The sequence below is a fragment of the Solanum lycopersicum genome, chromosome 3 (assembly GCF_036512215.1).
Source record: "Solanum lycopersicum chromosome 3, SLM_r2.1".
NCBI lineage: Eukaryota > Viridiplantae > Streptophyta > Magnoliopsida > Solanales > Solanaceae > Solanum > Solanum lycopersicum.
In genome coordinates this window covers 52,051,494-52,123,582 of record NC_090802.1, presented here as the reverse complement: position 1 = coordinate 52,123,582, position 72,089 = coordinate 52,051,494, and the positions used below count along the sequence as shown (strand labels likewise).

General features: G+C 34.4%; 5 protein-coding genes and 1 pseudogene across 6 annotated transcripts; 4 read left to right on the top strand and 2 right to left on the bottom strand.

Annotated features, from left to right (window-relative positions):
* The window catches only part of LOC138347649 (uncharacterized), a 16,545-nt pseudogene extending 3,555 nt beyond the window's left edge, over positions 1–12,990 (top strand).
* Positions 12,991–19,271: 6,281 nt separating this feature from the next.
* Positions 19,272–22,984, top strand: LOC101244065 (histone-lysine N-methyltransferase, H3 lysine-9 specific SUVH6-like). Its single transcript, XM_019212723.3, has 2 exons — positions 19,272–22,326; positions 22,794–22,984. The coding sequence occupies exon 1, from the start codon at positions 19,765–19,767 to the stop codon at positions 22,312–22,314; it is 2,550 nt and encodes an 849-aa protein (XP_019068268.2). The 5' UTR covers positions 19,272–19,764; the 3' UTR covers positions 22,315–22,326; positions 22,794–22,984.
* Positions 22,985–26,489: 3,505 nt separating this feature from the next.
* Positions 26,490–27,113, top strand: LOC138347648 (uncharacterized). The gene has a single exon (XM_069295953.1). The coding sequence runs from the start codon at positions 26,490–26,492 to the stop codon at positions 27,111–27,113; it is 624 nt and encodes a 207-aa protein (XP_069152054.1).
* Positions 27,114–34,517: 7,404 nt separating this feature from the next.
* Positions 34,518–40,498, top strand: LOC101243775 (histone-lysine N-methyltransferase, H3 lysine-9 specific SUVH6-like). 2 transcript variants are annotated; one of them, XM_069295111.1, is made up of 3 exons: positions 34,518–34,653; positions 36,498–39,059; positions 40,247–40,498. In XM_069295111.1, exons 1-2 carry the CDS (start codon positions 34,624–34,626, stop codon positions 39,045–39,047), a joined length of 2,580 nt encoding a protein of 859 aa, XP_069151212.1. In that variant the 5' UTR covers positions 34,518–34,623; the 3' UTR covers positions 39,048–39,059; positions 40,247–40,498. The 2 variants fall into 2 exon arrangements, with proteins under 2 accessions (XP_069151212.1, XP_010318182.2); XM_010319880.4 differs by lacking the exon at positions 34,518–34,653 and adding an exon at positions 36,034–36,254.
* Positions 40,499–40,816: 318 nt separating this feature from the next.
* Positions 40,817–43,713, bottom strand: MSRA4 (methionine sulfoxide reductase A4). The gene is made up of 2 exons (NM_001321043.1): positions 43,162–43,713; positions 40,817–41,323 (listed from the first exon to the last, which is right to left on the bottom strand). Exons 1-2 carry the CDS (start codon positions 43,681–43,683, stop codon positions 41,072–41,074), a joined length of 774 nt encoding a protein of 257 aa, NP_001307972.1. The 5' UTR covers positions 43,684–43,713; the 3' UTR covers positions 40,817–41,071.
* A 3,077-nt stretch (positions 43,714–46,790) lies between these two features.
* LOC101268456 (protein mago nashi homolog) lies at positions 46,791–50,958 on the bottom strand. Its single transcript, NM_001291909.1, has 3 exons — positions 50,740–50,958; positions 49,316–49,492; positions 46,791–46,850 (listed from the first exon to the last, which is right to left on the bottom strand). Exons 1-3 carry the CDS (start codon positions 50,956–50,958, stop codon positions 46,791–46,793), a joined length of 456 nt encoding a protein of 151 aa, NP_001278838.1.
* Between the last annotated feature and the right edge of the window lie 21,131 nt (positions 50,959–72,089).

The following is a 72,089-nucleotide window of genomic DNA, read 5'->3' as shown; positions in this document are numbered from 1 at the left end:
GGTCATTCGTCGACCATGCCCTCTATCACATCAGGTACCACTTATGACTTTGATCCTTTTTTTGATAATGATACGAATTCTGCCAATACTAATTCTTTAACTCACCCACATAATGCCTCATTAAATCCTAACAACCAATTACCTTCTCCCACTCGTCAAAATAGCATTGATCCCATAGTTATACCAAACTCTTACGTGCAGGCTAGTGGTTAGAAATGTTGAGAGGATGCAATGCATGAAGAATTAGTTGCCCTTGAGAATAATGATACATGGGATATGGTGGATAAACTAACAAATGCAACAATTATTGGAAGTAGATGGGTGTACTCAAACAAGATGAAAGTTGATGGTTCCCTAGATCGATACAAAGCAAGATTAGTAGCTTAAGGATACAAGCAGGAATATGGAATGGACTATGATGAAACATTTTCTCCAGTAACTAAGATTATGATCGTATGTATATTTCTTGGCTTAGCATCAATAAAAGGTTGGAAGTTACATCAATTGGACGTCAAGAATGCTTTCCTACATGGAAACTTGCAAGAAGTTGTCTACATGAATCCACCACCAGGTTATTAATATATAAACTAAATCAGGTGTGTCGTCTTAAGAAATCTCTTTATGGATTAAAGTAAGATCCTCGCTCTTGGTTTGAAAAGTTTCGCATTGCAATCTTAGGTGTAGCTTTTACAAAAAGTAGCTCAGATTATTCAATATTCTTACATCGGACGACCTCAGGTAATACTATTCTCCTTCTTTATGTGAATGACATGATCATCACAGGAAACAACGAAGTTGGAATCTATCATTTGAAAGATCTGTTACAGTCCTAGTTCAAAATGAAGGACTTGGGAAAGCTAACATATTTTTGGGTTTGAAGGTAAGTTATGGAAAGGAAGACATAAGATTGAGTCAAGAAAAGTAAGCAGAAGATCTAGTTCAGTTAGCCAATCTTATTGATCATAAGATGTTCATACTCCAAAGGAAGCGAATACGAAATACAAAAAGGATGAAGGAGAAATTTTTGGAGATCAAACCTTGTATAGGCGTCTAGTTGGATCACTTATATATCTTTGTAACGACCTGTTTAGTCGTTTTGAGAGAAGATTTTATTTCTGGAAAAACAGGCTGAGACGACGGAACCCACGACGAAACGTCATGGGCACGACGGACCATCGAGGGTGTCTCTTCCCAAAACACTTAGAAATTCTGAAATTTGGGTACTGAAATCGACTCTCTGAACTTCGTAACGGAATAGCAGGACGGACCATCACAGGTGTGACGGACCGTCACAGATTCTTCAGAGAAACTGAGTCTCTAAACTCTGTGACGGGCAGCAGGACGGACCGTCGCAGGCGCGACGGATCGTCACAGACTGCGAAATCCCAGTCTGGGTCGGATTTCTTGATACGTTTTAAGGGACGTTTTTGACTATTCTTGCCTTAATTATAAAGTTAGTGGGTTAATGTTAATAAGTCTAATTACTTGGGGGTTAAAAGAGGTAACCTTAAGTTAATTAGTGGGGCGTTATTGCCATCTTTTTTTCTTAATTATATACTAATTAGGGTAAAAGAAAGAGGGTTGGAATAAGAAAAAGAAAAGAACAGAAAGAGAGAGAAGGGAATCGATAGAGAGAGAGACGATCGAGAAGGGGAAACACAAAGCTTTGGAGAAAATTTGCTTGCTTGATCACTAATCTTCGGTGGAGGTAGGTTATGGTTTCTCTTACGATATTCGTAGTAAACTCTTAATAGAGAATGATATGTATTGTTAATATTGTAAACCCTGCTATGTGCTTAATTGTATGCTTGCATGAATGTAATTATATAATTGTGATTATATAAGCATGATGAAGTTATTGAATCCCAAATCTTGCAAAATCCTAATCTCTTTGTTAATAATGAGGCCTTGGTATAAAAGAAGGCGTGATGAACTAAAATAATGGGATTGATGATGCCTTGGTAAGAAAGAAGGCTTGATGAATTGATGGAAGGAGATTAGGGGATCGGGTGTCACGAACCAACACGTAGAATTAGGGGATCGGGTGTCACGAACCGACACGTAGAATTAAGGGATCGGGTGTCACGAACCGACACGTAGTATTAGGGGATTGGGTGTCATGAACCGACACGTAGTATTAGGGGATCGGGTGTCACGAACCGACACGTAGATTTAGGGGATCGGGTGTCACGAACCGACACATAGATTTAGGGGATCGGGTGTCACGAACCTACACATAGATTTAGGGGATCGGAGTGTCACGTACCGACACAAGAGGATTAATGAATATTGAGGGAGCGGAGTGTCACGTACCGACACAAGAGAAATAAAGATAATGAATCTTGAAAGATGTTAATATACTCAATCTAATGAACATGATTCCCAAATGAGTATGGTATTGAGGCTTGAGTCCTCATGTGTGAACTTGACGGTAATTGTTAATAATATAGCATTTGTTGTTGCTACATGTTGAGTATCATAGTTGATTTTATGATATTACTTGGTATATATATTGATTTCTATTTTGAGTTGGCCGATGATATCTACTCAGTACCCGTGTTTTGTACTGACCCCTACTTTTATGTTTTCTTCTTGTTTATTTGTGGAGTGCAGCAAACGTGCCATCTTCTTCAACTCAACAGTAATTCAAGCCAGTCTTACTACATCGGAAATTCAGGGTGAGCTAATGCTTCTAGCTTGGACTGGATCTTCTTCTTCAAGTCTTGATGCCTTGAACTTCCGGCATGGACTAGCTTCTTATGTACTTTTAGCTTTTAGAATACTCTTAGTTTAGTCATTTGATCATAGATGTTCTTGTGATGATGACTTCCAGATTTTTGAGAATAATAGATGTATAATTTTAGAAGTTAATGAATTGGTCTTTATTTAATGAGTTTAAGTCTTCCGCATTACTTTCTGTTGATATTATATTGAAATGTTAAGGTTAGATTGGTTGGTTCGCTCACATAGGAGGGTAAGTGTGGGTGCCAGTCGCAACCCGGTTTGGGTCGTGACAAACTTGGTATCAGAGCATTAGGTTCGTTGCTCTCATCACACAAGAACGAGTCTAGTAGAGTTTTAAGGAACGGTAGGGGGACGCCTTTACTTTTCTTTAAGAGGCTATAAGACTTTAGGAAAATTCCATTCTTTCTTTCTTTCTTTCGTGCTATTACTTGGGTCCAATTGGTATCTAGGTGATACAAATTGGTATCTGACCATCTTCACTCTATTTCGCAGATGGTTAGAACTAGAGCAACGACTACGCCAGCACCAACACCAGCACCAGCGGGACAGGGTGCGTCTGAGCCAGCCACTGGGGCTGTAGCTCGAGGAAGAGCAGCGGCAAGAGGCCGTGGTAGAGGTCGTGGGAGGACGTCCTCTAGGAGAAGAGGACGAGCACCTAGTCTATCTGATACTAGGGCAGTGACTCCTCCACCGACTGAGGAGGTAATAAGAGAAGGGGAGGATGGGGAAAATGAACAAGTGCAGAATGAGGGATTGCCACCCCAGCCTACCCCAGAGATGATAAATCAGGTGCTCGCTTATCTTAGTGGGTTGTCCGATCAGGGTCAGGCACCTCCAGTGTTTTCTGCACCAACACCTTCGGTTTCAGAGGTACAACATGCAGCCACTATGGCTCCTCGTATGGATGCCTCATTGGACATAGGCACGTTTTCACGTCTGACTACTGGGCCTATAATGACAAATGATCAGCATGAACTTTTCAGTAAGTTCTTGAAATTGAAACCTCCAGTCTTCAAGGGTGCGGAATCTGAGGATGCTTACGATTTTCTGGTTGACTGTCATGAGCTACTACACAAGATGGGTATAGTAGAACGGTTTGATGTTGAGTTCGTGAGTTATCAGTTTCAAGGGAACGCCAAAATGTGGTGGAGGTCACATATTGAGTGTCAACCAACAGAGGCACCACCTATGACTTGGGCCTCATTCTCTAGCTTGTTTATGGAGAAGTATATCCCTCGAACATTGAGGGATAGGAAAAGGGATGAGTTCTTGAGCCTAGAGCAAGGCAGGATGTCGGTCAATGCATATGAGGCTAAGTTTCGTGCACTATCCAGATATGCCACCCAACTTTGTTTCAGTCCACAAGAGCGGATTCGTCGTTTTGTGAAGGGGTTGAGGTCAGAGTTGCGGATTTCAACCTTACAGGTAGCGGATACGGCCAAATCCTTCCAAGAAGTGGTAGATTTCGTGGTAGAGGTGGAAGGAGTGAAGCCAGATGAATTCACCATGGCATCGACATCAAAGAGGTTTCGAAAGGGAGGTCAGTTTAATGGTTCTTACTCTAGAGGACAGGGTTCCAGAGGTTACTCAGTTCGACCCATTCAGTCTTCACTACAGACTGTAGTTGGGGGTCCACCTCAGACCGGTCAACACTTCTCTGAGAGACCTATGCTTGACTCTAGAGAGTGTTATGGATGTGGGGAGACTGGACATATTAGGAGAAATTGTCCAAAACAGAGTTATAGACCCCCAATGGCTAGAGGTAGAGGTGGTCATGGTAGAGGCCGTATTCTAGAGGACGTGGTGGTCGAGGTAATGGTGGTAACCAAAATGGCCGAGGTAATGGGCAAACTGGAGCCGCTGCATCACAACATGGTAGGGGTAATGGACAGACAAACGATAGGGCCCATTGTTACGCTTTCCCTGGGCGGTCTGAAGCGGAGGTATCTGATGCTGTCATCACAGGTAATCTTCTGGTTTGTGATTGCATGGCTTCTGTATTGTTTGATCTTGGATCCACATTTTCTTATGTATCTTCCTCATTTGCTAATGGTCTAAATTCACATTGTGAATTACTTGATATGCCTATTCATGTTTCTACTCCGGTGGGTGAGTCTGTGGTAGTTGAAAAGGTATATAGGTCTTGTTTGGTGAACTTTGTGGGGAGCAACAATTATGTAGATTTGGTTATCTTAGAAATGGATGATTTTGATGTAATTTTGGGTATGACTTGGCTTTCTCCGCAATTTGCGATCTTGGATTGTAATGCTAAAACGGTGACGTTAGCCAAGCCTGGGACAGATCCGTTAGTTTGGGAGGGTGACTACACTTCCAATCCGGTGCGTATCATCTCCTTTCTTCGTGCTAAGAAAATGGTTAGTAAAGGGTGTTTAGCTTTCTTGGCACATCTCAAGGATGACACTACCCAAGTACCTTCGATTGAGTCGGTTTCGGTGGTCCGTGAGTTTCTGGATGTGTTCCCTGCAGATCTTCCTGGTATGCCACCAGATAGGGATATTGATTTCTGTATTGACCTTGAACCGGGTACTCGCCCCATTTCTATACCCCCTTATAGAATGGCTCCCGTGGAGTTAAGAGAGTTAAAAGCCCAACTTCAAGAGTTGTTAAAAAAAGGCTTTATTAGACCAAGTGCATCTCCTTGGGGTGCTCCGGTTTTGTTTGTGAAGAAGAAGGATGGGAGTTTTCGAATGTGTATAGACTATAGACAACTAAACAAGGTAACCATAAAGAACAAGTATCCTCTTCCTCGCATTGATGACTTGTTCGATCAGTTACAAGGTGCTTGTGTCTTCTCTAAGATTGACTTGAGATCCGGTTATCATCAATTGAAAATACGGGCAACGGATGTGCCAAAGACTGCTTTTCGAACGAGGTATGGGCATTACGAATTTGTAGTGATGTCTTTTGGTCTTACGAATGCCCCTGCTGCGTTCATGAGCTTGATGAACGGGATTTTTAAGCCATATTTGGACCTCTTCGTGATCGTATTTATTGATGATATACTGATATACTCAAAGAGCAAGAAAGAATATGAGGAGCATTTGAGAACGGTATTGGAAATGTTGAGGGAGAAAAAGCTTTATGCCAAGTTCTCTAAGTGTGAGTTTTGGCTAGATGCAGTGTCCTTCTTGGGGCACGTGGTTTCTAAGGATGGAGTGATGGTGGATCCTTCTAAGATTGAGACAGTAAAGAATTGGGTAAGACCTACCAATGTGTCAGAAATAAGGAGCTTTGTTGGGTTAGCTAGCTACTACCGCCGATTTGTCAAGGGATTCTCTTCTATTGCTTCCCAACTGACGAACTTGACTAAGCAAAATGTTCCATTTGTATGGTCGGATGAGTGTGAAGAAAGCTTTCAGAAGCTCAAGACTTTGTTTACTACCGCACCCATTCTCACCTTGCCAGTGAAAGGTAAGAATTTCATTGTCTATTGTGATGCATCCTATTCGGGTTTGGGTGCAGTGCTAATGCAAGAGAAGAATGTGATTGCTTATGCTTCAAGACAATTAAAAGTGCATGAACGTAACTACCCAACTCATGATTTAGAATTGGCTGCGGTAGTGTTTTCATTAAAGCAATGGAGACACTATTTATATGGGGTTAAGTGTGAGGTCTATACGGATCATCGTAGCCTACAGTATGTCTTTACTCAGAAAGATTTGAACTTGAGACAGAGAAGATGGATGGAACTACTGAAGGACTACGACATCACCATTTTGTATCATCCGGGGAAGGCGAATGTTGTAGCGGATGCTTTAAGTAGAAAGGCGGGAAGCATGGGAAGTCTAGCTCACTTGCAAGCCTCTAGACGCCCATTAGCTAGAGAGGTTCAGACTCTAGCTAACGACTTGATGAGATTAGAAGTAAATGAGAAGGGAGGATTGTTGGCTTGTGTAGAGGCAAGATCTTCCTTTCTTGACAAGATTAAGGGAAAACAGTTTGATGATGAGAAACTAAGAAGAATCCAAGATAAGGTATTGCGAGGAGAGGCTAAGGAAGCACAAATCGATGAGGAAGGTGTTTTGAGAATCAAGGGAAGGGTATGTGTGCCCCGTGTTGATGATTCAATCAACACTATTCTGACAGAGGCTCATAGTTCAAGGTATTCGATACATCCGGGTGAAACCAAGATGTACCGTGACCTAAAGCAACACTTTTGGTGGAGTAGAATGAAGCGTGATATTGTGGATTTTATTGCCAAATGTCCAAACTGTCAACAAGTAAAGTATGAACACCAAAGGCCCGGAGGAACACTTCAGAGAATGCCCATTCCGGAATGGAAATGGGAGAGAATCGCAATGGATTTCGTGGTTGGTCTTCCAAACAATGGGTAGGTATGACTCTATTTGGGTGATTTTTGATAGGTTAACTAAGTCTGCTCATTTTATTCCGGTTAAGGTGACTTACAATGCCGAGAAGTTAGCAAAGATCTATATCTCAAAAATCGTTCGATTGCATGGGGTTCCACTATCCATCATATCAGATAGAGGTACGCAGTTTACTTCTAAGTTTTGGAAAACATTGCATGCGGAATTGGGTACTAGGTTGGACCTTAGTACTGCGTTCCATCCTCAGACCGATGGTCAGTCTGAGCGAACGATTCAAGTGTTGGAGGATATGCTTCGTGCGTGTGTGATAGAATTTGGTGGCCATTGGGATAGCTTCTTACTCTTAGCGGAATTTTCATACAATAATAGCTATCACTCGAGTGTTGATATGGCTCCATTTGAAGCATTGTATGGTAGGAGATGTAGGTCCCTCATTGGTTGGTTTGATGCGTTCGAGGTTAGACCTTGGGGTACGGATCTCTTGAGGGATTCGATGGAGAAGGTGAAATCTATTCAAGAAAAGTTTCTAGCGGCGCAAGGTAGACAAAAAGAATATGCAGATCGAAAGGTTAGAGACTTAGAGTTCATGGAGGGAGAACAAGTCTTGCTGAAGGTTTCGCCCATGAAAGGGGTGATGCGGTTTGGAAAAAGGGGTAAGCTAAGTCCAAGGTATATTGGACCATTTGAAGTACTCAAGCGAGTAGGGGAGGTGGCTTATGAGTTAGCCTTGCCTCCAGGGCTGTCCGGGGTACATCCGGTATTCCATGTGTCGATGTTGAAAAGATACCATGGGGATGGAAACTATATTATCCATTGGGATTCAGTTTTACTTGATGGGAATTTGTCCTATGAGGAGGAGCCTATTGCTATTTTAGATAGAGAAATTCACAAGTTGAGATCAAGGGAGATTGCATCCATCAAAGTTCAATGGAAGAATCGACCCGTTGAAGAAGCCACTTGGGAGAAGGAGGTTGATATGCGAGAAAGATATCCACACCTGTTCACAGATTCAGGTACTCCTTTTCGCCCTTATTCTCCTTCTTGTGATCGTTCAGGGACGAACCATGGGTAAATTGGTATCTAATGTAACGACCTGTTTAGTAGTTTTGAGCAGCAGATTTTATTTCTGGAAAAACAGGCTGAGACGACGGAACCCACGACGGAACGTCATGGGCACGACGGACCGTCGAGGGTGTCTCGTCCCAAAACAATTAGAAATTCTGAAATTTGGGTACTGAAATCGACTCTCTGAACTTCGTAACGAAATGGCAGGACGGACCGTCACAGGTGTGACGGATCGTCACAGATTCTTTAGAGAAATTGAGTCTCTGAACTCTGTGACGGGCAGCAGGACGGACCGTCACAGGCGCGACGGGTCGTCACAGACTGCGAAATCCCAGTCTGGGTCAGATTTCTTGATACGTTTTAAGGGACGTTTTTGACTATTCTTGCCTTAATTATAAAGTTAGTGGGTTAATGTTAATAAGTCTAATTACTTGGGGGTTAAAAGAGGTAACCTTAAGTTAATTAGTGGGGCATTATTGCCATCTTTTATTCTTAATTATATACTAATTAGGGTAAAAGAAAGAGGGTTGGAATAAGAAAAAGAAAAGAACAGAAAGAGAGAGAAGGGAATCGATAGAGAGAGAGACGATCGAGAAGGGGAAACACAAAGCTTTGGAGAAAATTTGCTTGCTTGATCACTAATCTTCGGTGGAGGTAGGTTATGGTTTCTCTTACGATATTCGTAGTAAACTCTTAATAGAGAATGATATGTATTGTTAATATTGTAAACCCTGCTATGTGCTTAATTGTATGCTTGCATGAATGTAATTATATAATTGTAATTATATAAGCATGATGAAGTTATTGAATCCCAAGTCTTGCAAAATCCTAATCTCTTTGTTAATAATGAGGCCTTGGTATAAAAAAAGGCGTGATGAACTAAAATAATGGGATTGATGATGCCTTGGTAAGAAAGAAGGCTTGATGAATTGATGGAAGGAGATTAGGGGATCGGGTGTCACGAACCGACACGTAGAATTAGGGGATCGGGTGTCACGAACCGACATGTAGTATTAGGGGATCGGGTGTCACGAACCGACACGTAGTATTAGGAGATTGGGTGTCACGAACCGACACGTAGTATTAGGGGATCGGGTGTCACGAACCAACACGTAGATTTAAGGGATCGGGTGTCACGAACCGACACATAGATTTAGGGGATCGGGTGTCACGAACCTACACATAGATTTAGGGGATCGGAGTGTCACGTACCGATACAAGAGGATTAATGAATATTGAGGGAGCGGAGTGTCACGTACCGACACAAGAGAAATAAAGATAATGAATATTGAAAGATGTTAATATACTCAATCTAATGAACATGATTCCCAAATGAGTATGGTATCGAGGCTTGAGTCCTCATGTATGAACTTGACGGTAATTGTTAGTGATATAGTATTTGTTGTTCCTACATGTTGAGTATCATAGTTGATTTTATGATATTACTCGGTATATATTGATTTCTATTTTGAGTTGGCCGATGATATCTACTCAGTACCCGTGTTTTGTACTGACCCCTACTTTTATGTTCTCTTCTTGTTTATTTGTGGAGTGCAGCAAACGTGCCATCGTCTTCAACTCAACAGTAATTCAAGCCAGTCTTACTACATCGGAAATTCAGGGTGAGCTAATGCTTCTAGCTTAGACTGGATCTTCTTCTTCAAGTCTTGATGCCTTGAACTTCCGGCATGGACTAGCTTCTTATGTATTTTTAGCTTTTAGAATACTCTTAGTTTAGTCATTTGATCATAGATGTTCTTGTGATGATGACTTCCAGATTTTGGGGAATAATAGATGTTGAATTTTAGAAGTTAATGAATTGGTCTTTATTTAATGAGTTTAAGTCTTCCGCATTACTTTCTGTTGATATTATATTGAAATGTTAAGGTTAGATTGGTTGGTTCGCTCACATAGGAGGGTAAGTGTGGGTGCCAGTCGCAACCCGATTTGGGTTGTGACAATCTTACTATGAGTCATCCTGACATCTCTTATGCAGTAAAGAGGTTAAGCCAGTTTGTTACCAAGCCTTACAATATGCACTACACTGCTTTGCTCAGAGTTATTAGATACATAAAATGTACTGTGAATCGGAGTCTCTTATTCCCATTATCTTCATCCTTGGAAATGGTGGGATATGCTGACGCAGATTGGGCAGCATGCCTTGATTCAAGACGATCCACTATAGGATGGTGCATGATGCTTGGCTCATGTATGATTTCTTGGAAGTGCAAGAAACAATCTCGAACATCGATGTCATCCACAGAGGCAGAATATAGAAGTATGTCTGTTGCATGCTCTGAAATCATTTGGCTATGAAGGTTGCTATCAGAACTTGGCATCGAAATGATAGGATCAACCACATTGTACGGAGACAACACTAGTGCAATAAGAATAGAAAAAAACACAGCCCATTATGAAAATACCAAGCACATAGATGTATACTGTCACTACATTAGAGAACTGGTTGAAGATTAAAGTATTAGCCTAAAGTATATATCCTCTAAAGACAATTGGCTGACTTATTCACAAAGGCCATGTTAAGAAGTAGACATAATTATCTATTGTCCAAACTCATGTTTTGTGATACACAACATTAGTTTGAGGGAGGGTGTTGATTATACCTTATTTATCAACATTAAATCAGGGATCTCCCCCAAATTAGAGATCTCTCATTATGGGTAACGGTCATTATTTTGAAATCAATAGATACTTAGGACTCTATTACTTGTATAAATATCTTGTAAATCCTACAGTTTTATTATTCAATAAACAGATCAAAATTCTTTTATCTCTACTTGTGTTAGATCTCTATATCGTTATTCAACTATTTGTGGTCAAAAAAGAGTGAGTGGTAAAAAGAGTGATATAATATACATTTACAATATGCTCTATACTATGACCAAGTGTTGGGAAGAAATAGCTCCAACTGGAAAATATGTTTTCAAATTGAAACTAAAAAGAAATTTTGGCCAACCAAAACTTAATCGTGAAATAGTCTCGCAGCAAACAAGTTTAGTCAAGGTAGATCACTTTCATGTTAACAAGGAAACAAAATCGATTATGCAGTTAGAGTTTGTTGTGGATTATGATGTTTCGCAAGGAAAGGAAAAGATACTGATTTAGTCCCTCGTGCTCTTAAATGTGTCTTTCTTAGTTACTCTCAAGTTCAAAAAGGGTTCCATTACAGTGACACTACTCCTAACTTATCATCAGCGTCTGCGTCCAGCAATAGTCTCAAATTGTTCATGTCATGTGCTGGACCCTGCTCCCACTACGACCTTGCCTCCTACTAGCCAATCGATCCACTTTAAAAAGATATACGATCTACCAAAAATACTAATCCACATTATAATTTCTTGAGTTATCATCATTTATCTTCATCCAGTTATGTCTTTGAATCATATTTATCCTTTATTTCCATCCCAGATACTAAAGGAGAAACATTTTCTTATTATGGATGAAGGCAAGCATGATTAATGAGATGTATGTTTTATATTCGAGTGGTACTTGGGAGCTTATCTCCCTTCCTTCAGGTAATTATATTGTTGGTTGTCATTGGTTTTATGAGATCAAAGTTGGTCCAGATGGTTAAGTCAATCAGCTTAAGGCTCGCCTTGTTACCAAAGGGTATACTCAGATATTTGGGCTAGATTATAGTGATGTTTTGCTCCAGTGGCCAAAATAGCACAAGACCGTCTTTTTATTTTATCTTTGATTGTCGTTCATCATTTTCCTTTTCATCACTTGGACATTGAAAATGCATTTCTGTATGGTAGTCTTGAGGAAGAAGTCTACATGGAGCAACCACCTGGTTTTGTTGCTCAGGGGGAGTCTAGAAGCTCTTTATGTCGATTCTGTTGGTAACTTTATGGTTTGAAATAGTCTTCTCGATTTTGATTTTGGAAAGTTTAGTACAGTAATTCAGGAGATTGGCATGACTAGCAGTGGAGCTGATCACTCTGTGTTCTATTAGCATTCAACACCAAATCTATGTATTTACTTGGTTGTTTATGTTGATGATATCATTATCACCGGGAATGATCAAGTTGATATCTCTAAGTTGAAGCAGTATCTCTTTCAACATTTACAAATTAAAGACCTTGGCAGACTGAAGTATTTCCTAGGTATCGAGATTGTTCAGTCTAGATCAGGTTTTGTTATTTCTCAACGCAAGTATGCTTTAGACATTCTTAAAGAAACAGGAATGAGGAGATGTAAACCTATTGACACTCCTATGGATCCGAATGTTAAAATCCTCTCAAGACAGGCGGAGCAACTCAGTAATTCTGAGAGGTATAGATGGTTGGTTGGAAATAGAATATCTCACGGTGAATAGACCGAACATATCATTTCTTGTGAGTGTCGTAAGTCAGTTTATGACTTCTCCTTGTGATAGTCACTGGAATACATTTGTTCATATTCTGCGATATATAAAGTCTCTCCAAGTAAAGGACTATTCTTCGAGGATCAAGATCATGAACATATCACCGAAGATACAGACGTTGATTGAGAAGGATCACCCTGTGATAGACATTCCACATTCGGATATTGTATTTTAGTAGGATGTAATCTGGTGTCATGGAAGAGTAAGAAACAAAGTGTGGTTGCTCGATCTAGTGCAGAAGCAGAATATCGAGCAATGGTTGTAGAAACTTGTGAACTAGTTTGGATCAAACAGTTGCTTGGAAAACTGAAGTTTGGAGAAACCGGTTATATAGAACTTGTGTGTGATAATCAAGCAGCACTTCATATCGCATCAAATCCAATGTTTCATGAGAGTACTAAGCACATTGAGATTGATTGTCACTTTGTCATACAAAAGATACTCTAAGGAAATATTGTTACTAAATTTGTGAAGTCAAATGATCAACTTGTTAATATCTTTCCCAAGTCCCTCACCGCTCTTCGTACTAATTACATTCGTAACAAGCTAGGCACATATAATTTGTATGCAGCAGCTTGAGGGGGAGTGTTAGAATAGAATAGGTATAGACAACTCTACACAAAATATCAATAGTTTATAGTCTCCTATTTGGTAAGGAATTGTATTCAAGTGTCTATAAATAGGGTTTTCTATGTAATAATTAAAACAACAATTCAATAATATTTTTCTCCAATAGTTTTCACAACCAACATATAGTATCCAGATTGGTATTACATCTCTAGGCCTCAAGGTTGTAACTGCACTAGTGGATGCTCTGATTCCGGGAAATACTCTTGTGCTTCTAGGAACGGAGGTGAATTCCATTCACCACAAGAGGCTCTATTGTTAGATCACAACCTCTTGTTTATGAGTGTGGCCCATCTTGCAAATGTCCCCCTTCTTGCAAAAATAGAGTTAGTCAATATGGTCCTCGATACCATTTGGGGGTTTTCAAGACCGAATCAAGATGATGGGGTTTGAGGTCACGAGATCATGTCTCATCTGGAAGTTTTATATGTGAATATATTGGGGAGTTTCTTGATGAAAAGGAAGTGTAAAGTAGAATAGATAAAGATGAGTACTTGTTTGATGTTGGCAACTATGATGAAGAAATCCCCAAAAGGTATCCTACGCATAATAATAACCTCAAAGTTGAGTTTGATTCTTTGAGGAGGAAGGATGAAGATGGCTTTACCATTTATGTGGTTAGATATGGGAATGTTGGAAGATTTATCAACTGTAGTTGCTCATCAAACCTTTATGCTCAAAATATCATCTATATATTGCCATGGTGATAAGAGAGTACCTCATATAATGTGTTTCGCTTCTAAGAGTATTGCTCCATTATAGGATTTCACTTATCACTACAACTACCATATTGATCATGTTTGTGATAAAAATAGTAATATGAATAGAAAGAATTGTAGATGCGGCTCCCGGAAGTACTGCGAGGGGAGAATGTACTAAAGAACTACTGTCAGTGTAACATTTTAATATTAACAAAAATACATCATATGTCACTGTGGACTCTCCAACTAAATCCGGAGTTGCTTGAGTTGTCTAACATTGTTGGGTTGTTGGAGGAGACAAGTCAAGACATATTGTTGGATCAGTGTAGATTATACTGCGATTGGCTTGAATATTCTTAAAGAGAGCAAGATATTTGTACCTCAACCTAAAGAGTTGTTTAATCATTTTTCTCATTTTATTTTCAATTGTAATTTAATATGTTTGTGGTATATTACACCAACAACTACTAATGTAACACTATTTCTGTTGACCTGATGTTTAAAGTATAACTTTCATAATCTTTGTGCACTTGCTATTCCATTTACGTTTAATGTGCAAACTTTGGGTGAAAGTATCTATTTCAGTGACATCCTATTGCCTTCATGTTATTCAAACGTTATTGACAGAATGCCTTCAATCTAGTCGTGAAGAAAGGAACGAATCGGCATGCTTAACATAATTTCCTGTTTGTTGACTGTTGTTTGGTTTTGAATGTAGAATAACTTAAATGGTTCCATAACCACATTTGGGAGTTAATACTTATTTGTTTTAGACTTGCTGAAATAAGGCTTACTTACCACCAGGCTGGACCAAAATCCTAACATTTATCTTAAATGCAAATGTCTATTGTTAGGTTATTAGCATTTTAATATTAATATTTAACAATATTAAATTGCTTTATTTTGGAGTTATAAGAATGAGCATTGGTATGGATGACTTCTACATCATCCATTAGCATTGGTTATCCATCAATGTATTTCATTCTTAATTCCGCATTACTCCCTTTGTAACCTATGTAACATATGTAACTCCCTTTGTAACATATGTAACATATGTAACTCCCATTGTAACTTATGTAACCTATGTAACTCCCATTGTAACCTATGTAACTCCTAAGGCCATTACTTCACTATTTACTACCTCCATTATCTTCCTATTCATTGCTAGGAAGACTACTTGTAGTATAAATAGTGGTAGTCTTCATTTGGTTTTAGAGACACACAATTCATAAGAGAAAACAAAGAGTGAAAGAGTTAGTCTAAAAGAGAGTTCTTATTAGTTGAAGGGGGGTGTTTTTTTTGTGGAGCTTTGGACTCAACTCTTGTCCAGAGTTGTTGAGTAATACTTTGTGAAGGTTGTTGTATCCTGGAGGGGACAAGTCAAAGAGGACTACTGCTGAACCGGTGAAAACATTTGCTGCAGTGGGCTTGAATCTCCTTAAAGAGAGCGAGATATCCGCGCCTCAGCCTGAAGAGATTACTTTCTTCATTTTATTTTCAATTGTAATCTTGCAATTTTATTATCTTGTAAGTTTTTTCACTAACATCTATTTCCTATCAAGTAATGAAATTTGTATATGATTGCAATACTTTGGGAAATCTAGTGAGTTATGACATCTACTCAACTTGCCACTGAACCAAAGAGAGCATGGGTTGAGATTCTTCAACTCTTTGGCATACTATAGGATAATGCTATATCTTTGCTACATTCATTTTTTTTGAAGGTGTAATACCGAGTAGTGGTGTGTTTGCAAATTTCACTCTTGTGAACAAAGGTCTACGCAGAATGCACATATGGAGATTCCTGCTTGCCTTATTCTTACTCTTGTAGTTATATCATCCTTTAAAAAAAGAAAAAAAAATTAAAGACTTAGATTCTCCCCAAAAAAATAACATTTTTTTCTTTTATGAGTTTCCATATTATTTTATCTTAATTTGATCTTTTTAAAAAAAACTTCAAAGTATTATAACAAAGAAAATGATAATAGGTAAGATAGGATCAAAAAAAAAAAAAGGTAACAAATATCAAAAAGATTTCTCTTTTTAATATTTTTCAACAACATTTATCAATGTACAATATTGATTAAAAATTTGCATATATACATTTTAAGAATTAAATTAAAAATATAATTAATGTTTCTGTATTAAATGTTTAAAATAGTTTTTGTTTATAAATATAATTTTAATATCAAAAGCACATACATGGTTACTTATTCTTTTTAGCAATTTGATTCTTAAAAGCACTTTTTAAAGAAGATTAACCAAACACAATTGATTATCAAAACACTTTTCAGATTAATTTGTCAAACACAATTTGTTTTTGTTTTTTCTAAAAAAAAAGAACTTTTCTTTTTGAAAAAATTATTTTAAAAAATGCTTCTAAAATTAAGTAGTTTTTAGCAGTAATGTCAAATAGACTTTTAAATTAGAATTAGTAATTAATGTGATTTGTTGGTTTAAAGAGTCCCAATTTGAATAAGAATGAAATGCATACTCCCTCCGTCTCAATTTCTGTTTCACTTTTCAAATTTTAAGATTCAAACAAGTTTATGTTTGATCGTAATTTTTTCCTCTATCTTTTAATTATTTTGAATTGTTGATTATTGTGACTTATAATACTTTTTACGTAATACAAAAATATATAAATTTCATCACAAAATTGAAGATCTCATGCGCAAATTTGTGGTCAAACTGAAGTTGTCTGACTCTCAAAAAATGAAAAGTGTCACATAAATTGAAACGAAAGTATTTTATTATAAGTTCACTTTATTTTTAGAGTTTTAACTAATACCATCATCCGTAGAAACTTTATTTTACACAAGCATATAGGTTTAATAGATAATAGGCTAAGAGCTAATTTCCACAATATTTTCTTAAAATTACATCCTTGATTACTTACTAGTTATTCTACAGACATTGTAGAATCGTACTTAACAAAAAAAAAATGTAGAATCATACTTAACATTAAAAAAAGTATTTTTTTGTCTCAATTTATATATTGATGTTTTGATTTTAATAGCTAAATGAGTAAACGAGTTACCTTTTATTCTAAATGTTTATGTGCATGTTAAATATTTTTAATTATTAATTATTATAAATTATATTATAATACTTTTTTCATAATTTTCAAATACATAATTATATAATCAAATTAAAAAGGAATGAGTTTCACGAAGTGAGAAGTATCAATTAAATTGAAACGTTAAAAATATTGTATAATATAATGGTGATAGTGATTGCTTAGGTTTATTTTGATGGCTGCTTTGAAGGTTGATATTGCTAATCGATTCAAGGGATCCTATAATTAAAAATTCGATGGTAAAGTAGAAATTGCCCTACATAAAAACAATATATTATTGAATCCTTCCTAATTTTGGTAAAAAAGTCACAATGCTAAAAATAAAATGGTAGAGTAAATATAAAGTCCTAGTTACCTTCTAGAACTATTGTTCTTATTTTTAATTTGAATATAAAACTATAAAAATAATTACTTATTTTTAATTTGAATATAAAACTATAGAAATAATTACTTATTTTTAACTTGAATATAAAACTATAAAAAATAATTACTTATTTTTAATTTGAATATAAAACTATAAAAATAATTACTTATTTTTAATTTGAATATAAAACTATAAAAAAATAATTACTTATTTTTAATTTGAATATAAAACTATAAAAAAAATAACTTATTTTTAATTTGAATATAAAACTATAAAAATCATTAAAACTTATCTGTATTAGGTTTAAAAGTAGTTGCTTGTGTAAAAAATAATTTCCACGAGGTTGGTATTAGCATACTCTGTATCGTTCCAATTTTATCGGATGTCGGCGAAGAAACGTTATACCCTTATTCGGATACTAATATGTTGGCTTTGAAAAGTGTTTGATATTATGAAGCCAGCCAACGCTTGAAATCACACCTTCAAGTAAGTTGTTTCTTTTTCTTTGAGTTTTGAAATTCTTAATTTTTTTTTTAAATGTGTTGGTTAATTTTGTAGTCACAAATCACAATTTTATGATATGCTTCGATTAAAATTTATAGTATCTGAATAGATGTATGTGGAGATTTTGATACGTAGATTTAGTGGCACCCAAAATACACAAACAAGTCTCGGGGATATTTTTTTTTAATGCATCTTGCTAATGAGGGTGTCTAACATATTGGACTGATTTGGAACTAGATTGGATCAAATTGATTTTCATCAGTACCAGTCCTGCCCGTATAGAGGGGCAGGGTTGGGCTGGTTCTACAATAGATTAACCTGCACGGATCCATTTGGGGTGACGATGGATTGTGACCGGTAGACCTATATAATCGGCCCGGGCTGGTTTTGTTTGGTCGGGGTGGAATGCTTACTTTAAGTTAGCATTTTTTTACCAGTATTAATTACTTAAATTGGACCAGCCTGGTCTGTTCCTCATAGGCCTAAATGAACCCGAATAAACCCAGCTTGCTTGAACTCGTCTCCCCAACCCATACCCAGGATCTATGGTTATCAAAATGAATTCAAATATAGATATTACGTCCCAAAATTTTATAGGTTAAACTCTTGATAATTTAAATTGAGTCAAATTCAAGTTTTAACTCATTTTAAAAGTGATTTTCAGTTGAGTCTCTTCAATTCAATCCGTCTTTAAAACACTTTATTTGCATTGGTGCGGTAAATTAATTGGTTAATGACCTGCCTAATAGCTAGTAGGGTTGAAATATGGATCAAAACTTGATCTGCTCAATACTTAGCTTTAAATTCTTTATTTGTTCTCTTATTTTTTAGTACCTAATAAAGTTAGGAGAAACAAACATTTCTACCTAATATATTAATTCAGTCTATAGTTTAAAACAACTACATAATATTTCACCAATTTAATTGTGTACTAGATTTTTGAATCAGATACAATACTCCTTCAAAAATTAGTATCAATTGGACTTCTGATAGATTTAACTTTTTTTCTTTTCATTAAAATTTTAGATAAAATTTCAAAGAAATATTTAATTTAAAGTTAATAAGAATATCCTATTTTTTTCTATAAAGCTACTGTTGATTCTATTCAATATTTTTGTCATGTCTGATTGTTACTGTCATCATCACAAGAGGTTGGTAAAGTTTCAAGCGTAAAAGTGATTTCACTCTAAGCTGAATTTTCTCCTTCATTTTTCTTTCTCTATGTGTTCACTCCGATTAAATTAAGCATAAATATGGAAGCTAAATACTATGTAGTTTGATTTTAAAAAAATTAATTAATAATATTACGTAGTTTGATTTACAAAAACATAATGCACTTATTCGTCAATTTTTATTTTACCTATGCGATTTATGGGCACCTTTCATGAAATATCTTGTTCCGCCACTAAAGATTTGTGTATCCTAGATACATAATCACTAATGGATATAGTATATCTGGATAAATTACACCTTAATTTGTATATGGAAAAAAAAAAGTGGTATGGAAGTCAATTTTCTAAATTGGTGTGAACCACGTAATTAGGACCTAAAATAGTGAATTTGTGTTGTTTGTCCATAAACTTATTATTTATCTTATTATGGCTATACACAATACATCAAATAAACATATATATTTAGAAAATATTTCTCAGGGATCAATTTAGGTCATATATCAAGGGAAATTTTGGGATCAAATGGATTGGATTAGGCTAATAAATGAGCGGGTCATTAACTCGAGAATCTCTGTTCTCCTTTAGCCCCAATGTGAGTTTGGTTACTCTCCTTCATTGCTTGTTATGTGGTATCTTTTCTTTTTTTTTTTGATTCGTACATTCATAATGCGTTGTTTTGTTAGATGTTAATAATCATGTAAAGTAGTATTTATAGTATAATTGTTTTTTTTTTCTATTAAGGGTATTAAGTTGTGCATACTATATAAATTGTAGATGTCTGTGTTAGCGGAAACGAGTCCCTCAGAGATGTTAGGCAAGAAGAAACTTCATCAGATGGTTGATACTAAATCTCCCTCCACAGTTAAGCGTCTAAAAGTTGATGCTACCCGCAATTTTCCTGAAAATTGTGGTCCATTTGTAGGTGAAAACGATGGAACCGGAGATAAATACCCAGAGTTTCCATCAGCTACCAAGCCTGTAAAAGTCGAGACCACAAGGAATTATCCCGAGAATTGTGGCCCTTGTGTTCTTCAAAAGAAGAATGGATGCGACACTCAAAGCTCCGCTAATGTTGACATCGGAAGTTGTTCTGAAGTTGAAATGGATGTGGTTGAGTTAGGCGACCCTTTGAGTGTTTTTGTGCCAAAAGATATGCAATTTGATTTGGATGCAACTGGTGTGTGTGAAGAAGAGGGCGGTGATTCAAGTCATTTGAATACCTCATGTCAACCTGTTACTAATGGAAATCAAGTTTTGACGACGAAAGAAGTAAATCTTATGTATGATGACTCAACTCAACTGAATGAAGTCTTGGTTAATCAGATTCTCCAAAAGACGTCAACTGATACAGGTAATACATGTGATTGGTTTATAAATGGCGATCCTATTGAAAATGGACCAGAATTACCTAGTGAAGAAACAAACAAAGGATTTCAGTACAAAGAAGTTGCTGATGATGAATCCACGAGCCGGGTAGACAATTCATCCTGCTCCCAGTCGAACTCACAAAATTCAGGTCTCAAGACTCCTAGTGCCAGTAAGAAAGGGGGAAAGGGTGAGATCGTGCAGGAAGAAGCAGTGAAGTGTCCCGAACCCCTACACAAGTGCAAGGTTATTTTTGAACATGAATCTGTGGTCAGGAAGAAGCAAATAGATATCAGAGTTTCTCCAGAAGATTTAAGGAATTCTGATGTATTCTGTGGTGCTTCGGGTAATGGATTGTTGATGGAACATGAAAATATTCAGAAAGTGAAAGAAGTCAAAGAGACTCTGAAACTTTTTGATGACGAATATACTAAACTTTTGCAAGAAGATAAAGCCAAGAAACATGAAGGACGGTCCAAAAGAAGAATCCATATAGAGGCAGCAATGAATTTGAAAAAACAGAAAAAGTGGGTAAATTGTGAGTGGACTTTTGGACATGTTCCGGGAGTTCAAATTGGGGATCAATTCAGGTTCAGGGCAGAACTTGTTGCGATCGGACTACATCACCAATTTATTAAGGGTATCAATTATGTGACTATTGGCAGAAAAAATGTTGCATCTAGTGTTGTTGATTCTAGTCGGTACGACAACGAGGCCATATCTTCTGAAACATTCATTTATGTAGGTCAAGGCGGAAATCCAATGGTATCTCTTAATGGAAGAGTGGAAGATCAAAAGCTTGAAGGGGGTAATCTTGCCTTGAAGAACTCCATGGACTTGGGATATCCGGTGAGGGTTATTTGTGGTCGACAAAGACTGAATGGTGAAAAGAGTGATACAAGATACATTTACGACGGGCTCTACACCGTGACTAAGTGTTGGGAAGAAAGAGCTTCAACTGAAAAATACATTTTCAAGTTTGAACTGAAAAGAAATCTTGGCCAACCAAAACTTAATCGTGAACTAGTGTCACGGCCAGCAAAGTTAGTCAAGGTAACTCATTCTTGTGTTAATAAGTCAACAAAATCAGTTATGCAGTCGGAGTTTGTTGTGGACTATGATGTCTCGCAAGGAAAAGAGAAGATACCGATCCGTGTTGTCAATGCAATAGATGATGAGAGACTCCCACCATTTACTTACATTACCAATATGCAATATCCAGATTGGTATTATATCTCTAGGCCTCAAGGTTGCAATTGCACAAGTGGATGCTCCGATTCGGAGCAATGCTCTTGTGCTTCTAGGAACGGAGGTGAGATTCCATTCAACACAAGAGGCTCTATAGTTAGAGCACAACCTCTTGTTTATGAGTGTGGTCCATCTTGCAAATGTCCCCCTTCTTGCAAAAATAGAGTTAGCCAACATGGACCTCGATACCATTTGGAAGTTTTCAAGACTGAATCGAGAGGATGGGGTTTGAGGTCACGAGATCATGTCTCATCCGGAAGTTTTATATGTGAATATGTCGGGGAGTTGCTTGATGAAAAGGAAGCTGAAAATAGAATAGATAATGATGAGTACTTGTTTGATATTGGCAACTATGATGAAGAAATCCCCAAAAGGAATGTTGCGCGTAATAATAACCTTAAAGTGGACTCAAATTCTTCGATGAGGAAGGATGAAGATGGCTTTACCCTTGATGCCATAAGATATGGGAATGTTGGAAGATTTATCAACCATAGTTGCTCACCAAACCTTTATGCTCAAAATGTCATGTATTACCATGGTGATAAGAAAGTACCGCACATAATGTTTTTCGCTTCTGAGAGTATTGCTCCATTAAAGGAGCTTACTTATCACTACAACTACCATATTGACCATGTTTATGATAAAAATGGTGATGTGAAGAGAAAGAATTGTAGATGTGGCTCCCGTAAGTGTGAAGGGAGAATGTACTGAAGAACTACTCATGTAAGACCATTGTTCTTGACATGATATTCGAAGCATGATTTTCGTTATCCTTGTGCAATAGTCATTTCAACATTTTAATCCCTTGTTTTTCCATTTATGCTTAATTGTGCAAACTTTGATCTCTTAAAACATTCATTATGCTTAATTTCCTACTTTTTATGACATTTGTTTGGTCTTAAAGATTAAATGGTTGTATAACCACACGAGGGAGTTTATACTTATTCGACCTCTTAGTTTTAGACCAAAATATCCTTACAAGAGACATTTATACCGCAAATATTTATTTTCCAATCAAGTAGTGAACTGTGTACACAATTGCAACATTGCAATTCATACGTTAAATATCTTCATTGAATCATGATATGATTGTTCAGTTAATGTTTTTTTCTGATTCGCTTCAGTTACTGTCATGTATATTTATGATTGTGTGAATCAATCAAGTGATTTGTTTAATCTTGTTTCTACAGTCTGCAAGCTCGAACTACTTATCAGCGGATAATTTTTTGGTGGACTAGTAGCAACAAGAATCAGCTTGTCACATGGTTGTATTAAGGATCTGAATTTTTATAATTCAGCTTAGCTCTTGTTGATTATTGAACTCCAATTTTCGGCTTATTCTATTTTGTAAAGTTTGAACAGCTATTACTTTTCAGTTCCTTATTTCATGCATCAAGCACTTGAAAAAAGAGAAAATGACAGTTCTTTTGCAAGTATTTGCTTTGCAGCTATTGTTTTCTTGCATCTCTGTATAATTTGTGTAGCTTATAATTTATTCGTTAGGTGTTGTTTGGTAGTCTTTAAATTGAATCGTTGGACTAATTTATCCCATCTCTGGGGTTGGAATAAAATAATCCGAAGTTTGAGGGATAAGGTGGGATATCTAGGATTAAGTTTGAGATGAGATTTATATTGTGTTCCGTTGACGGATAAATTTACATAGTATAATCTAATCCTATACTTAATTCTGGGATATCCATCAAGTTTCATAAAGTGGAGTATCTTTCTTAAAGGAACAAATTTATTAGCGAAAGTTTCTCCTAACCTTTCCTCTCTAAGTGATTACACACATCACGCGTCTTGTAAACAGAGTCAAGCACGTAATGCACATTTACCTGTTCCGTTCTGGCATTCTTCACCCTATTCCTTGTTCTCGGGTCCTATGGAGCCTCTATTAAAAGTCATGTTCGCCTTCTTTCTGCTTGCATTTACATAGAAAGATCATGGGGTTCACGGTTCTCCCAATATATATAATGGAGTGCAAGTTGAATTCAATCTCCAAACTCTATAGCATAAGATAGCGAGATAAAGTCGATTTTCCATTGATAGTAATTGTGAATGAGCAAACTTGTATTAACTGCCTAAGCAAACAGGTTTGTGGTAATATTGACTGCTTGTACAAAAAAAAAATTAAATCAGAAAAGTGGCTACATATGTTGACCAATAGTAAAAGATGGTTTCAGTATCTGTAAGTTTTCCAGACAGAACAAATCAACAAAACTACTATTACTATAATGTTTACACTTTAATTTTAAGTTTGCTTTGACATACAAGTTCATTAGCATTCTTTTGGTATAAATCTGATTTAATTGTCACGACTCAAACCGTCATGAATGGCAATCATACTAAACAATCTGGTGGGAGAACCAAGTCTAACCCAGAACCAACCCAATACCATTTAAAAGAAAACAAATCATCATAGATTAGGTAATTAAACCATTTAGATAGCTAGAGAATTGAGTCCCCATAAATTCAATCCAAAAGCCAAAACATCTAAGAGCAGAAAATAAACCCCTAAGATCTGAAAGTCAATCATACCAAAACTCTAAAATATACAAACTGGGGATACAACTCCGAAAGCTAAACATAAACTAAAGGCGGTAGTATGTGTCCGAACAAATGGACAAGAAAGTGCGGAAGTATTCATGAAAGCCTGAAGGACAAAGCTCACCCTTGGACTTGGAATCAAGTGTCTCAGATCAGCCGCTAGAAGATCTGTCGCACTCAACAAGAAAAGAGCAACTACAGTATCGATACACAAACCACTGTATACTGATAGAATCATACGAGCAGTCCAATATATGAATGTAAGCAGTTCACTACCAAATAATGCACGATATAGAAACAATTATCAACCACACATAGACTCCCACATGTCATGAAGCAACAATACATGAACGAACCAATGCATCACATATGTCCCATATGATCTTTCACGACCAAGAGGTACCCCTAGATGTAACATGGCGTATAAACCCCGAAGGACTCCATACAAGCCACTTAGCTCTCATAACATAAGAAATATATATCATATCATCATATATTATTATAAGTGGGAAGCTTTAATGTGAGAAATTGAATTACCATTGTGCCCTTGTATTAAATTAAATTTGATCAATTATTTAAATTTAATTAGTTAATTTAAATATTAAATTGTATCTTTGAGAGTTATACATTAAGCAATATCAAATTTATCAAATTCTTTCATTACAATTTATTTATATTGATAGTGAATTAATATTAAATTGTTATAAACAATTATTATCAAGAAGACACAAAGACTCTTAATTATATTGTTCAATGAATTAAGTAGGAAACTGATAGGTCTGTTTTATTTTTTTCCTTTCATATCCGCTCATCTAAGATTTTCCTATTTAAAGCCACTTAGAAATGAAAATTAACTTACAAAACTCATATATGATCTTCTTACTAAAATATGTTAATGTCAATTATTAATATCCATTTTCTCATTTTTGGTATATCATCTCTTTCTTCCTTTTTTTTAATTTCCTTTCTGGTCATAGTTATAGATTGCAGAAGAAAAGTTGTCATCAATTTTGTAGAATTGTTAAGGGCAATAACATTATTGTTGTATTCGGATCGAAGACATTATGAATGATTGATAGATTAATTGTAAAGAATGTTGGAAAGGAAATAATATTTTTTATTACGTTGTATGAATTTTAACAAAATAATGAGTGATTATAGTGATGACTATTTATAAGTGATTTTTATATTAGTTTTAAATGTTCTTTGATTAATGTATTCTCTTCTTATTCCTTTTAAGTTAATTATGTTCTCTATTTATATAAAGAAGTTTGTGTCTAGATTATAATTAATAGATTTTACTTATTTAGATTTTAGATAATTAATATTGGCGTACAACATGTACAAATTATACTTCTTATTTTCAAATGAAATTAAAAATTGTCTTAATGATATTAGACATCTTATTATATGCCAAATTATTTGTATTTTACATAGATAATTTGAAATATTTGACAAATATCATTAACATTAGCTCCTTTAAATATCATATATTTTTAAAAGTGAAGAAAAAAAGGTGAAATTCCAAATATCAAAATAGCCCTATAAAGTACAATTACTACAATAATACCATTAATATATATTAAATTATATTATATTGCTATTGTTATTTTATTATCATATAGTAAATTTAAGATGCAAGCTAAGTAATTAGTTTCTTGCTTATGACATTTAAATCCCTTTAGTTATTACTAATTATTATTGCAAACAATTTTAATGTTACGTTCTTTATTTATGGGCTTCATAGTGATAATTGTTTGTTCACTTTACCAATTGACTTTCTATCAGGTGTTTACTTAAAATAAATTAGTAGAGATAAAAAAAAATCTTTTGTGGAGCATATCAACTGTTTTGCAAATAATGAATATGATGTGTTGAAAAGCTTATTAAAGAAGAATTTATTGAGACTTAGAATTACAGAATGCATGAAGTGAAGTTAGTTATATTATTAGTTAGTTATTCAATCTGTTAGAGTTAGTTTCAAATTCTGTTAGGATCTAGAAGTGTGTAGTGTGTGTATATATATGGCTTAAGCATTGTATTCACGTGAGATAGTTTTGCTCAACATATGAAATCTGAGATTGCTTTCTCTCTTAGCATCATTTTCATTCTTTCATTGTCCACCATTAATGGTGTTTCTCAAGCTTAAACATTAAGCTTTCACATGGTATCAGAGCCACGACGAATTGTGATCTGTTCTTGCCTTCGTGTTCTTATCTCGATCAAGTTTCAATTTACAGAATTCTTCTTCTTCAAATCGTGATTTGTTTCTATCTTCGTGTTCAATCCATTGGTTGTATTTTGTCTTGATCTAGCTTCTGATCTTCACAACTCTCATAATGGTTGAAGTAGTTGAAACAAATGTTGATTCCTCTGTTCCTCCTCCTCCTTCTTTTGATGTGGGAAGTCAGCTGTATATTCATCCTTCTGATAGTGCAGGTGCAGTGTTGGTACCTGTTCCTTTCGATGGAATAGGTTTTAGCTCATGGAAGCGAGGTGTTCTTCGTTCCTTGTCAGTAAAGAATAAGTTGGGCTTCATCAATGGAGAGTGCTTGAAACCATCATCAACTTCTCCAAATTATCGCCAATGGGAAAGATGTGATGCCATGGTTACTTCATGGATCCTCAACTCTCTAAGCAAGGACATTGCTGATAGTGTTGAATACGTTTTCGATTCACTGGAATTGTGGAGTGAACTAAAGGATCGATATGATCAAACAAATGGTGCAAGATTATATCAGATCCAGAAGGAGATTAACGATCTAAGTCAGGGATCTCTAGATATCACTTCCTACTACACCAAGATGAAGAAACTTTGGGAGGAACTGAACAACTTGTGTGTAAAGAATCAGTGCAGTTGTTTATGCACTTGTGGTGCCAAGGATACTGTATACAAAGCAGAACAGGATAGACGATTAATTCAATTTCTCATGGGGCTTAATGAAGCATATATTCTTCATTAAAGTATGTCTTCTTTCTTTCGGTTACATATTCAACCATTAAGTTGTTCATTTTTCTTTTTTCCTTTAAAAAAATTATAATAAATTGGATCTTATAATAAATTGGGTTTCTTCTACTACCCTTAACATGTCCGTATAAATAAGTTCTTTCTACTATTTTATTTGACAAAAATGGTTACAATTTCATGAGTTCCCGTTTTCATCATTTTCAGTTCAAGTATTTCTTATCCCCTCTCTTTTCTTACTTTTTAAATACTCATTTGTTTGAGTCAAAAAAATATTTTGTAACTTCCAACCACATTCATGTTGCGATTCAATATATGTATCGATTTGAAATATTTACTAACATTAGCTTATGAATTACACGTATGTTTACTTTTTATGCATGTTTAATTTTTTAATTTATGACATATAGAAAATCCAATAATATATGAACCATCTACAATTTATTAGTTGTAGTACAAAATTTATATTAAGTAGTTTAAAATAAATGTGCAACGCACGGTTTTGCAAGACTAGTACAACAATAAGAGTAAGGCTATAGTCCAACTCCAAAACATTTTATAAAATGAAAAGCGAAAGTCTAAACTCATATCTCATCATAGTCATCTAATACAGTAGAATGAAATTGGGTCTAGCCCATACATCATGTCCAAAAAGAGAACACAAGAAAGAAACTAAAATAATAAAATTTGTCCTCGAACCATGAGGACTCATCAAGCTCGGGAATCCTCAAATCCAAGCTCTAGCCACAATATTAAGAACCCTGTCTGTCGGACCCTACATTTGGGGAAAAAGTAGGGAAGAGTATGTGTTAGTACAAAAATGTGTTAAGTATGATAGTTAGTTATGCATAAAACGTTTAAAACATGCTAAAAAGGGACCTTCATTTCATGACATGCAATTGACAAAGTAAAACGTGATATAAGAAAGTTAGAAAACATAAGTCATAACATCATGGTCACTGCAAGCTATATCATCTTTAAATCCTTGAACACATATGACATTGAGAAGGGCTTGTTTATGAATTAGATAGAACTACCTAATTTTTAGGGACGGACTTGCTAGTAACCGCCTATCTACTCGTGTTCGTAGCCGGAGGTCAAGACTGTGGTCCGACAGAAAGAAAGAAATCGTTCGTATCACCTCTGAAGTTTGAGAACCAGCTGGAACTTGGACTGCTAACTAATCTAATGATCGGAATCCGGAGCGATAAGAACGAACGGGTTGGTGTGGCCACAGCTACAACTACTGGCGTTTTGTCTGTAGTTGGATCGGCAAATCGATTGTCCTTGGGTAACCTTAGTTCACTTTTAATCTTGTTGTGGAAAAATTAGTCTTAATCGACGTAGTAACTATGTTAGCTATAACATGATCCCCTGATGTCTGTCACACCGAAAAGGGTTGTTCTACTTGCCTAAGGTAGAACCATGAACTTCTAGCTTAAGTGGATTCACTATCTAATCATCCTGTGGAGGCATATAGTTTATGGGATAAGGAGATTGTTACTAGAAATCCGACTTTTACTAACGTGAGAGCTCCCATTTCCAGATATTACTTCTATAAACTCGGCCTCTATTAACGGGAGAGCTTTCATCTCACATCAACATACATTCAATGCTAAGCATAATTCCCATGGAATGGTCATTTCTTACTTTTTCTTATCACATGTGTCCTTGGACAACCAAGCCAAGCTAGTTTCATTAGGATAGCTCTTACTATTTGATTCAATTAGGTGAGAATAACCTTTCAACCTAAGAATCCATATTATGTGAGAAAATCTTTCACATCATGCTAGTATATGTTTATGAGAATAGTCTTTCACAACACAACATAAAACATCATCATTTGACACTTTACTTGAAATCACCCTTAAACATTTATATAGATTTCATTAAGATTATGCATAAATTCATACTTTGTCCTTTTAAGGTTCAAAGCTTGCTTTCAATCACCAAATTTGAAATCATGGATTAGATAAGGATTATATCATAAATTCATGTGATTCTATTATTTCATGCTTCAGATCATAAAACTCCTCTTTCATAATCAACAATCCACATCTTATGATCACAACTCGGAAAACATGGGGGTTTGCATGGGTTCATAGGGGAAACATCATAAAAGCATTGAAATCATCAAATTATGCATATTAAAACATAATTCAATCATTAAGATCAATAATCAAAAGAACCCATGGTAATTGAAGAAAAATCCTAACTAGTTGGAGAATTCTACCTTTTGAAATAGAGAATTTGGGGACTCTTGAATGAAAAAAAAGATTCATGGATTTGGATGAAAGCTAGCGTACATCAAGTCCAATTGCTTATCTTCAATGGGGGGATTGATATCTTAGCTTGAAACCCTAGGTGAATTCTTCTTTTACTTCAAGCTTTAGAGAGTTATTTTTAGAGGAGATTTGATATTCTTTTGGGAATTTGGAAGAATCAATTAAATGGAGTGAATTTGGGGTATAAAGACTTATCTAGGGGTCCTAAATTTAGGCAAACCAATGTAGTATAAGAATAAAATAATTAGGAAAAAACCCAATTACACCTTAAAATAATTGACAGCAGTCACCGACCTACCAACTAACAGACCCAATCGATAAATCGTGGTGTAACCTACGGTCCATCCTGATGGACCGTGGTTTAGTTGTCTAGGACTTGATTTTTGGACCTCGAACCAAAGACCGTGGACCCATCGACGATCCGTAGGTCCGGTCGTGGTTCCTACCATGGACAATTTTTAAATAGCCAATCCACGGACCCACCTACGGTACGTGATCCAACTCACGGATCGTGGTTGTCCAGCATGGATGGCACCTGAAACTATTGAAATCTGCTATGGTGTCCTCTTCCGAATTTGGGGATGTTACATGATCATAAGGCAAATGTCGGGTCCTCTCATAAAAATTCAAACACATATATGGTCCCCTCACCGATATCAAACCAAATTGTCAGTATAATACCACGTCTGCTATCCGATCTAACCATATATAATCATATCAAGCGTGTTATCCGATCCAACCAACAATATTTTATGTCGGCGTGGTACCCGAGCCCAACAATGAGTACAACAAGCATACACTATCACATAGAATAATCAACAAAACCACTTGAAAACTACAAGTCACAACCACAAGTTCATTTCAAATGATCCTCTCTATGCATTATACAAATAATACTATAAAGCAGTAGACATGCATACACGCATAATCGAAAACATACAATCATCATCTACCTCGAATCATGACTCTTGAAAACTCTAAATAGCTTGAGCTTTTCTAGTACGAAGTGTCTCGGCTTGTCTTGATCTAAAATAAGCAACACAAACAATAATCAATCTATGACCAACTAATTTACCCGAATTAATTACAAATTCTAACTCTGTATACAAACTTTATCAAACAAATCCAAAAAATGGAAAAATTCGAGGTTTATTATTTGGTTCGATTTATAAATTTAAAAAGTCAACACAATGGTTTGATTTGGTAATTGAAAAACCCGAAAAATTTAAATTTTATTAGATTTGGTTTGGTTTAAAAATTTAAATTTTTTATACAAATAATTTGATTTGATATTTTAAAAAATCCGAACCAATCTGGTCATGTACAACCCTAGTAGCCACAAAAATCCTTAGTCAACAAATTTGTGGCGTGTAATATTTTGGAGGCATAGATGGACACTTTATTAGGATCAAAATAATGAAGTTCCACATGAAAGCTAGTAAAGCAAATCTCGCAATTCATGAGTAAGAAGATAAGCGAGAAATATATCAAAAGAAACAATGAGTTATTCACTATATAAAAGAGAGTACAAAATTATTGAGAGGATTAACCTCACATAATTTACTCGAAATACAATGAGGTTCACACAAAGTGATAACGCATCACATGTATCTCGTTGTTTCTCCCCCACACAAAACTCTCAAAGCTCATAGGACTACATTATGAATGTCACACCAAGTTACTTTTTACAGAGTTGTAAACATTATCGTACAAGAAAAAAAAACTAGCCAAATATGGAAACTTTGTTTTTTCCTTTTAGGAAATTAAAAACCCAATTATGGCAAGAAACACATTTTTTATTCACAATTGTACTTACGAGGTGACTTTTACGAGGTTAGTTTTATAAAAATGATTAAACTTGTGATGCATATCAAACCATATTAGTTATGAAGAATTACATCTTCTTCAGTAGTTAAATTTCATCTTTCATAATTTGACTCTTTTCTTGCCCTTTTTTCACTCTAATCATCTTAATGGATTAATAAAGAGAGGGACAAAATAGAAGGGGAATGATAATTAATGATATACAACTCAAGAATTGTAACTTAGCAAATAACTAGTCTAGTATGAATAATTAGTGACCTTATGTTGTATTTGACAAATGAGATTAACAAGATATTGAGGATCTATACAGGAAAGAGTATGCAGCAATTTGTGGAGTCATTGACAAAGATGAAGCTTCCATTGGACATTGAAATGGGACAACCAGTTTGATAATTCAAGGTTAGCTGATCTAGTCCGATAATTGTTAATTTGTTATTGAATCAATCGATATCTTATTGATTTGCTAACGGATTAGTACATTTTTTATTAAAAACTAATATTCTGTTGATCAAACCGTTAAAAGCGAAATTATCCACCGGATAAGCAGCCCTAGAGCTGCCCCTGCCAAAAAGTATCAATTTTGGTGCGAGGATGAAGGCGGCATGTGGTGAATGCGCTCAAAAGTAATTTTCACAGCTCAAATTTCAGTACATGAGAAATTTAGCCACCTACACTACATAAAAAATGATCAATTAATTGCTGCTAAATATGTATTTTTAGCGGCAATTAGCATTTTGTATATGTTCCAAAAATCTTTAGCGACATTGGTTCTAATGACATTTAATTGTTACTGGTATAGACTCTTTGTTAATATCAATATTTATTGTCGCTAAAACTTATTTTTGTTATACTGTTATTAACTAGTTTTTTACAATTTATGTTGGCCCTTGTACAATTAAAAGTCTTGAAAATCATTCAAATGTCTTCAATATTTTATGTAAGTTTGATGTGAGAACTTTCTCTTGGTATGACACAAACAAAGATGAAATAGCCTAAAACTGCAGTAATACACTACAAACTGCATAAGCAAGTCCTTGAATACATTGATTGAAACTAAATATTGTACCAGATATGCTAGTTGCATGTACTGTGTACATATTTTGTCAGACATATTTATTTACTAGTTTTGAAAATGTGCGTTTGTTTTTTATTACTATTATAAAATTTGTATACTGGGTGAAAGATTTATGGTGCTTTCAAAGCAGAAACAACTTAAACACAATAAGTTAACTAAAATATATCCTCAAAAACTAATTCAAAAAAGATAAAAGACACTCAACCAATATATATCAAGGAGAATTATTCTCGCCTTTATATATTATAGATCTTGAAACAAAACATATCTTAAAGAAACTTTCATACACATACGTATATGTCGAGAAGTATGCTTTAGAGGCCAATCCTATAAACTTATATAATCAAATTATATTACTTGTTCTACATAAACTAAAAAAAAAGTAAATTTTAAGAGACTCATGATTTTTTTCAAATTCAGGGTTACTTTTGTTAATACAAAATTGTTTAAATAAACATACTATGAAATATGTTGCCAGTGTAACTGAAAAATATAGGTATTGGTTATTGTAAAAATATCGTTGAACCTTTTTGTTTGTAAATGTATAAAAGGATATGGAAAAATTGAACAAATTCTTATAATGCATTCGCATTATTCATATTAATAACGGTAGTTTCAAGGAATAATGTGTTTTAACTTTTTAATTTTTTTCTCTTTGAATGATATGAATATGAATGGATAAATCATAAGTGCATGCATGTTTTGTCTATATATATATATCAATCTTGTAAAACATTATTAGAAAACATTATTCACTTAAAATTATCATAAGTAGGAACATTTGAAAAATCAACTTTACAAAGAAAACTACTTTAATCATAAACGATTGAGGCAATCGAAATGTTCCGGAAGATTCCATATGATTGATTAGCTTATTCTCAAAATAGTTAATTATAAATATAAATGGAAATTAATTTTATTGTATTTATATCATAAAGATATCAGAAATGAAATAATAACCAATTACAAAGTAATATTTGAAAATTAAAAAAGACTTTGTATTTGATGAACTTTCAACTTGTAAGTTGTAACCATGTCAATTCACATATTTCAAAAAAAAAAAGATAAATATATATGAATAAAATTATAAGAAAACACAAATATATAAATTAGTAAGGATATAATTACAAATTATTGGTAATAATATTTTTACAAATAGTGCATATTAATCTATAGAAAGTAAGATGATCACATCACAAATTTGTATGAAAAAATGGAATACATATTGTTTGTGAGTGTCTTTGATAGACTTTTGTTATTCCCACTTATTAAAAATTAAAATTAAAAGTTATTTTTAACTCTTCATTATCCATATTTAGTACATGAATAACTTCTCAAGCATTTACTACACAAAATTAATAGGCATATTTAGTCTATTTTCTGATACTAACTAACATTGTTGAATTTAAGTTCATATTTTATTGATTAGTGATGTAGTAATTAGAACAGTATATTTTATCTTTTTGATTAAAAAATATAAGAGTAAAAAAATGATGGGATAGAAAATTTAATATTCCAAAAAATTTGAATAATCATTGTGTCTAGAATTTTCCGTATATACATATAAATAACAATAGCAATTAGTAGATTCATATAATTATATTTTCAATCGATCAAATAATTTATATCTGTACTAAATTATTCACAAGTGATTATTCAAGTTCTATTTTGCAACAAAGAGAAGTTAAACTTTTGTAAAAACTAGTGGAAGGTGAAAACACTACCAAGATATTAGATACAATCAATGCATTATTGATTAAGATTTTGTTTGATGTACCAATTTAAATAAATTTATTATTTAATATTAAATTAATTATATATCAATATTTAATTTAAATAGGGATAAAAATAAAGATAAGATAATAATTCAACTTTTGGGTTAGGAATTTCTCACTTATAACATATATATATATATATATCTTGATTTGGAGTTGAGTGCATAAATTATGGAAAACATTAAGTGTGTGGATATTTAGGGGTTCTAATCTCCATATATCTAACTTAAAATATGTACACCATTCTTAATTGATGAAATATACGTAATTATTTGTAAGTATAAATAAACTTAATATATATGGTATGAATGTATATCTAATAAGGTAGTTTTCTATTAGTAATGGTAACTTTGTGTATCACTTGGAAGAAACCCAATTTGAAAAGGAATCAAATGCATACCTTAAATATACGTTCAATTTATTAATTAGTATAAAGAGGAACTTTGGTATATGGGCATACGCTTGACCCTTGTTCCATACTATATTTTTGTGGTCCATGGCAACCTTTTGTGTTGCCGAGTTTTTGGCTTTTGAAAGCGTTTGAATCTTATGAAGTCAACATTTGAAATCACACTTCAAGTAAGTTATTTTTTTTCTATAGTGTTGGTTGATTTTGTATCTAGAATTTCATGATGAGGTTAATTTCTTCATCTAAGGGTGTCTAATGCGTGGGCTGATCCGGGATCGGTTGTTTCCGTTAGGATTAGACTGGTCCATGTAGAGGAGCAGGGTTGGGTTAGGTTATACAATAAATCAGACCCGCACAAATACTTTTGGGGTGTCGGTCGATTGAGATGAGTTAACCTAGTAAAGTCTTATTAGATACAGAATTTGGCTCGGTTCAACAAGTTAATTAGTAACTTTTTATGGGTAACCAATAGAAATTTCACTAGTTTATTACTTTGACACATGCTAGTTTTGAAGTATTATGAAACTAAGCAAGAATCGGTGAGTCTAAATACATATATCATGAGATACATGAAGTTAAAATTAAGTTGTTCTAGATACACTATATCCTAGTGGATTTATATGTATATGCGATACATAGACAAATCTCGTTTGCCTCTCTTGCCTCCCTCTCAACTCGCTCTCTTCTCTCTCTTATATATATGGTTTAATTCGATATTTTAAACCAAAAAATTAGATATATTGAAAAAACTATATCAAAAGTACAATATATTGTAATTTTTTGCACATCAATATGATTAAAAAAATAATTTTAAAATGTTAGTCAAAGTTATTATAGTTTGACTCTAAAAATAAAAACCACGGCAAATAATAGTGGATGGAATATAAATATTGAATTACTTTCAAAAACTATTTTTTCATTAAATTTTTTCAAAAATATTATTTTAACATAAATCTGCCTAGTCTAACCTAACACCTCACAGGCCAAAATAAATCATAATTAACCTAGCTCGACTAGAACCAGTCTCCCAAAATCGTACCACAGACTAGCTAGATTGATTTATTTTTATTTGAACTGATTTGTTAGAACCTGGCCAGTCACAAGTCTAAATAAATCTGAATTAAGCCAATTTGACTCAACCGTACCCTGGACCATCCAAATTGACTTCTTCTTGAACTGAATTGATATGGCCTGGTCTGATAGAACTCGATTTCTCCCAGATCAGTTGGAACCATTCTCCCCAACATGTACTTTGAACCAATCGAATTAAACTTTCACTTAATTGAACTTGTCTAACCCAATCTGATAGAACCCGACCCTCCGCAAGCCTAAATAGTTATTAGGGTTTAATTGTGTATCAAAATTCAACTTGTTCAATTCTTATCACCTTTTTATTATTTTATAATTTTAAACTACTTAATCAAATTATATTTTCTATATCAAATTAAAAAATGATTTTTCAAAATTATTTAAATGAATCAATTTAAATTACATAGGTATAAGTTTTTATGTGTACCCTAGCTCGACCCACACTTCTCAATAGTGCACCCGAGCTCATGTCGGTGACTTAGTATTTTGCCCTCCAACACTATTTTCCGTAGAAAAAGTTAAATTAATCTTTAATGCCTTCTACTTCGCCCTTGTTTAATGCGTTATAACGACCCACTAGTTTAATGCGTTCCTCTTTCTACGGCACTAATCTCCCTCCCTCCCAAATTCAAGTTAAAAAACTGCCATTTTCGTAGGCTTTCAGAGTTCTGTGAATGTGAATGTGAGTTTCGTTACTCTTCTTCATTGCTTGTTAGCCTGTATTCTTTTTGTTTCTTCTTGCTTTGCTGTAATATTTTTCATTTTGGGTTCGATTCGAAAGTTCATAATGCTTTTATCTTGTTAGGTGTTGATAATCATGTAATGTGTTCGTGTCATCGTAAAATTGTTCGATATTATACTGTAACCAGTAAAATTGGGGGTTTTTAGTAAGGGTTTTAAGTTGTGTGTACTTTATAAATTGTAGATGTCTGTGTTAGCGGAAACGAGTCCCTCAGAGATGTTAGGCAAGAAGAAACTTCATCAGATGGTTGATACCAAATCTCCCTCCACATTTAAGCGCGTAAAAGTCGATGCTACCCGCAATTTCCCTGAAAATTGTGGTTCATTTGTTTATCAAAACAATGGAAGCAAAGATATCTACCCGGAATTTCGGTCCAATAGCAAGCGTGTAAAAGTCAATTCTACGAGGAGTTTTCCGAAGAATTGTGGCCCCTGTGTTCCTGAAAAGAAGAAAGGAAGTGATACTCCATGCTCTGTTGATTCTGAGATCAAAAGTTGTTCTGATGTTGATATGAATGTGGTTGAGTCAGCTGAGCCTTTGAGTGTTTTCGAGCCAGAAGATGATTTGGCTGCAACTGTTGTGTGTCCAAAAGAGGCTGGTGATTCAAGTCATCAAAATACCTCATGTCAACCTGCTAATGGAAATCAGCAGCATGAAGTCTTGGTTAATCTGGTTCTCCAGAATCCATCAATTGATTCAGGAAATACATGTGATTGGTTTATAAAAAGCGAGCCTATTGAAAATGAACCAGAATTGCCTGCTATTGTTTCACAAGAAAATCTAATTCAAGGTCGAGATGAACCTAGTAAGGAAACAAGCAAGAGAGTTCATTACGGAGAAGTTCCTTACGATGAATACAGGAGTCGGGTAGACAATGATGAAATTTGCATTTTATCCTGCTCCGAGTCGAACTCATTAAAATCAGGTCTCAAGACCCTAAGTGCCGGTAAGAAAGGGGGCAAGGGTGAGATCGTGCAGGAAGAAGCAGTTAGTAGTCCAGAACCCCTACACAAGTGCAATGTTATTTTTGAAGATGAATCTGTGGTCATGAAGAACCAAATAGTTCTCGGAGTATCTCAAGAAGATTTAAGAAATTCTGTTGTCATGTGTAATGTTTCTGGTAATGGATTGTTGACTGAACATGAACATATTCAGAAAGTGAAAGAAGTTAGAGAGACTCTGAAACTTTTTGATGACGAATATACTAAACTTTTGCTAGAAGATAGAGCAGAAAAACATGAAGGAGGGCCCAAAAGAAGTATCCATATAGAGGCAGCAATGGCTTTGAAAAAACAGAAAAAGTGGGTAAATTGTGAGTGGACTTTTGGACATGTTCCTGGAGTTCAAATTGGGGATCAATTCCGGTTCAGGGCGGAACTTGTTATGATTGGACTACATCACCAATTTATTAAGGGTATCAATTATGTGACTATTGGCAGAAAAGATGTCGCATCTAGCATTGTTGATTCTGGTTGGTATGACAACGAGGCCATATCTTCTGAAACGTTCATTTATGTAGGTCAAGGCGGGAATCCAAAAGTATCTGTTAATGCGAGAATGGAAGATCAAAAGCTTGAAGGGGGTAATCTTGCCTTGAAGAACTCCATGGAGTTGGGATATCCGGTGAGGGTTATTTGTGGTCGACAAAGAGTGAATGGTGAAAAGAGTGATACAAGATACATTTACGATGGGCTCTACACCGTGACTAAGTGTTGGGAAGAAAGAGCTCCAACTGGAAAATACATTTTCAAGTTTGAATTGAAAAGAAATCTTGGCCAACCAAAACTTGCTCGTGAACTAGTGTCACGGCCAGCAAAGTTAGTCAAGGTTAATCAATTTTGTGTCAACAAGGCAAAAAAATCAATTTTGCAGTCGGAGTTTGTTGTGGACTATGATGTCTCCCAAGGAAAAGAGAAGATACCAATCCCTGTTGTCAATGCAATAGATGATGAGAGACCCTCACCATTCACTTACATTACCAGCATGCAATATCCGGATTGGTATTATATTTCTAGGCCTCAAGGTTGCAATTGTACAAGTGGATGCTTGGATTCCGAGCAATGCTCTTGTGCTTCTAGGAATGGAGGTGAAATTCCATTCAACACAAGAGGCTCTATTGTTAGAGCACAACCTCTTGTTTATGAGTGTGGTCCATCTTGCAAATGTCCCCCTTCTTGCAAAAATAGAGTTAGCCAACATGGTCCTCGATACCATTTGGAGGTTTTCAAGACCGAATCGAGAGGATGGGGTTTGAGGTCACGAGATTATGTCACACGTGGTAGGTTTATATGTGAATATGTTGGGGAGTTGCTTGATGAAAAGGAAGCTGAAAATAGAATAGGCCATGATGAGTACTTGTTTGATATTGGCAATTATGATGAAGAAATCCCCAAAAGGAATGTTGCGCGTAATAATAACCTCAAAGTTGAGTCAAATTCTTTGACGAGGAAGGATGAAGATGGCTTTACCCTTGATGCGTTAAGATATGGGAATGTTGGAAGATTTATCAACCATAGTTGCTCACCAAACCTTTATGCTCAAAATGTCATGTATTACCATGGTGATAAGAAAGTACCTCACATAATGTTTTTCGCTTCTGAGAGTATTGCTCCATTAGAGGAGCTTACTTATCACTACAACTACGATGTTGACCAAGTTTCTGATAAAAATGGCGATATGAAGAGAAAGAATTGTAGATGTGGCTCTCGGAAGTGCGAGGGGAGAATGTACTGAAGAACTACTCATGTAAGACTATTCCTCTTGACGTGATATTTGAAGTATATGTTTTATAATCTTTGTTCACTTGTCATTTCAACATTTTGATCTCTTGTTATTCCATTTACTATTAATTGTGCAAACTTTGATCTCTTGTGACATTCATTATGCTTAATTTCCTACTTTTTATGACATTTGTTGGTCTCGGATGTAGAATAAATTAAATGGTCGTATCAGTGTTGTGAATGGCGAGCGCCTCATCGCCAAAGGCGAGAGGCGATGCGAGGCGAGCCCTTCTCGCCATTCCACACTGAGGCGAGGCGACCCAAAAATGGCGAGCTAATGGCGACAAAAATGGCGCCGCCTTTTTGATTTAAATTTTTTTAAAAGATTTGACTTAACAATATTAGTCAACATTAGGGTTTTTTTGTTTATTTTCAAAATTTGCTGCTGACCAACTCCTCTTCCCCTCGCGATCTCTTCGCCCCGACTCCTCTTCCCTTCGCGATCTCTTCTATTGGCAAAATTTGCCGGTCACGTCTCTTCTCCTGTTTTCCATCATCTTCAAGGTGCTGCTGCACTGAGGACCTGAGGTATACCTCTTTTTTTTTCTTCTTTTGATTTTTTTAGTTCTTCTTGAGTTCTTTTCTTCAAGAGTTGGATAGTTTTGAAGAAGAATAGACATTTAAAGTTTTAGTATTGTATTTTTGATTTTTGGTCTTTAAAGTTTTACTACTATTGGTTTTTGAATTGAATATTTGCTAATATATGTTATTACTATTAAGATTTTGGATATTTATGTATGCAATTAAATATTTTTAATTTTTGGTATTAATTGGCGCCTTAATTCAAAAAGGCAAGCGCCTCGCCGCGTGGTAAGGCAGGCCCTTGTCGCCTCTCGCCGTTCAAAACACTGGGTCGTATAACCACACGAGGGAGTTAATACTTATTCGGCCTCTTAGTTTTAGACTTGCTGAAATAAAGCTTTACTTACCACCCAGACTGGACCAAAATCCTTAAAAGAAACATTTATCTAAAACTGCAAATGTGTGTTTTCCTATCAAGTAGTGAACTTTGTACACGGATTCATAAGTATTTTTCATTGAACCACTATATGATTTGTTCATTTAATGTCTTTTGCTGATTCTCTTCAGTTTCTTCATGTATGCTTCTGGTTGTGTGACTATTGAGTGATTTGTTTAATCTTGTTTCTACAGCCTCGAATTTTGCACTTTTTATCAGAAGATGAGCTTTTTCTTGCACTTGTAGTAATGAACACCAGCTTGTCACATGGTTGTATTAAGGAACTGAAAGCTTTCATGGAGTTCAGCTTAGCTTTAGTGTTGAATATTGATTATTGAACTCAACTGGGTTTTCAGCTTTACTGTATTTTTCAAAGTACTTTCAGTGTCTTATTTCATGCATCAAGCGCACTTGAACAAAAGAAAATATCACTTCTTTTGCCAGAATTTGCTTTGCATCTATTGTTCTTTTCTAACATTTCTGTATAAATTTAGTGTAGCTGACAATTATTTCATTAAGTGTTGCTTGGTATGCTGACTAAATTATCTCGGGATTAAACTCTTGAGATTCTATCGTTAGATTAGTTTATCCATCTTTGGGTAGGATAAAATAATCCAATGGGATAATTGATGAGATAAAGTGAGATATCCGAGATCAAATTCATATTGTGTTTGATTGACGAATAAATTTACACAGTTGATCGAAAACACTATTAACAACTTATTCGCTAGTCTATTTACAATCTACGGTGGCCCTTGTAAAATCAAAGAGTCTTGAAATTATCCAAATATCTACAATATATCTTATGTAAGTTTAATATGAGCAATGACACTAACAAAGATGAAATAACCTGAAACTGCAATAATATACAGTGGCTGTTCTCTAGTAAATTATATAATAGGTCGATCAAATAAATACACTAGTATAAAATCACAATTTCAAGCCTATAAACAAACAATAGCTTACAAGAAAGAACAAACATGGAATCCATTTATTTTTCTCCTGCAAACAGAGTGGCCTTAACCATAGCATCGGATGGGATCGTTGCATCCTTTCTCAACAGACTGCCTGAAACCAAAGCGACCCCCCTTTGCAAGATACTGCTGATGATACTCTTCAGCTCTGTAAAATTTCTTAGCCGGCAAGATCTCAGTAACAATATTCCTGTTCAATATCTTTTGTTGTCTGTCTCGCGCTTCTAGTGCTGCCTTCTCTTGCTCAGGTGTGTAGAAGTAAATTCCAGACCTGTATTGGGTGCCAACGTCATTACCCTACAAACACCATAATCAAGCTGTTAGATAAATTAATACGAACACTGCTGTCTGTAAAAGCTGTACCGGAGTTAATATAGTTTTTTAATGACCAACAACCCTGTAGGCTGTAGAAGAACATGCGTCACCTATGCTTTTCCCAAAGTACCAGTTCTCATTTAGCAAAAATTTCACAGTAAGAGGTACCGAAGACCACTGGAGCTAGTCCCAAAATAGGAATAGGTCCAAGAGTCCATTTTTCCCAGTTTTCGAAATCTGGGAAGCCCTTCTGTTAAAATAACATGTGTTTGACAAATCCATTTGACAGGTACTACATAAGGCGTTTGTATTTAGCCAACATTTCAAAATGTGCTTGTTAAGAGCTATATTGTGAATAGGACATACAAGGTTTTCTAATGAAGTTTTCCAATTTTATTTCATCAAAATGCAGACGAGAGAACCACACAACAATTTTATTTTTTAAATCAATACAAGTATAATTAAATCGAAGTAACAAAATGAAAAATTATATACAATCACTCTAGTCTTATCTGACGACTTTAATATATCAAAGTACACCATTCGATATGTATATAGGAGGGATAGTTCGGTGTGAGTGTCAGGGTGTGTGTTTGTCTATATATTGTATAATTTTGTTTATAGTTAAGAGATACTATATGAGATCAATTTAAGGATGAATAGTTAGTAAATGTTTCTGGTAAGGTACTTTTTCCTTGAATTCGCTTCCGATTCTAGGTGAAGCTACAATGTGTACTTCTTCCCTGTGGAAAAAACAGCTTCTGCTACAGCTTAAAATCACTTACTAGAAGGTTGCCCCAACACCTGCAAACTCTTTAAAAAGAATAACCTTTTTGGAGAAAATAAGCTCAAGATGTTGAAGCTCGACCCACAGGCTATAAATCATCCAGAAAAAGGAAGCTAGGAAAAAGTGTCTAGAGTCAAAATTACTGTTGGCATTTATCGCGGAAGCACATAAAGTAATTCTTCAGACAAAATTCCTATGCTAATCAATAAACTCCGAAGCTAACACAGAGTTGCCTATTTATTTAGCCATCTATGTACATAGGAGCCAAAGTAAGCTTCTTATACTACTAAATTTCATGGCATAAGCGGAAATCGATAGAAATAACTCCAAATTTTATAGGCAAACACTCTTCTTTTAGAAAACATCTAAAAACAAACCAATTCATCCTGGTTGCCCCTTAAAAAATAACTAACTTGATGCCAAGTCCTCAAACTTTAAGCAAAACATAACCTTTGAAGATCTTAAAAGGCATGATCTTTGAAGATATTCAATAGACATAATCTTTAAGAAAATGCAGCATTTTGATGATGTACCTAATGACATTTTACTAATATAAAAACAAGGATGGTTGGGTAAGTGGACATTCCAATGAATAACTACTCTTTTTTTGGTTTCACACCCGGTGTCCGGAAGCCGTATTGGAGCTCCGACTAAATCTGCATCGCACTCTGCAGGGCCCATTTGGAGCTCCGACTAAAGGATGTTAAACATGCTTCTAGCACTTCTAACTTTGAAGCCAATAAAGACCTGAGTTTTGTTATGAACACCCAAAAACTATTGAATGCCCCATAAAGACTCAAATTGGGCGACAAGCTTAGCAAAAGAGACCAAATATAGCTACAGGAAATAAGATCTTAACTACTTACAAATCGATCACATCAATGAAAATTCATGATTTTAACATCAATTTCTCTACCAAAACTTAACTTGGGGTTAAGCAAAATGGCATAATTCCATCCAACAAAACAAAACACAATTCAACCATTATTTACCACCACAAACAAAATAAACACAAAAAATTTGAGAAACCCACCTGTCGATTGAGGGTGGTGGGGTCATGCCGATCCCAAAATACATCAAGCAAGGTATCAAAATTGCACTCCTTCGGATCATACTGAACTCTAACAACCTCTGAATGAAAGGTATTCCCAGAGCAAATATCTTCATACGTAGGATTATCCAAATACCCTTGTGAATATCCAACTTCTGTCTTGGTAACACCAGGCACTCTCTGAAAGGCCAATTCAACCCCCCAAAAGCATCCAGCCCCAAATTGGACAAACTGTTGGCCTGGGGCAGGGATGTCGGTGTCAGGTCCTTGTGGAATTGCAGAGGAAGAAGAATCCATTGGAGTATCAGTACGAGCACCAAAACCCAATTTGTTGAGCCAACTCATCTTTGGTGGAGAGTAGAGAGATGGGGTTTTGGAAGTCCGAGGAAAGGTTGAAGAAACTTTACGGGAAAAAGGAGGGAGAAGAAGAGTGGATTTGGAGAAGGAAATGAGTGGAGATTTTGTGGCTATGGTGGAGGAAGGGAGACAAGTCTTGAGGAGCATGGTTGATCTATAATAAAGTTTTGTTTGGATAAGTGTTCCTTGTAATAAATAATGTTTTTTTCTCTTTTATAATAGAGTATGTATAACTACTTACACCACTAGTATATTATTCCTATAAAAACCTCTTTCACAAAATTATTGAGACTTCTTTTTTGCTAGTCATATATAGGTTAGGAAGAGTGTTTTGGGGTTTGAAACTGAAATTTCATAGGTCTCAAGATTATATTTTGGAGTGAATTTTTTTATTATTATTTTTTAGTAGAATAATTTGATAATAGCGAAAAGATCGTAGTAAAGAAAAACGTCATAATAATTCTAAATATAAATATAATACGACTATAAAATAGGTGAGGCTAAACTGAGTTGATTGTATACAAGAGGGGTCAAATCAATGGATTCACGTAAATTCATGTTCCACTTTCGAAATTATATATAATACTAATATTATATTTTTCAAAAAATATTTAAATATTGAGGTATAAATCCACACTGAAAAATCATATAGCATAGTAATAATTGGTAAGCAAGGTTAAAATTTTATATTTTATATTTATCTGATTTTATTCTTCTTTTCGTAATAATGCACTCGTCATCTTAATATCTGCCTTGTCACGAATTGAATTTGCCTGGCCGGCTACCGTCAAGTAAAAATGATTAAGTTTCATGAATTTTAATACTATAATTAATAAGACGAGGCATAGATGATCCTTTAAGTAGAAGAATTCAAATTTTCTTTCTGTTACTGGACTTTGGTGGGGTTGAAAATATAAGGAAAAATTAGTAAATTAGTCAAAATAAATAACATATTTAGTAAAAATATCCATACTTTATAAATATTAGCAATAATGTCAAAAATGTCATTATTTTAAAAAATTTATGTGTCCCAATTTTCTTCCTATTTTATCTCTCTTTTTCAATTAATTCTATATATCCTTTTTTTAGAAAAAAAAATCATTCTCTCTCATATTTATCTTTTCAAATTGTTAATTCTCTCTCCCATTTAATTTTTTTTCTATCTCATGGTTATCTTTTCTGATTTTCCTCCAACATTCAAGTTGCAAATATTTTTTTGCCATATATTTTGGTTGTTTTTTTAATCCAAAATTGAATGAACAAGAATCCCTTTGATTAAGGTATCTCTAATCTTTATCCTATTTTCAGATTTCTTTTCTAATTTTTTATTTTTGTTTAAATCTTAAAAAACATTGTTTGTATTTTTCAATTTCCGTTATGATTTACTCTCCAATGGCTGAATCCAAGAGGCTTACTAGAGGTATTCATCTTAATCAACCAATTTCTGGTGATTTTTCATCCTTTAATTTATTTATTATTTAACAAATAGTGTATAATGTATGATCCGCTGCTAAAATGAGGGAAGAAAGTGGGTAAGAACATTTGCAAGACTCATTGGTGTGCAAAACCTTCCTCAAATTCAGAACGCAAATGTAGAATCTTTGTCTACTCGTGAGTATCTTGAAAAAGATGACGAAGATCAGATAGTTGTCGAACATTTTTCTATTAGTTTGTTTTGTATTTATAGTTCTTTTTTAGAATTTGGTATGCTTTCTTTAATTTGTATTCAAATCACTATGTATACTATCAATATTTATATTTATTAAAAATTTCATGTTGCATGGTTTATGAATCTTGTATTTGTCCCTAATTTGTATTCATCCAAATGTATGTCAACTAGTTATGTATTTTATTTATAAGAAGAACAACTTTCTATTAGTTTATTTGTATTCGAATGAATACGACTTAGAAAAGGAAACAAGATTTTGAAAAGAAAAATAAATACATAGTGAAAATATATACGAATACAAATGTATTTCTTAAATAGCTACATTTTATTTGACATACAAATTGGAATGAATACAACTTAGAAAAGGAAACAAAATTTTGAAAAGAAAAATAAATACATAGTGAAAATATATACGAATACAAATGTATTTCTTACATAGCTACATTTTATTTGACATACATATTGGAAAGAATACAAACTAACAAAGGTATGTCAACTGAATTTGATATTTTTTTCTAATTTGTATTTATTCTAAAGGTATGTCAACTAGTTATGTGTTTTATTTAAGAATGAGTACACCAAATATTCAATTATTTCTTTTCAATTTTATATTTCATTCACTTTTTCATCATACTAATTTTTTGTATTTTATATATTATTATACAAAATTCTAAATAAAAACTAGAATAAATAGAAATACAAAAGAAATACATATTGAAATGAATACATACAAGATTTTTGAAGAAAAAAATAACTATATAAGGAAAAAATATATGAAAATACAAATATATTTCTTAAATGACTATATAGATAAATTCGGCATACCTATTGAAATGAATACAAACTAATAAAAAACTATAATAAAGATAAATAGAATATATTGTGGAATGAATATAATTTTAAAAAGGTAAAATTCTGGAGGAAAAAAACAAATTTATATTTAATTTGAAAATGTAACTGATGAAAAAATTAAGGATGCTTGCCTTTTTTTGAAATATTCCCCCTTAATTTTCTCCTTTTTGTTATTAAATAATTATATTCTTTAAATAAAAATAAATAATAAAAATATGCATAACAAACTAAAATGACATTTTTACTAAATATTAAAATTGTTGCTAATGAGTCCTCTTAAATGTTAAAATATTGACATTTTAAAAAATTTCCCAAAATATAATATCTGTCAAAGCATATGATATGTTCCTTTATTTATTAAAGAAAATATGTACATACAAAAGTATGTAAGCATACGTGGAATTTGGTCCACCTCTCGTGCACAATGAAACGGAGCCGGAGAAACCTTGTATTTTTAGAAGCATCTGGAAGGGCAACTAAGATTTGTTAATTAGATGACCCTCCCACAGAGATGACCAAATCAGCAAAAGAGATAAAATGGTAAAGAGCACACAACAGTATCTTTACTCACAAAACAAGGTCTGCAAAGACTTAGTCCACGCGTTTTTTAAAAAAAAAAAAAAAAACTCGAAACCATTAGACGGCACTATCTCTTTGGATACACGATTCAACACATTCAAAACATGAGACTGAGCACATCCAGCTAACGTTTAACATACGCCATAAGAACAAGTTAAATGGGTTTGATCTTGAAATGGAGCGAGATGAGAGAGAACACAAAGCACTTCAAATCCTGCAATGACAAAAAACCCACAGTCACATGCTGCTGATGAAAAGAAATGCATCACAATCATACTCTGCTTTAAAACATAACTGTAACAAACTTGCAGCAGGGTTTCATTTGAACACTTATTAGAGCAAAAGAAACTAAGTGAGTTTAATATCTTCCCTTCTTTAGTTCAGGAGACAAACTATAGTTTCATTCTATGAAATGAGAAAAACGCCCAGGAATCTTCAGCAACTCATAAAAAACATATAAATGCATGTCCAAGAAAGTACTCTTTCCCCCTTATCCCTCCCAGCGCCACTCTAACCACTCAATCCCAAGAAAAAAAAGGAAAAAAACATCTCATAGTTTACTACAATCTGCTTCAGATGATAGAATATATTTATTCAAAAGTCATTTGACGCCTTAATCCATCCAGCCTCTGTATATTCCAAGTAACTTCAATGTGCTTAGAAAAGTTTAAGTGGTTTATATTCATCTTTCTAAGTCATGGTTAGCAGAGTTGCCTCTTGCATGTGCTGGTGAGAGGTACCAGGTACCGATGGAAGAGCTGGTCCGCCCACCAGCACTACTAAAAAATGAAGGAAAAAAAGGAAGTAATTGTGCTTCGGAATCAACCACCAGTGCAAACTTTTACATTATTAGGGTGACAATATGTAGCTCAAATCCTACCCTTCGGGGTGGCCAGTGGTTTGGGCTTGGAACTTCCTTGTTTGGAGGTCTTAAGTTCAAAATCCCTTGCAAGCGAAAGCAAGGGATTTGCCTTCTGGGTCGAGCTCGTCACACCAAGCTTGCCTAGTGTGGGGTACCTCTCTTGTGTGTTTTGCAAGCTATTGCATAGGAGAGGGGTTCTACCTTGTGCGAATCCAAAGGGTAGCAGCTGCGGGTTTCCCTTGTCAACAAAAAAAAAATGTAGCTCGAATCCCTCCATGATTTCAACCAAGCAATGGAACTGATTGGTTGAGAACACGAAATCCTAGAAAATCTCTCCCAACATAAAAGGATCAGAGAATATCATTGAGATTTTTTTAGAAACAAGTGAGAGGATCATTAAATTTACCCGTGTAGGAGTAAAACCACAGTTATCAAGGCAATCCTTTGGCCTGCGGCTTCAAATTACTTAGATTCTAGGTTCAATAAGCACAAGCAGCCAGGTGCACTAAAGCTCCCGCTATGCATGGGTTCTAGAGAAAGGCCGGACCACAAGGGTCTATGGTATGAAGCCTCACCCTACATGCATCGCAAAAAGCAAAGGATGTGTGATGTGTCACAAAGTCAAGCCGTCACAATTACAAATACCAGTCAGAGGGGTAGTAACTACACATCTGGCATAAGTTGAGCCGAGTTCCCATTTTGTAAATTTCTATATACCAAAGGTTCTGCTTTGTTCCTTAACCAACGCACAATCTCATATATTTTTGGTGCATAAAATATGCTAGAGAAAAAAATGGCAGACTCCTTGATGTTTATCACTCAATACGGTCAGACCAACTTCAACGCCATTGTATCCCTGGATCATCTGAAGTCCTCATGATACCACCACACAGACTTCAAACTTTCAGCTGGCCTCTCCGCACCTAGCCCCCTCCGCCATTATTCTTCTAAAGTCTAAACTCCAAAAAAACATCCCCCCCCCCCACCCCCCAACAATATCCTACTTTCTTGCCATCCTGGATCATTATTGCCGTAAGGTAGGAAGATAAAGGACTAAGATCAGCAGAAATTCTTAATATCCATTGCTCTTTCTTTTCTTTTACTCCTAATCATTATAATCTCCCCCAACCAAACAAAAAAGAAGTAAAACGATAATAAATACCCATCACTTTCTCTTCATGATCAAACCATGTTGTTATTGGAAGGGTGGAAGGTGAAAAAAAGGAGAAAGTATGCAACCATAGAAGCAGCATTATGCAGCAACAAGACTACAAACTAAGTCCAGCTGCAATAAGAGAAGTATCTCCAAAGTCCAAATCAAAGTAACTCTTCTCTATTCTTGTAAAGATGGAACAGAGGCTTTCACCATCCAGTTTCCAAGGCAATCTAAAGAGGGAGTTTGAAGGGAGTTAATTTTTCTAATGGAACTAAGCAATTGGAACCAGATCAGTCCAGAAGGTTCACATATAACAGATTTACACATATGAACAACCATTTTACTGTTTACAACTAGGACCCCTGATCTGCTTCGAGTGAGTAATATATCTAGCTGATGAAAACTAATACCATATTGCTTGTACAGCTCCAAATAAAAGGGAAACATAATAATACAAAGTACAGTGCGTCTAGATCATTTCAAAGAAGAAAAAGGATCCTCTAAAAATAAACTCCGCTAGATAAAATGAGACCTACATGTATATGTAGTAAAAATATAAAATATGGATGTAAATAGCCAGAATGATATTTGCTTTTCTATCTGAGCTTTTGACATATTCAGATAAAGAAGTAAAAAAGAGAAAATTACTGCAGATCATAACCTGAACAAGATAATAGAAGATACGGAGTCCCTCAGGATCATTACTGGTCTGCACATCCATTAATGAACCAATCTTAGATGTAGTGAATGATATGTGTTCATTTCCCATCACAATCTCAAGCTCCTGTCTACCAACTCTATCTGGTTCCGGCCAGTTGTTATCATCTTCCTTCATGATCTACAACAAACACACACGCAAATTAATTCTTCCATTTTGAAATCAGAATGATGGTCAAGTTATTATTTATACTAAGAAAGTAAAGAGGTGGAAGAGATACAAAGTCGGAGTTGCAAAAAACACACATTACATCACACTGAACAAAACAAACCCCAGCCCTCCGCTACAACTCTCTCCCCCCTCCTAAAAGAACCCTTACTTGGACAACAATTCAAACAAGAAAAGTTCATTTATGTGATAACTAGAAATTTTACATCTCGTTTTTTTATGTTATCAAAATAATAATTTTGCTTCGTTGCAATGAACGTTAACCCCAAAATTGCTCCAAATAACATGGTTATCTTTCTTCTGATATGACAGTTTTGCCTCTTCACTAACATTATTAGATCCAAATGGCTCTAAAAGTTGGTATTCCTCTCTTTTCATTGGTCTTCCCATAGGAGCGGGGTTTTATCCTGTTCGCACCCAAAGGGTAGAGGCTGCGGGTTTCCCTTGTCATAAAAAAAAAAAAAAAGACTCTGATTTTGGCAGAATCAGAACATAAGTAACAAGCGAAAGCTAGTCATGAAAAAAGAAAAACCCCAACCCTCCACCGCAGCTGCTTCTCTCCTTCTTAAGGAAGTCTTCCTAGGAAAACGATTCAAATGAATGAAACAAGGAAAAATCTTCTTTTTGACAAATTGATACCTAGAAATTTACACCTAATTGAATCTAGAAAATTTGACCTAGTTCCCATGCTATTAAAATGATAATTTTGCTTATCAGCAATGAATGTTGCACCAAAATTGCCCAAAATATGGTGATTATCTTTCTCCTGGGATGAGAATTTTGGCTCTTTACTACCAATTCTTAGGTAATGGCTCTAAAAATTGGAATTCCAGTCTTCTCATTGACCTTCCCACAATCATTGACCTACAAATAATTTGGATTTTTCCTAAATCAGAACATAAGTAACAACCGAAAGCTATTGGACGGCACCCCATAGACAATCAATCAATCAATTATGCCTCATTCTCACATTAACTGAGGCTATCTAGCTATATGAATCCTCCACATCATAGTTAAAACTAATCATCCAGCAAACGTGTTCTGGACTGACGATGCATTGCACTAATCAAAGTAAAACCCCTAAATAACATGTAGCAAAAATCACCTGCAAACCAAAGGAGAAAGCGAGTTTGACCCAAACCCTAATTGTAAGCCAAAACAACAAAATGCAGTCGAAAAAAAGGGAGAGGATAAAAAACCTCGCTATCAGCAACAATGCGGCGGCATTCTTTGAGAACAGAAGGGGTAAGGAAGACTTCCTTGCGAATCATTGTATCATTCTTGTAGTTGGAATTGTTAGCATAACGGAGCTTGCCATCAGGCCTAAACTCAAACTCTAAGAACTCGTGACCGAATTTTCCTTTGTGACCCACGTAATATCTCAGGTAAAACTCATCATTCTCCGCCATTTCCCCCATAGTTTGCCCTCTTCTGTCAACGGCGACTACCTTTTAGGTCTAAAACACCGCCCTTGGAGTTTTGACACCAAACTGTGAATTAACAAAGCCCATAAGGGCCTTTTTTCCAAAATTATAGAATTTTGGAGGAGTAAAGTGTTTAGACGCAAGAAGTTATGGACTCATGCTGAATATTATAATATATAATTTGTAAGTAGACTAAAATATTCATTTGCTTGCACTTAAAGTTACTTATACATACACTATTAGTTTACTTATTTTTTATTATTCTCTTCTTTTTTAAAATATTACTAAAATTCTTTTTTTCCCCTTAAACTCAACTCTTGGATACATAACTCCATATCTTTTAACCTATATTTCACTCTCTAATTATTTTTTCTGAAATCACGTCATATTCTCTCCCATAATTTTATCATTCTAATTTTGATTTTGAATTTCAAGATATTTTCTTCTTTCGTCAAAGATTTTCTTTCTCACGTCATATTCTCTCCCATAATTTTATCATTCTAATTTTGATTTTGAATTTCAAGATATTTCTTTCTCCCGTCAAAGAATTTCTCATTCCTCTTAGGTATTGTTTCAATTTCGTTATTTTCGCTCATAGTTGATTGTTACTACTTGAGCTGGAGCAGAATAGTATAGATGAACTCTATATTCGTCACGCAAGTGAAAACATTTTGCATTTCATTATCAAAGAATTTGTCATTATTATCGATATAAAAAGCACAGAAATGATTGATGAATTCAAATATCCCGATTTCACTCGTATCAAGTTGATTCAGCGATATTTTCTTGACTCAAAAAACATTGTAAACAAAAGTTGTTTAGTTCAAAGATTTTTGATAGATCAATGGGAGAATAATCAGGATGTCATTAAAATGGCAATCCTATATTTCATATGTTTGTTTCGTTTTTTTCCAACTCAGTGATGCAAATATACCTATCACAATTATATTTGAACCCATAGAGTTCTCTAATATCATGAATTATATCTTTCGGAGTATGAATTGTTTATGATCGATGAATTTAGAAGCATTCACAACACTAACAAACCCAATTGTTGTTCGGATTTTGGTTAGTATCCTACCTGCACTTTACAATTGTTTATAATTGATCAATTTTGTCATGATACATTTAAATTTCTTATTTGTTTTAAATACATTTATATTTTTAGATACATTACGTATACATAAAAGTTACAAAATGAATTTGATAATTTTAAACCTCATAGAGCACGTTCGTTAGTTATACTCATTTTTACACACTTTCAAAATGTATCACATATTAAACAAAAAAAAAATACAAAAAATCAAAAGCACCATAACAAAAAATTTTAAAATTATAATGTATCAAACAAATTGTGAATTTAAATGTATCATCATTTATACATCTTAAAACAATATCACGATATATTAAAAAAAAAAAGATTTTGTTTGATACATTTAGCACACTTTAAACTTACAAAATGGATCCGTTAGTTTTGAACCCAATAAAACACGTTTTAATGCATTTAAATAAACGCATACCTTTGTAGATAAATAAACGCAATACATTTCTCTAATAGATCTTTTTATTTTGTAACTGAAGTTGTGCTTTATTTTATATTTGGTCATCACATTTATTAGTGTTGTTTTATCCTTGTAAAAATGACCTATCTTCACATTTATATTGTTTGAATCAATTATATAATTTATAACTTATAGTTTTGAAATATAATCGGAATCACAAATTCTTGATTCAACCACTGCAAGATTTTCTATATCCTTAGTTGTACCTTTGACACACGTAATCTCTCTGCACGTTTCATCAAAGTTATGTTCATCATCAATTTTATCTGTTGTATCAATAAATAAGGGATACATTGCAAAACCAGGTTTACTTCTAAATATAGTCTAACATCCACATCATTCTTAATTTTCATCAGAGAAGAATTACTTCTATGATATATCAAATTTTAATATTTTTTCTTACCTTATCGATCTCTAATTCGGGAGATTCAAAAATGAAATTGATTCTCTACAACAATTTCGTCACTTTTGTAACCTTCATAATCAACTTCACTCGCCCAAATTTCTAAATGATTCAACAAAATAGATATATTCATCATGTATCGAGTTTCTTTTTGAAACTATGAATTTTTCAACCGGCTATCAAAAATTGTCTTCAACGGAGAAGATTTAAAATTTGAAATCGTGAAACTATCCCCTATTAGGATATGGAGTGATTATGATCAGTTAGGCGTTAATTTAGGAAATTAATATAACAATAATAAATTTTACGTTATTTGTTTCTTTTTTAGCACAACAATATTCTGTTACAATGTTCTATGTATCCTGTTGCATCCATTTTCAAGGGTTTTTTTTGTAATATTGAAAGTATTAGTGATAAAATGTAATATACATCTTAGACTATGGGGCATTTGTGGTTTGAATATTTACTCCCTCCGTTTAAAAAAGAATGATCCTATTTCCTTTTTAGTCTGTTTCAAAAAGAATGATCCTTTTCCTTTTTTAGCAACACTTTGATTTTAACTTTCCACGTGACATGTTTAAGACCACATGATTAAAGGACATTTTGATACATTTGATATAACTGTGATATAGAACCACAAGTTTAAAAAATCTTTTTTCTTTACTTAAACTTCATTCCAAATCAAACTAATCATTCTTTCTGAAATAGAGAGAGTATTTGATTTGAATATATTTCAGTTATATTAAGATGTAAGCATTTATTTTGTTTACATCAACATCGTTTTATATCATTTTTTAATAAAGTTACAGACTTTTAAGTATATAACCATCCCAAGCAATTGGTATGTTTGTTTAATTTACTAAAAAAATAATCAAACTGAACTGAACATTCGTACATGTATGTAAATATATTGTATATATTAACAATATGTTAAATTTGATATATAAATATGTTTTATAACATTTTCAAATATAAATATATCACTGGTAGAGCCAGATATCTTACCAAGGGTGTTTAAAAATAATTTTTTTGATAAGTGAGTTAAATATTAGTTTGTTTAGCCTAACGGTTTTGCCATGAACAATTTCAACATGCTATCAAATACGAACAATCAAGATGTGTATTTCTGTTGCATTGAATTTATAATGTAAAAAATATGAAAAAGGACATAAAATACTCTTGAACTATTGAAATAGTACAAAACTATCTTACATTCACCTATTAGCTCTCAAATACCACTATCATACACCCATTTTCAAAACACCCCTATCATCCATCTTTGGATCCAATATTTTGACCTCTTTTATAACGGATTATCATTTAAATATTTTTTAAAATATGTGATGGTTATTTATTGGATACAATTTAATTATTCAAAAATCAATTTTCAAATCCATCCATTACTAATTATATAGGACACAAATTAAATATAGCCGACCCATCTACATCCGAACCAGTTTATATTTACCGCACCGATTAAAACAAATACACCCTTCATTCCAAACATTTCATGCCATCTTCTATCCTTACTTTCCCAATATATACTACCTAAATATATGCATGTATCATCATAAAAATTACCAAAACACTCGCGATTTTTATGGCGATACATGAGTGTATTAGGTAGTGTATTTCAAGATTGTATACAAATATATTTGGGGAAGTAAGGTTGGAAGAGGAAGTGAAATTTTGGGAATGAAAAATATATTTATTTTAAACGGTGGGTTAATATAATTTGGGGTGGTGAAGTAAATTTAGGTCGGGTATAGTTAACTTGAGTCGAGTGTAATCAATTTAGGTCGGATCTAATTAGTAATGGTGAGTTTAAAAATTAATTTAAAGTAAGTAAATTCTAACCAATAGAACATATTTTAAAAATTATTCAAATGATAATCTGCTATAAAAGTGGTCAAGATTGATCATCGGACCCATGGTGGATAATAGGATATTTTGACCGCCAATAGGTGGATGTCAAGGTTATTAGGAGCAAATAGGTGGATGGAGGGTAATTTTGCACCATTTTTAATAGTTTAAAAATATTTAGGCCCTTTTTCGTAAAAAATAATATAGTATAAAATGAAATACTGATTAAACAACGAGTCTAAATTTTTACCAAACACAAATCACACAATCAATAAAAAAATAAAATTTTCAAAAGTGCATTCTGCATTGGATAAATTATAAATATATATTATCTATTTAATCACATATTTGAAATAAATAATTCATTTATGACCACTATGTTGATTTAAATTTGTAATATTAAGAACTAAGAAACTAGAGAAATATTTTTAAGAATTTTAGATGAACTAAAATTAGAAACCTAAATAAATGTATGCACAAGCCCAATAGTCAAAATATAGTATTAATGAATCATAGGTGATGGCTAATGCATAAGATAGATAATGTCATATGTCATATACTATTAGAAATATTCAGAATATGTTCAACAAACATCAGAATTATGCATACTAACTAAGGTAATACAACCAAAATAATATAGTTTTACTTTTTGACATATAAGATTAGCATGTCATTGTTTATCATATGTAGAGGATGTTGGTGTTCGCTTTCAGTAGCTAATCTTCTTCAATCCCAAAACCATAGCATAGGGAGTTGTCGGGGGTTTGTGTAGTGTTAGTAAATTCACAAAGTTGAGTTTTTGATGATGGAAGTGAAACTGTTTGAAGAGTGACATATAACACAAAAATATGGGAAAAAATATTACCTGCAAAGCTAAATAACGAAGGTTTCCCAAAAAGTTAACTGATTCATTTCATTCTCCCTATTGAGCGAACTTGAAAGACTGACAACCCAAAAACTTCATTAAGCAAAAGTCACAAAATCAAGTGAGAGAGTTCCTGTAATTAGACAATTTAAAGTATGTTAAAAACTAAAAACATAGCGACACATAGCAAAACAATTTAAATATTAGAATTTCTCAAAATGGAAGTATAAAGTTTGAAGTTTAGGTGAGACTTTATTCAAATTCATATCAGACGGATGTTGTCATTGTCCTGTAAGTAAATAGGCAATAACACATGATAAAGTAGATAGAAAGGATGAAGGTTGATGAGATAGTTGGCAGAAATAAAGTTAGTCATGTTTAACCGTCAAAGCAATTCGTAATGATCGTTACCAATACATAAGCCGAGTATATTACAACAAAGGGAAGCAAGAGCAAGTATATCAAGGAAAAAAAACTGAGGTGAATAGATTGTAAAAGAACTGGATAGGTCTCAAGCAAGTTGATATTATTTGTAATTCCAGTCAAACTTAATGTCGAATGAAATGGCTGCACAAATATTTAACTTCACACTTTTAAATCTTAGTTATATAAGGAATCAACTATCAAAATCATAAACCTGAAACATAAAATAAAATAAGGTGTTAAAATATATAGAAACTACTAAGCAACTAATGTAAAGTCAAATTGGTGCAAACTTGTCACTATTTTGTTACAAATGTAATTCTCTAAAAAAAAATATTATTGAACACATCAGTCAGCATATATAACTATATAACATATACAAATATTAAAGCTTTTAGTTCAGTAAAGGTTTCATAGTCGCTTGAGTGATTCTGCGAAATAACATAAGTAAGTCACTCAGTAAATCAAAGCTCTTATGGAAACGAACAAACACGGAGGAGAAAGAAGTTGTCCAACACAATTACATACAAAATAAAGCAACAGCCATGTTAAGAGTTAGACCACTTTACATGAATTTTACAAACTTATGAACATTAGGCATGATGTAAAAGTTAGAAATATTTTCTAACCTTAACTGATGCTGCAAATATGAAGTTTTAGATCCACATTGATACTTTAGTAAATAAAAAGATAAGCTCAAGAGCAATCAATCACCACAATTAATTTCTTTCGCATTGGAAAAACTATTTGAAGTTGTCTCTCTGCAAAGAATATGTTATGTGTTCCTTTAACACAAGTGTAGATTAAAAGAAGTAAAAAATATGTAAAAGTGATATTTTTATTACTTAATTGTGCAAAGATAGTCTGGCTTTTTAACAATGACATTTTTTCAAACATATGTTATTGTAAAGATCATCGGAGGATAATGATCAATTTGACATCAACAACTCCCTATTGTATCAAAGATTGTTGTCTATAGAACAATTGATTAAGTAATAGCATATTACGACTTCACTCTCTTTCTTATTTTTAGGAAAACTCTATTACAGGAGTATCATGTATTTGACAATTATACCTAAGCTCTAAAATTCTCAACAAAATTCAAGGCGACTAAGCTATGAAATTGACAACAAAATTGGAACATCGTGAATACTATTTCGAGAGCATACTAAAATGGTGGCAATTGTACGATATCAAACTGAATTTTTTTTATATTGTGCTAGTTTTCCATTATAAATCTCAATTAATCAGCAAAACTAAAACTTGTATGGTCACAACATATTAATGTTCCTTAAAATGTTTTTTCTTTGAAATGGAGAAATTATTTTTCACTAATCCTAATAATTATGCGTTTATCCAAAGTGGAGATTAATATTCTGAAAATTTTTTGTATGAGAAGGATAAAAAAAATCCCAAATGAATTATAACTATGAAGGAAGAGATTGTATTGGGTTGTAAATACTTCCAGTAGTATATTTCTTGGATTTCAAAAGATCTACACAAGTTATTGATTACATTATCAACGTCATTCTCCAATAATAAATGTGAAAGTCTAATGTAGACTGACCTTTTACACTTTTTTGTTGGTGTGGGTGGTTTAAATTTTGAAGTCGCATTTTGAAGAATCAGCTGCAGTAGTTGTTGCCATCACCTCCACCTCTCTTATCTCCAAAGGTTTTTATCTTTTTGGAATTCCTATGAATAGTGCTTGGTGGAGTATGTTCCTTTTCCATGTAGGAAAGAATGGATAAAGTTGCATGTGTGTTATTTGAGGTGCCCCAAGATGACTTTCTTAGCTAAATCTGAAATAATTTGTTCGACAACATCTCATGGACATGACTAACAGACAACTGATTGCCGCTGTAAATGTAAAGAGTCACAAGAAACTGTTTAGAACTAAGCATATATGTTGTGATAATAGATGTGTAAAAAGTAGCCAGCTGGAATGAGAGATCACCTTAGCACAAGTTATGTCAAATATGCCTTCCGCCGTCATGGAGAGTAATTTTTCTCCCAATTCACCAGAGATAGATGTTGTGGCTGTAGCAGTACCAGTAACGTCAGTAAGATCAATTTGAAAGATACATTCGAAATCATGGTAAGTTTAAAATTTGTGTATAATATACGCTACATTCTGTACAATTAAAGAAACATCATCCGAATACGCTACATTTTTTAAGTCCATTTGGCCCCTTGGTTGGAGGGGGAGTTTGTTGGGCTATTGCCCATGTTCCAGCCAAAGGCCCATGGCCTAATCCTACTTGAAAAAAGGATTGGAATTATTCTCTTTATTTGGTTTCCAAATCTATTAGGAAAAGGATTGGAATTGTGATCCTATTTAATGTTGGTTTTGACTTTGTAAGGAAAAGCACAACTCTATAAATAGAGGATGATTTTGAGAGAATAATTAATTTCTCAATGGGATTGTCTTTAAAAGACATTAGAACATAAGAGAGGTTTTTTGAGAGAGCTTTCAACAAGAGAAAAGAGAGAAAGAAAAAGGTTCTTTTGCTGCAGTCTATTTCTCCGACCAGCAACGTTCAGATCGTGTTTCCCGATTAACTAACTGTTGGATCGGGCTGAAATTTGGACTAAGTGTTCTTGAAATCTTGATGGTTGATTTTAACAGTGAAGATCAGACTCGGAGGTCATCAAAATCCTGTTTTAGGTCCCGAATAGAAGCTGGGTTTGGGTGGTGTTTCTTTCTATTTATCTTTTGTTGATGTAGCTATTGTTTGTTCTCTTTTGGAACTTGTTGTGTAGCCATTAGAAAATATTTGTAACCCTCTTATTGTTATAGTGAAGCAATTCGGATCTTGTCGATCTTTGGTGGTTACCTTCAGATTGAAGGGGTTTGCCACGTTAAACTTGGTGTTCTTTATTGTTAGATTTTCGGTTTCATCTTTTCGTCACAACAAAAATCCTTTCCATCTTTGGTGTGCTTCTTTTGTTTTCATCCTGAGCTTTTAAGTACAGAAAACTCTTGCAATTCATCTAATATGGTCATTTCTGCTTCAACATAGAAAGAGTCCCATTTGTTGAAAATATCATATACATAATACATGTTAAATTACTAAATATTTATTATTATTTAAGCAAAGCCAGACAACCAGATAATGAATAAACATACTCTTAAATGATCAGCTTGAAGTATGACTTACAGAAGCTGGTGATGAAATTTTTTCAATAGAGATAACTTATCGGTCGGTAGAAATCACTACCATGGGAAGGGCAGATGAGCTTGTTTGGATTTTCTCTGACGCACGACTTAACAACATTGTTTTGTTTTCTTTTGCCTTATTGTTATAGCAGATAATATGTTTAGTAGGTTCTTTAAATGCAAATTAAAGCTAGAGACTAATGATGGAATGTGAGTACCAGTTGATGAGTTCTACTGCCTGTGGAGAATTAGGATCCACGCGTATTGTTGAATTGAATCTGCTCTGCCGGACAACCCTGTACAACACATAGCTCGTCTAAAATTTTGTTATTATCTAAAGTTATGTTGGTAAAAAAAAATTCAGCGCATATGTACCTTGAAAGGTAGAGATTCCTGTACTCCCGCAAAGGATTACAATAAGATCTGTCTATGTTGCCATTTTAGCTTCAATTCATTTTCTTTTATTTTAGAAATCCTCCAATAGAGTGAGGAGAAACTGATTTTTCTTGAGAACGTGAGGAGAGATACATGATAACGATCAGATGATAAGTAATGGTACGATCAAACAAATAATAAAAATGTTTACTTATTCAAAATCTTTTCATGAAATGGGAAAATATAAGGTGAAATGTATTGCTTACTGATTGTCACAAATGGAAAATAATATCGTGTTGCTCATGCTATTTGGTCGATATTCAATCTTAGTATCATGTTTGTACGAAATATATTTAATGAAACACTAGTATCTGCAAGATAGCATCAGTATTGAGTCAAAATCCTTTTTTTGTGGTTGCATGAACAGGGGCAATTAAATTAGGAAGAACATGCAAGAACATCATTGCTTCCACATTCTAAAAGTCAGAAAATGTAATGAAAACACAATATGAATATTTCAAATCAAATTTGGAATATGCAAGAACATAATTAGAAAATATAATAATTATCCCTAACTTACTGAAACATTAGAAAATATACATATCCCCAAATCCGTCTGTTGAGTAATAAAATTGGTTTAAGTGAAAATAACAACTCTAGTTTTGTCGCATTTTAATTTTCTCCTTATCGCTTTCCCATTTCTGAAATTTTTTCTCTCTAAAATTTCTCTCAAGGAAAACTGAAGGAATTAGCCGCTCAGCTAATTCGATAGAGTTTGTTGAATGTTTCGAATGGCTGGATTACCAGCAGATGATAGATTATGGCCGCCGGATCCATCTACAATGGAGGGCAATCTAAATCCCTCAGCAGCACAAGAATTGACGGACGATTCTATGTCCACTTCTCCGCAGTTGAGGGAAGGGGTGATCCATACTGCAGTAGTGGAGGCGGAATTGGAAGAATCACGTCGCAATATTGAAAGAGGCCAAAAAATTACTGGAAAAGATAGGGATAATTCAAGGTTAGATGTACAGGCGACTAGCGATACGGGTGGATCTGAATCGTTGCAGGATATTGAAGCGACAAATCCACCGCAAAACATCGAACAAAGGCCATCGACATTAGAGGTAGTTCGTACAGGATATGGATATGGGGAATCCTTCCCTGTTACAAAACGTAATTAGCAAACAGGGGAGATGATTCGAACTCAAGAAAAGGGAGATGCGAGATTTCAATCGCAAACTAGGGTTCATCAAGAAACTCGAATTAGTCAACAACAACATCAAAGTTCTCAAAATGTTGGTGCGATTGGAAAAAATCAGCGGTTAAATCTTGAAACTGACAATCGATTTGATCAGCAGCAACAACGAATGGCTAATACAAACAAAGGAAGGGAAAATATTGAATCTCAAGAAATTACAACTACAAATGATGCTCAGAGAGATTTAGCAATTAGGAATAGAAGTGTTGTTCATCAAGTTGGTGAGTCTTCTAAAGCTGGAACCAACACTAGGACAAATTTACCAGGTATTCGTCCTCCCTATATCCCTGATAATCGTAGAATTGATGAAGGTGATGGTAGATATTTGTAGGCTGACTAAAATTCGAATTTTCATAAGATAACTAATAATTTCAATAGAAATAATTCTAAGAACTCCTCTGGGAAAACTGATCAAATTCCTAGGAATCCTAATAATTTTCCTAAACAAGATCAGATGCAAGAACCTGCTCCATACACTAACATTCAAACCTATGATGATAGATTGAGATATAATCAATCTAACAGTGGTATTAGTATTAAACTGTATGAACCTGAAATAACCACTAAGCAAGGATTACCTGGTGTTCTATATGTTAAAAATGAAGTAATTACTGACTTAGCTGCTGCTTGTAAATTCACTCTTATTGGAAAATTTGTTTATACAATGCCTAGAGTTGAATTGATTAGAAAAAATTTCATCCTTCAGACACAACTTTCAGGGGGTGTTAAAATAGCACATTATACCTCTAGACATGTTCATATTGATTTAGATAATGAGCTTGATCATAACATGGATTGGACAAAACAACGTATGACTATAGAGGGACAAACTATGAGAATTTAAGCTTGGACTCCTAATTTTAAACGTGAAGAAGAAACTCCTTTAGTACCAATCTGGATTTCTCTGCCTAAACTTCCTTGGCATTGTTATAATAAGGAATTTATTTCTAGTTTATTATCTCCTGTTGGTAGAGTGTTATATCTTGATTCAGCTTCTATAAATAAAACTAGGGGAGGTCAAGCAAGGGTTAAGGTTCAAGTAGATTTAACAAAAAACAGACCCCTTTTATATTTGGATGGGGTATATTGGGGAGGATATTACTGATGGTAGATGGCAGAAAATAGTTTATGATAGTATCCCTGATTATTGTTTTTATTGTAAACACCAAGGTCATAAAGAGTGTGATTGCATTATTAAACAAAGATATGAGGATAGTAAAAAAAGACTTGGATAAAAAATAAGAATAAAAAAGACTATACTTACAATGGGCAAAGAGATTTGCAAGGCTTTGTAGTAGGGAAGCAGGTATAAGGGAAGAGGATGACCATCAACAAGGTTATCAAGGTGATAAGGTACAAAAAAAAAAGCAACAAGAATGGCAAATACAGAGGAGAGGGAATAATCAACATCAGCCTGGACAGAATACAAACAGAGTTGTAGTCCAACAACAGCAGGAACAAACAGGTAGAACATCTATTCCTACAAAAAATACTTACATTGATTTGGATGTGCAGGAAGTGAAAATAGAAGGAGAGGAAAGGAATGAACACATTACTTATATTCAGGATCAAAGAACTCAAATTAATATTACTGGAAATAAACAACAAGACAAAGATAGATCATAGAGTCAAGGAATACAAAGAGATGATATAGAGATTGAAAAGGACAGAAGAAGTCACCAACCAACTACTGCACATATACCAGGTATTGACTCAATGCTCCCAATTCCCACACCCTTAAATACTGGTATTATTCCTGTTGGTGTAGCTGCTGGAGGTATGGAAGGGGGAAAGTAGATACCTAGTCATAGACAGCAAGGGGTAGCCACAGGGAGGGGGGATATGACTTATCATAGGAATCTGGATGATCCTAACTCTGCATCAATCAAACTAAAGAATTTATTAATCCTGATACTGGTCAACAGACTGAAAGATTTAATAATAAATCTGGCAATAGGTTGAGTAAAAAGAAAAGAGATAATATTAAAAAGAAGCAACAACAGTTGAGTGCTGCTGGGAAAAATAAAGAAAATGTTGGGCATGATGATTATGAGGCTATTAATTCTGAGGATGAGTGGGATCCTAATAATCAATCCATGTATGATTCTGAGGAAGAAAGACCTCAAATTAACCAACCCCAGGATACAGGATTAGATTCCAAGAACCAAAATGTTTGGTCCCAAGAAATACAGGACATGGCTGATAAGCAAGGTTTGTCTCGTAGAGGTAGGAAACAAGACAAACAAGACTCACAACATCAGCCTATTACCTCTGAAACCTCTAATAGGACCATGACAAGATCTAAATCAAAAGGTTTTTAATGCTTAAAGCTGTTTGTTGGAATGCTAGGAGTATTAATACCAAAAGTTCCTTGGAAAGACTCCAAACCTTAAGAAAGTTGCATCATCTTGATTTGATTGTTATTCTTGAACCTTTTGCTGATAATAACCAGTTAAACACTGTGAGGATGCAATGGCAAATGGATTATGCAATTATCAATCTTAATGGTAAAATCTAGTTAATTTAGTCTAAGAATATAAGTGTCAATATTTTAGAAATTTATGATCAATATATTACTGGGGAAATTGAGCTTGCAATTTTTAACAAGAAATTCCTTTTGACCTGCATATATGCTAAATGTAAGGAGCATCTTAGGAGACCTTTGTGGGATAGGTTAATTCACTTTTCTAATATGGATATCCCTTGGTGTACTATTGGTGATTTTAATGTAATAACTTCTATAGAATAGAAGTCAGGAGGAATTCCTTATAACATTAATAAGAGCTTTGACTTTATTAGTGTGATAGAAGCTTTTGTTTTGATTGATCTAGGATACACTGGGATTCCTTTCACTTGGTGTAATCAAAGGGATGCTAATGCTAGAGTTTGGAAGAGATTAGATAGAGCTATGGTTAATGACAATTGGCTTGAACACATGCCTCAAACATTTTGAACATATTTCTGCTGTTGGTTCTGATCACTACCCTCTTTTGTTAGAAATGATTAAGAAAGATACTCAACATATTAAATACTTTAAATTTTTAAATAGTTGGATAGATAACCCAAGCTTTATGGATACTGTTAAAAATTGTTGGGATGTAAAGGTCAATGGTAATCCTTTTTGGCAATTGCATCAAAAATTGAAGAGGTTAACTAAAACTCTTAGGGCTTGGTCTAAAAATGAGTATGGTGATATTTTTGCTAAAGTTAAAGAATTTGAAGAAAGTATTAAGAAAGCTGAAGAGGAACTTCTTATTCACATAAATGATACTTTTAGACAGATTTACATAATTTGAATGCTCAGTATATTTGATATTTGAAATTGGAAGACTCTATTCTAAAAAAAAAACCAATTACAGTGGTTTAAGGATAGGGATTCTAATCCAAAATATTTTCATGCTTTAATGAGAGGAAGGAGAAGAAGACTTTTAATTCATAAAATTTGTACTAGTAATGATAATTGGATAGAGGGTGATGATCAAATTGCCAAGTCTGTTTGTGACTACTATCAGGATATTTTTACTGGTCAAAATAGCTTTATTGATGAAAGGAATCTTCAATACATTCCTTCTTTAGTCACTCCTGATCAAAATCAAATGTTGCATGCTATGCCTAATATGGAAGAACTTAAACATGTTGTTTTTGCTATGAATCGTAATTCTACCCCTGGCCCTGATGGTATTGGTGGTAAATTCTATCAAACTGGATATTACAAAGGCATATGATAGAGTGTCTTGATCTTATACTTGTCTAGTTTTGAGAAGATTTGGTTTTAGGGAGATTTTCATAGACTTAATTTGGAGAATCATGAGTAACAATTCGTATTCAACTATCATAAATGGTCATAGACATGGTTTTTTTTATTCAACTAGAGGTCTTAAACAAGGGTATCCTCTATCTCCAGCCTTGTTTATTTTAGGAGCTAGAGTGTTGACTAGAATGCTTAATAACATGTATAATAACCCTATCTATAAAGGATTTTACATGAAGCTTAAAGGACCTCAAATTAATCATTTAAGTTTTGCTGATGATGTGATCATTTTACTTCCACTAATAGAGATTCTCTTCATATAGTTATGAATACACTGACTGAATATGAGCAAATCTCTCAACAACTTATTAATAAACATAAGAGTTATTTTATGGTACCTGATAATACTCTTCAAGATATCATCTATAATATGCATGAGATTACTGGTTTTTCCAAGAAGGGTAGTCCTATTATGTATTTAGGTTGCCCTTTATATGTTGGAAGGCAAAAAATTATTTATTACTCCCATTTAGTTCAACAAATTGCTAAGAAGATTTCTGGATGGCAGACTAAAATTCTCAGTTTTGGGGGAAAATTAACTTTGATCAAGCATGTTTACATTCTATTCCTATTTATACTATGGCTATTATATCTCCTCCTAGTACTACTATCAAATTTATTGATTCCTTAATTTCAAACTTCTTCTGGGGAAAAGATCATGTTAATAAGAAATATCATTGGGCATCTATGGAAACTTTGAGTATACCTCAGGCAGAAGGGGGAATAGGGATTAGAAGAATTACTGTTATGTACTGCTTTACAATACAAACAGTGGTGGCTATTTAGATCCAAAAATTCCATTTGGAAGCAATTTCTTCAAGCTAAATATTGTCAAAGAGATAATCCAGTTGTAAGGAAATTTGAGAATGGTCAATCACTGATTTGGAGATATATGATGAAGAATAAACATAAAGTGGAAGAGCATATTAAGTGGCAAATAAATTCAACTAGTTGTTCATTTTGGTGGGATGATTGGTTAGGAATTAGAGCATTGTCTAAGTACAATAATAACATCTCAAGTTTTAATAATGACACTGTTAATGAGTTTCTGATCAATGGCCATTGGAATGAGAGGAAATTAAGACAGAATGTGCATCCTTTACTAATTCCTGTGATCCTGAACACTAGATTTCATTATCAAAATGATCATAAGGATATAGTAATCTGGAAACCTACTGATTCTGGTAATTTCACTTGTGCATCAGCATGGTAAATTTGCAGATATAGAGGGAATGATGATGTGGTTAATAAATTTATTTGGCACAAAAATGTGCCTTTCAAAATGTCCTTTTTACTATGAAGAGCCTTAAAATTAAAATTGCCTACTAATGAGAATCTGGCAAATTTTGGAGTAGAACCTGCTAAATGTTCTTGTTGTAGGAATTAAGGATGGGATGATGTAGATCATATATTCATTCAAGGACCTTCTGTCACTCATATATGGAAGTATTTTTTCAATTCTTTAGGAATCAATATTCAGCAATCTTCATTGAGAAATAGGATTATTCAATAGTGTACCACCAAAGGAAAAAATGATGCACATAGAGCTATTATAAGAATCCTACCTATAGTGATTTGTTGGAATCCGTGGAAGAATAGATGTTCTGCTAAATATGGGGGGAAAGACTTCAAGCATTTACAAAGTAAAATATTTCATTCAAAGGAAGTACTGAAGTTTCTATTTTTGTTTTTCCTAATTTACAATGGACAAGGAAATGGACAGATCAGGTAGAAATTCTAGAAAAATGTAAGTATATGATAAAGGTCAATATAGTCTCTTGGAAACCACCTTTTGATGCTAAATATAAATTGAATACAGATGGTAGTGTATTGACTAATCTGGGAAAGATTGGAGGGGTGGAATTCTTAGAAATGAATATGGTGGTATCATATATGCATTTGCTATTCCTCTTGGGGAAGGTTCCACCAATCAGGCAGAAGTTCAAGCAGCATCATATGGATTGAATTGGTGCATTCAGCATGGGTATAAAAATATTATAGAAGTTGACTCAGAGTTACTGATTAAATGGTTATTACTAAAGGATAAGCCTTCTTGAAGAATACAAAGGTTAGTGCATGAACTTCAAATACTTACTTATCAATGTAGATCATTTTCTTGTGTGCATGTTTACAGAGAGGCCAACAACACAGCAGACATACTATCCAAAAGGAGTCATAACCAGGACATTATACAACACTACTATACCTATAATCAACTTCCTCATGCTGCCAAAGGAAGCTATATTCTGGAGAAAATGGGAGTTCAAAATTTCAGACACAGGAAGATGAGGAAGATTAAACAACCTCCTTGACTGTTTCATATTAATAACATATAATGTATTGTATAGATATATTCTGTATCTTGTAGGGTGTATTTTGTTACAGGTAAAAATCATGTTTGGCAAGGAAGTGAAAGCTATAAAATTAGCAAAAGAAGGTGGAAATTACATCAAAGATAGTAATTGAAGATGCCAAAGTTCAGCCAAAGAAAATACAAAAGTTCAGTAAAGGATTATCAACATTCTGTTAGGTAGTGGAGCCTGATTAATTTTAGGTTTTCCTATTTATTCTCTATTTTAGGCTTTCCTATTTATTCTCTAATTTTAGGCTTTCCTATTTATTCTCTACTTAAGGCTTTCATAAATTCTCTGTAACCAAAAATACTATAATTTATTAAAATAAATATACCTCACCGTCGTGGAAGTTTACTCACGGGGTGTTACCACGAAATATTGGGTTTTCTTTTTCTCTCTCTAGATCTCTCATCTCTTTCTCTTGAAAGTTCTTGTGTTCTTCATTCATCTAGTGTGTGTGCGTGAATTCGATCCTAACAACTGGTATCAGAGCTAAAGAGATTCAACACGATCATAGAAGATGGATAGTTCGAAGCTTGGAATCGAGAAGTTTGATGGATCCGATTTTATTTTCTGAAAGATGCAGATCGAAGATTATCTGTACCAGAAAGATCTTCACGAACCGTTGACCGGGGTGAAGTCGAAATCCATGACGGAGGAGAAGTGGAAACTCAAGGATCGCCAGGCTCTAGGGTTGATCCGGTTGACTTTGTCAAAAAACGTGGTGTTCAACATCGTGAAGGAGAAGACTACGTCCGATCTGTTGAAGGCACTGTCAAACATGTATGAAAAACCATCGGCTATGAATAAGGTATATTTTATGCGTAGATTGTTCAATTTACAGATGTCTGAAACTGGATCCGTTTCTGATCATATAAACGAGTTCAATATGATTGTGAGTCAACTCAATTCTGTGGATATTAATTTCGAAGATGAAATTAAGGCGTTGATTTTGATGTCATCTCTGCCCCAGTCTTGGGATACTGTTGTTGCTGCGATTAGTAGTTCCCGTGGATCTGAGAAACTAAAGTTTGATAGAATCCGTGATGTTGTTCTTAGTGAAAGTATTCGCAAACGAGAAGTGAGAGATTCATCGGGCAGTGCTCTCAGCATTGATCGAAGGGGGATAAGTAAGACGAAAGGCCAAAATCAACATGGTCGATCAAAACCAAAAAATCAAGGAAAATCCCTGAACAGATCAACCGTGACTTGTTGGAACTGTGGAGTAAAAGGGCACTTTCGGATGAACTATACAAAGCCAAAGAAGAAACAAAATCAGAAATTTGGAGATGACAATGATTCTGTAAATTCAGCAGAGGACATTGGGGATGCTCTAATTCTTAGTGTGAACAGCCCGGTTGAATCATGGATTTTGGATTCTGGTGCATCTTTCCATTCGTCTCCAAGCAAGGAGTTGTTCCAAAATTTCAAATCTGGAAATTTTGGAAAAGTATATCTTGCTGACAATAAAGCCTTAGAGATTGAAGGAAAGGGGGATGTTTGCATAAAGACCACCTCGGGAAACCAGTGGACATTGGAGGATGTTAGATATATTCATGGGATCAAGAAAAATCTTATCTCTGTTGGACAGTTGGATAGACGGGATATGCAGCAGTGTTTGGGAAAGGTTCGTGGAAGATCATGAAAAGTGCTATGGTAGTAGCTCGTGGCACCAAATCTGGAACCTTGTACACCATTGCAGGGTGTATAAACATGACCGCTGTTGCTGAAGGTGCTTCCGGTTCATGTATGTGGCACAACAGACTTGGACACATGAGTACTAAAGGAATGAAGATGCTAGTTGCAAAAGGAGCATTAGAGAGTCTGTTGATATGAGTCTTTGCGAGAGCTGTGTTATGGGCAAACAGAAAAGAGTAAGCTTCACAAAGATTCCTAGAGAGCCAAAGAAAGTGCGGTTGGAAATGGTCCATACAGATGTTTGGGGACCATCTCCAGTATCATCACTTGGAGGATCCAGATTCTATGTTACCTTCATTGATGATTTCAGCAGGAAGGTATAGGTTTACTTCTTGAAGCATTAGTCAGATGTGTTTGCAACTTTCAAGAAGTGGAAAGCTGAAGTTGAGAATCAGACCGGTTTGAAAGTCAAATGCCTAAGGTTTGACAATGGAGGAGAGTATGACAAATCAGAGTTCAAGGCATTCTGTGCAGCTGAGGGAATCAGATTGATGAGAACAATTCCTGGTAAGGCAAGGCAAAATGGAATTTCTGAGAGGATGAACAGAACATTGAATGAGCGTGCAAGGAGTATGAGGATACACTGTGGGTTGCCCAAAGCATTTTGGGCGGATGCTATGAGCACAGCTGCATACTTGATCAACAGGGGACCATCAGTTCCTTTAAGGTTCAAGATTCCAGAGAAGGTGTGGACAGGAAAAGAACTCAAGTAATCACACTTGAGGACTTTTGGTTGCACTGCTTATGTTCATGTTGATCCAAAAAAGAGAGACAAGCTTGATGCCAAGGCTGTGAAGTGTTACTTCATAGGCTATGGTTCTAATTTGTTTGGTTACAGGTTTTGGGATGACAAGAACAGAAAGATCCTGAGACATTGTGACGTGACATTTGATGAGTATGTCCTGTACAAGGGTAGAGAGCAGAAGGTTCTAGAGATTACAAACCAAGTAGGAGTTCAGGTTGAGTTGGAGAAGAGTAACCCCAGAGATGTAGAAGCAAAGACCCATATTAACAGACTTCAAACCCTCTAATGGTCCTTTTGCAACCAGCATCTTCATTTTTTTAGCACTCATTTGTCCAGTCTGTTGTGCCACAGACATAAACCTGAAGCATCTTCAGCAACAGCGACCATGTTAATACACCCTGCAGTGGTGTACAAGGTTCCAGATTTGGTGCCACGAGCTACTACCATAGCACCTTTCACAATCTTCCACGAATCTTTTCCAAACTCTGCTGCATATCCCGTGCTATCTTACTGACCAATAGAGATCAGATTTTTCTTGAGCCCAGGAATATATCTGACATCCTCCAATGTCCACTGGTTTCCCGAGGTGGTCTTTATGCAAACATCCATCTTTACTGCAATCTCTAAGGCTTTATTCTCAGCAAGATACACTTTTCCAAAATTTTCAGATTTGCAATTTTGGAACAACTCATTGCTTGGAGACGAATGGAAAGATGCACCAGAATCCAAAATCCATGATTCAACCGGGTTGTTCACACTAAGTATTAGAGCATCCCCAATGTCCTCTGCTGAATTTACAAAATCATTGTCATCTCCAGATTTCTGATTCTGTTTCTTCTTTGGCTTTGTACAGCTCGTCCAAAGTACCCTTTTTCTCCACAATTTCAACAAAGTCACGTTTGATGTGTTTGGAGATTTTCCTCGATTCTTTGATTTTGATCGCCAAGGTTGATTTTGGCCTTTCGTCTTACTTCTCCACCTTCGGTCAACGCTGAGAGCACTGCCCGATGAATCTACCACTTCTCATTTGCGAATACTTTCGCTAAGGACAACATCACGGAATTAATCAAACTTTAGTTTCTCAGATCCACGGAAACAGCTAATTGCAGCAACAACAGTATCCCAAGACTCGGGCAGAGATGCCATTAAAATCAACGCCTTAATTCCATCTTCAAAATTAATATCCACAGAATTGAGTTAACTCACAATCATATTGAACTCATTTATATGATCAGAAACAGATCCATTCTCAGACATATGTAGATTGAACAATCTACACATTAAATATACCTTGTTCATCGCCGATGGTTTTTCATACATGTTTGACAGTGCATTCAATAGTTCGAACGTAGTGTTCTCCTTCACGATGTTGAACGCCACGTTTCTTGACAAAGTCAACCGAATGAATCCTAGAGCCTGGCGATCCTTGAGCTTCCACTTCTCCTCCGTCATGGATTCTGGCTTCACCACGGTCAACGGCTCGTGAAGATCTTTCTGGTACAGATAATATTTGATCTGCATCTTTCAGAACTGAAATCGGATCCATCAAACTTCTCGATTCCAAGCTTCAAACTATCCATCTTCAGTGATCGTGTTGAATCTTCTTAGCTCTGATACCAGTTGTTAGGATCAAATCCACACACACACTTGATGAATGAATAACATAAGAACTTTCAAGAGAAAGTGACGAGAGATCTAGAGAGAGAAAGAGAGAAACCAATACTTCGTGGTAACACCCCGTGAGTAAACTTCCACGGTGGTGGGGTATGTATATTAATTATTCAGAGTATTTTTTGTTACAGAGAATAAATAGTACAACCTAAAATTTGGGTCGGGGCGCTGCCCCGAACATTAATATATGACATTACATCAAATAATAATCAGGCTCCACAACCTAACACCCTCGTCTAAGTCTGTCTTTTTTTCTTTGCTTTAGGAGCTCGTAGGTCAGGGATATGTAGGCCCTTTTTCGTAAAAAATAATATATTATGAATTATTGTGTATAAAATGAAATACTTATTAAATACGAGTCTAGATTTTTACCAAAACACAAATCACACAATCAATGAAAAAAATGAAATTCTTAAAAGTGCTTTCTATATTGGATAAATTATAAATATAGATTATCTATTTAATTACATATTTCAAATGAATAGTTCATTTATGGATTCAATGTTGATTTAAATTTGTAATATTAAATTAAGAAATTAGAGAAATATTTTAAGAATTTTATGTGAACTTAAATTAATAACCTAAAATAAATATATTTGTTTGATGCAAGCAAAATAGTACATGTACAAGTGAGTTGCTGTCAATATAAATAAAAAATATTGTGCTATAAAATGGTTCGTAACCTAGGATTATTTGATTCAAAGTGGATACCCTTTAGCACTATATATCAAATGTGTAGCTTTTATCAAGTATACTCAATTTTAAATATATATCATTTAAACACAAAATTTCACATATATATTCAATGTAACCTTCAGGGTAATTATAGCTCTACCCGTATAAACCCATTGAAGATACAAAGAAAGCTTTGTGAAAATATCATAAAAAAAATTCCAGGAACTAGTCGAAATAGATACAATAACTTCTAAAAATA

What these genes read in the sequence shown, in the direction of transcription:
- LOC101243775 (XM_069295111.1), top strand. Translation starts at nt 34,624, where the DNA reads ATGAAGTCAACATTTGAAATCACACTTCAA. An exon ending in CATTTGAAATCACACTTCAA is followed by an intron (nt 34,654 to 36,497) that starts GTAAGTTATTTT and finishes TATAAATTGTAG; the next exon opens with ATGTCTGTGTTAGCGGAAAC.
- LOC101268456 (NM_001291909.1), bottom strand. Translation starts at nt 50,958, where the DNA reads ATGGGGGAAATGGCGGAGAATGATGAGTTTTACCTGAGATATTACGTG. An exon ending in GCATTGTTGCTGATAGCGAG is followed by an intron (nt 49,493 to 50,739) that starts GTTTTTTATCCT and finishes TGTTTGTTGTAG; the next exon opens with ATCATGAAGGAAGATGATAA. An exon ending in TCTTCTATTATCTTGTTCAG is followed by an intron (nt 46,851 to 49,315) that starts GTTATGATCTGC and finishes TTGTCATTGCAG; the next exon opens with GATTTGAAGTGCTTTGTGTT.
- LOC138347648 (XM_069295953.1), top strand. Translation starts at nt 26,490, where the DNA reads ATGGTTGAAGTAGTTGAAACAAATGTTGATTCCTCTGTTCCTCCTCCT.
- MSRA4 (NM_001321043.1), bottom strand. Translation starts at nt 43,683, where the DNA reads ATGCTCCTCAAGACTTGTCTCCCTTCCTCCACCATAGCCACAAAATCT. An exon ending in CCACCACCCTCAATCGACAG is followed by an intron (nt 41,324 to 43,161) that starts GTGGGTTTCTCA and finishes TGGTGTTTGTAG; the next exon opens with GGTAATGACGTTGGCACCCA.
- LOC101244065 (XM_019212723.3), top strand. Translation starts at nt 19,765, where the DNA reads ATGTCTGTGTTAGCGGAAACGAGTCCCTCAGAGATGTTAGGCAAGAAG.